The sequence below is a fragment of the Aegilops tauschii genome, chromosome 2, assembly GCF_002575655.3.
Source record: "Aegilops tauschii subsp. strangulata cultivar AL8/78 chromosome 2, Aet v6.0, whole genome shotgun sequence".
Taxonomy (NCBI): Eukaryota; Viridiplantae; Streptophyta; class Magnoliopsida; order Poales; family Poaceae; genus Aegilops; species Aegilops tauschii.
In genome coordinates, this window is record NC_053036.3 from 34,028,047 (window position 1) to 34,098,480 (window position 70,434).

Genomic DNA, 70,434 nt, shown 5'->3' on the forward strand with positions numbered 1-70,434 from the left:
GCTGTGGCATTGCGCCGATCAAGAGGTGTAGCTATGGTTCGGATACGACCAAGCCCCCAAGTGATGCTGTGGCATTACGCCAATCAAGAGGTGTAGCTATGGTTCGGATACGACCAAGCCCCCAAGTGATGCTGTGGCATTGCACCGATCAAGAGGTGTAACTATGGTTCGGATACGACCAAGCCCCCAAGTGATGCTGTGGCATTGCGCCGATCAAGAGGTGTAGCTATGGTTCGGATACGACCAAGCCCCCAAGTGATGTTGTGGCATTACGCCGATCAAGAGGTGTAGCTATGGTTCGGATACGACCAAGCCCCCAAGTGATGCTGTGGCATTGCGCCGATCAAGAGGTGTAGCTATGGTTCGGATACAACCAAGCCCCCAAGTGACCAATAATATGATAAGCCAATAAGGCAGGATACCCATGTTTGAACCGCGCATCATGGCAGCAGGTCCTCTTCGGCAACTTTTAACTTTTTGCAAGGGATAAATTCTTCTTGAACCGGGATTTTAAACCGGATATTGAGAGCTTCAAAGCTTTTTGGGAGACATCTTTCCCTTGAACCAGATTTTAAACCGGAATCTTCATTTTCAGCCGGAAATCTTCTAACGGCCTTTAAGCTCGAACTTGCAAGAAGTTAATTCCTTTTTGAACCGGACATTGTTAAACCGGATTTGAGTGCTTCAGAGCTTTGTGGGAGAATAGTTTTCCCTTGAACCGGATTGTAAACCGGATATTGAGAGCTTCAGTGAGACTGACTTCCCTTGAGCCGGATTTTAAACCGAAGTCATTTCTGATGACCCGGAACTTCTTCATTGAGCCGGGATTTTGTAACTGTCATATATTTTCTAAACCGGAAATTTTCTGACGGCCTTTAAATTTTCATCAATATAACAGTAGCCTCTGGGACCGGGTTATCTTTTCCTCCATCGTCCTGGGGTTCTTAAATTTGCTGAAACTTGCAAGATTTGCTGAGTCATGTCATCGTAGCCCCCGAGTCTCAAAGGTGACTCGAGGAGTTGGCTTGAGACTCTCCATATTTGACCGTGATGTAAACCGGTATAACTTGTATATCATTGGTGTTGATAGCACAATGTGAATCCACAGAAGGCTGAGGTGACTGCGGCGGGTTATAAACGATCCCGTATGAGCCGTGTCAGCAACTCGGCCAATGGTTCCTTCCAACTGGTGATTTGAAGTTAACGAAAACTGTACTGGCGGCGACTTGTGCGCCTGCCCGTTGAACCACCCGTGCAGACGGCGGTTGATAGTATATGATAATTTGCCTCCATTTTGTTGAAAGAAAACCGGGCTACCCAAGCTGTGACTTGTTCATACTCAATAAATAGCTCATGCAGACAGGTGCGGCCCGGTATGTTGCTGTAGACCAGGCCGCGAGAGACGGATGACAAGGACGACCGCAGCATCAGAGGCAGCTCGGACAGATGAGTCGGCCGCGGCATTGTAAGCCGGTGCAGACGGGGGAAATCGGCCGTATGCTGATGTAGACCGGACTGCGGGGGACGGCGGGCTGTGCACGCGTTATTGGGTAATTCGCACGGTCCTGACGAATTGACGCGGACTGGATCGCGATATAAACCGGCATGGGTTATCCAATAGCTCAGCGATATAATAATCCCTTTTTGTGATAAACAATTTGTCCTGCATTGGAAAATTTTGCAAGCCAGAGTATTTGCTCTTTTTAAAGAAAGTAATATATAATATGAAAATATAGTGGATGGATTTCACGTGATATGTTAGCCAGAAAGTCTCCACTGCGGAATTGATGATTACCGCGGTGAAGCTGAAATTGATCATGAACAAGTCGGCCATACGAGCAGACGGATGAACCGGCCGCGGCGTTGTAAACCGGTGTGGACAAGCAAGTTGTCCTCCGCGTTGTAAACCGTCGCGGATGCGTGAACCGGCCGCGAGGGACGGACGGGCGAGTTGTCCGTGGCGTTTGTAATGCAGTGCAGACGCGTGAGTTGGTCGTGGACGCGGACAGTTGAGTCGGCGCGGGTACGGTCGAATGAACCAAATTGATCACGACAGTATGGACAAATACCAGTGCAAAATGATGACACAGTATGCTCCATATCCGCGGTATAAATCCGTTTTTATAATAGATGATTACCCTGCATATAAAAAAACACTATAGAGCAGAGTAGTTGCGCTTGGACTAATTTTAAAGTGTACTAAGGAAATATATAGAAGAAATAGCACCTGATTTTGAGCGGTCTCAGTGTACGTTTTTACTGCGTACTCTCATTTGATTTTTGATGTAACGGCTTGTCCCTTGTGACCACGTGAGAGCTTTCTTGGAGGTTTCGCTAGCAGTACACTCTCAACTGGGATCTGGAAGTTTGTGCAAACAAAAACACTTTAACTTGAATAGACGGCTTGCGGTTTTGATGGATGTGAGTGCACTTCTGCCTTCGTCTGTACTACTGTGCGTAGCACTTTGTTTTTTGGATTTAACTGATCTCCACATCAGGAAAAAGTAGCAGCAGTAGTAGCTTGTTGCCTCGGGACACGAAGTCTAAGAACCGCGGACGTGTTGCCATGGGAAACTTGGAAACAACAACTGCACCCTCATAATATATCTGCGACTGAGCGAGTTATGATCGGATGGTCTGCGAGGCACATAGCCTGTCGTACTCCTGTCGGTCTTCGTGATTTGTTCGATTGTCTTCGGATCGCCCGATGGGAGCGGTGGTTTGACTTTTCGTTGACTGCCCTTCACATATGGAAGCAATTGCCATCATCATCGTCGAGATTTCTTTTTCCATCAGCTTACAAATTGATGGATCGCCAAAAGCTGCCACAACCAAAAAATTTGTCACGGACTCGGCGGATCTCCATGGCGCTCGTAGCGGCCGCTTAGCCCGCAACCCTAAAATCTTCCGAATCTTAATTTCATATGCGCTGTTTCGACTGCTGGTGGACAATGTATATCCTTCTGAAACTGACTTTCTTCATCCGGAAACTCATGAACTTCTCGATCCTTGAGAAAAGATCCCTTCAAGAACTCATCACCACCGTGCGCAGGCCCCACGGTGGGCGCCAACTGTCGTGGTTTTGTCACGGCAGATGTCCTTAGTGTCAGGACTTAGTCGCGAGGCCAGCGCATCTATGTGGTAGCTTGAGAGGGGTTGAGCGGAATCGAGAGACGCAACACACAAGACAAGGATTTAGACAGCTTCGGGCCCCGGGAAAGATCATCTGGTAATAGCCCTACATGCTGTTTGTGGCTAGGTCTCATTATCATCATGAGGGAGTCGCCGGTAAACCGGCTCTTTGTGTCTAGCCCTAGAGATTGTTTCTTCTTGCTTGTCCCTCTTTGGGGTGCCCTGCCCCTCCTTATATATGTTGAAGGGGCGGGTTACATGTGTAGTCCTATTAGGATTAGGACTAGTCTATCTCTAATACAAACCGGATACAAGTCCTGGTCTTAACTCATTGTAAGGTAAATATTCGTCATGCCTTTCCTCTTAAATCGGCCCACCATAGTACGAACCGGCCTTCATGAACCGCCCGTTGGTCCACCGGGTCTTGTTGCTCCTCTGACCCACCTGCCGGATTACCAATGAATCATAAACTGCCAGGTCCAACCGGGTCGCCGGTGAATCGTCAAGTCTCAGCCGAGTCTCAAGTAAACCGCCAAGTTCGGCCGGGTTATACTTTCCGGCCGGTTTACGCCGCGGGGTATATCCCCGACAGGAAGTAAGGCCGTGTGAGTGGCCATGTGATAATTTCTTGAGAGCAGCCGGGATTTATGAAGACTTTTATTTATTGGCTGAAATTGCGGGACTCACCAACTTCCTCCACGACCGGATCGAACAGTATCTCTTACTTACCAATACTTTCGTGCAAAACTTTTACTATCATCCTAAGAATTCACCTCCTTCAGTATCTTTCCATTTATATGATGAGGCTAAGGAAATGTCATTACATGATTTTTGCGCGGTTTGTAGAATACCGTTTGAGGGCAGCTTAGATGAACCACAGCGTAAAGATGTGGAAGGTTTTATCAACACCATTACTGTAGAGGAACCGAGGAAGGGTTCCGATGCGAGAATCACTAGCATACATTTTCCTGTTTTACGCTACTTTGCCATATTTGCTAGTCGATGCTTAATTGGTCATGGAAATAGTGGAAACTTCAGTGTCCTTGATATCATTATTCTGTTCCATGCCTTGTTTGGTGATAACAGTTTTAGTATGGGTGTCGTTATTGCTAAACGGCTGAGCCTGAACCGTACAAAGGGCCCCATTTTTGGAGGTATCTATGTTGCACGCCTTGCTAGACATTTTGAGATACCTGTTAGGCATTATGAGGAAGATGAAACACTGATGCCCTCTACCTTTTTAGATTACAGAAGCATGGTAGCACATGAGTTTATTGTTAACAACGAGGATATGATGCTTCTGTATAACCTGAGATTTAGTAAGAAACACAATGAGATTATTACCCTGCCCGTGCCTTCTTTGTTTGATTTAACTGCAGGTCATTACCTCGTCTTACCGTCGGCCGTGTACGCACACCGAGGCCAGACATCTGCTCTAGAGCCTGAGCCGGAACCTCCACTGGACCCTTATCGTCCATCCTGTTATCAGTGGGATCCGGAGGAGATCGCTAGTCAGTGGCAATACGATGACACTCCTCATTACACCGGGGAGATTAGCCGCGATCCATTGGCATTAGACCAACTTAGGCCAAAAGCCTAAGCTTGGGGGAGTGCATATTTCTCACCGACTTTACATTCATGTTCGCACATTTATGCTAGTTGCCGGTGCTCATACTTTTCATTGTATTATCCATGCTAGTTTAATATATTTTTCCAGCTTTCTTCTTGTGTGTTTGATAAACCTTAAGAAAAAACAAAAAAATTAGTTAGTTTAATTTCAATGCTTGTAGAATTAAAAAGAAAACCCAGAAAGATTTCTCATTTTTCTTTTACTTGTTGGGAGCTTTCCCGTGTAAATAGTTTTATTTCTTTTTCGCTTCTTTTGGGGGTCGAGAGTAGAAGACCATAATGAAAATGTTTAGTGGCTCTAATATGCATAATTGTTGATTTAACTTAGAGCCCATATTACTTTTTGTCTCCTCTCTTGAATTGAATGCTTGCAGATTCCAGCTTAGTCCAATGCACGCGCACTATTATTATTATACACACCGTTCGGTCGTGCGAGTGAAAGGCAATAATGATGATATATGATGGACTGATTGGGATGAGAGAAGCTGGTATGAACTCAACCTCTCTTGTTTTTGTAAATATGATGAGTTCATCATTTCTGATTCAGCTCATTATGAATAAACATGTTTGCAATGACATTTAGAGATTATAGTTGCTTATGACATGCTTAATTAGTTATGAGTTACAATGGTTTACCTTGCGTGCCAACATGCTATTAAAATAGTTGTGATGTGGTACGATGGGATGGTATCCTCCTTTGAATGAATTGAGTGACTCGACTTGGCACATGTTCACGCATGTAGTTGAAAACAAATCAACATAGCCTTCATGATATTTATGTTCATGGTAGATTATATCCTACTCATGCTTGCACTCGGTGTAAATTAATTTTAATGCATGTTCATGACTGTTGTCGCTCTCTCAGTTGGTCGCTTCCCAGTCTTTTTGCTAGCCTTCACCTGTACTAAGCGGGAATACTGCTTGTGCATCCAAATTCCTTAAACCCCAACGTTATTCCATATGAGTCCATCGTACCTTCCAATATGCGGTATTTACCTGCCGTTCCAAGTAAATTTGTATGTGCCCAACTCCAAACCTTCAAATGAAATTATGTTTTGTATGCTCGAGCAGCTCATGTATCAACTAGGGTTGTCTGTATCTTCCATGCTAGGTGGGTTATTCTCAAGAGGAGTGGACTCCGCTCCTCATTCACGACAAAATGACTGGTAACCGGGATGCCCAGTCCCATGCTTTAAGCAAATCAAATTAAAATAATTACAAACAAAACTCCCCCAGGACTCTTGTTAGTTGGAGGCACTCGTTGTTTCGAGCAAGCCATGGATTGATGCTTGTTGGTGGAGGGGGAGTATAAAATTTACCATTCTGTTTGGGAACCGCCTATAATGTATGTAGCATGGAAGATATTGCCATATCTTGGTTGTTGCGTTGACAGTGAAAGTATACCACTCAAATATTATTCATCTCTATTTTAAAACTGAGCTCTGACACCTCTACAATTCCCTGCTTCCCTCTGCGAAGGGCCTATCTATTTACTTTTATGTTGAGTCATCACCTTCTTATTAAAAAGCACCCGCTGGAGAGCACTGTTGTCATTAGCATGCATTACTATTAGTTTATATTGGGTATGACTTGACAGGATCTCTTTTACCATGAATTACAATGTTTAGTCAGTCCTTGATCTTTAAAGGTGCTCTGCATTTATGTTTTGCGGTCTCAGAAAGGGCTAGCGAGATACCATCTTGTTATATCATATTATGATTGTTTTGAGAAAGTGTTGTCATCCGAGTTTTATTATTATAGCTCGCTAGTTGATTATGCCATTGATATGAGTAAACAAGGGACCTAAGTGTTACTGTTAATATGGTTAGTTCATAATCTTTGCTGAAAACTTGAATGCTGGCTTGATATATTTACAACAACAAGAGCAAATAGAGTTTGTAAAAGTTTTTTCTTTATCACTTTCAGTTTCTCAACTGAATTGCTTGAGGACAAGCAAAGGTTTAAGCTTGGGGGAGTTGATACGTCTCCAACGTATCTACTTTTCCAAACACTTTTGCCCTTGTTTTGGACTCTAACTTGCATGATTTGAATGGAACTAACCCGGACTGACGCTGTTTTTAGCTGAATTGCCACGATGTTATCTTTGTGCAGAAAACAAAAGTTCTCGGAATGACCTGGAAATCCACGGAGATTATTTTTGGAAAATAAGAAAAATACTGGCGAAAGAATCAAGGCCAGGGGGCCCACACCCTGTCCAGGAGGGTGGGGGCGCGCCCTCTCCCCCTGGGCGCGCCCCCCTGTCTCCTGGGCCCCCTGGAGCTCCACCGACCTCAACTCCAACGCTATATATTCCGTTTCGCGGAGAAAAAAATCAGAGAGAAAGTTTCATCACGTTTTACGATACGGAGCCGCCGCCAAGCACTAATCTCTCTCGGGAGGGCTGATCTGGAGTCCGTTCGGGGCTCCGGAGAGGGGAATTCGTCGCCGTCATCATCATCAACCATCCTCCATCACCAATTTCATGATGCTCACCGCCGTGTGTGAGTAATTCCATCGTAGGCTTTCTGGACGGTGATGGGTTGGATGAGATTTATCATGTAATTGAGTTAGTTTTGTTAGGGTTTGATCCCTAGTATCCACTATGTTCTGAGATTGATGTTGCTATGACTTTGCTATGCTTAATGCTTGTCACTAGGGCCCGAGTGCCATGATTTCAGATCTGAACCTATTATGTTTTCATGAATATATGTGAGTTCTTGATCCTATCTTGCAAGTCTATAGTCACCTATTATGTGTTATGATCCGACAACCCCGAAGTGACAATAATCGGGATACTTCTCGGTGATGACCGTAGTTTGAGGAGTTCATGTATTCACTAAGCGCTAATGCTTTGTTCCGGTTCTCTATTAAAAGGAGGCATTAATATCCCTTAGTTTCCACTAGGACCCCGTTGCCAAGGGAGGGTAGGACAAAAGATGTCATGCAAGTTCTTTTCCATAAGCACATATGACTATATTCGGAATACATGCCTACATTACATTGATGAACTGGAGCTAGTTCTATGTCACCCTAGGTTATAACTATTGCATGAGGAATCGCATCTGCCATAATTATCCATCACTGATCCAATGCCTACGAGCTTTTCACATATTGTTCTTTGCTTATTTACTTTTCCGTTGCTACTGTTACAACCACTACAAAACCCAAAAATATTACTTTTGCTACTGTTATCATTACTATCATTTTACTTTGCTACTAAATACTTTGCTGCAGATACTAAGTTATCCAGGTGTGGTTGCATTGACAACTCAACTGCTAATACTTGAGAATATTCTTTGGCTCCCCTTGTGTCGGATCAATAAATTTGGGTTGAATACTCTACCCTCGAAAGTTGTTGCGATCCCCTACACTTGTGGGTTATCAGTACCTCAGCCACCGTACGTTGGGCAGAGATTTGATTCATTCGCAGAAGAAAAGGAATTCTACCAGACATATGCAAAGTTCCATGGTTTTGCGGTCAACACCGAATACCATAGGAAAATTAAGAAAACTAACGAGTACAGCAGAGGTGAGATGAGGTGCTACAAGGCACGAAGGAACAAGAAGGGGAAAGGTGTTGCGCCTGTCGTTCCGGAACAAAAGAGAGGTATCATTCTCAAGACGGAATGCCCTGTCCGGTGTAAGCTAAACGTAGATGGAGCACAGTGGGTGGTCACTGAATATTTTGACGAGCACAATCACGAACTCATAAAGAAGTTTGACCTGGTAAAATTTCTGACCGCCCACAAAGGATTCACCCCCCTCGAGAAGAAATTCATGAAGCTGCTACATGATTGTAACGTCGGTCCATCAAGAATGGTCCAGATACTATCACTCATCCACAGCAAAAAGGGACTCTGAGTAGCATGCCCTACATACCAGCTGACATCACAAACCTAAAGGCAAAGTACCGTAGAGAGAGCAAGTTGGCTGACATAGAGGCCACAATGGCCTACTTCGATGAGAAAGCGAAGGAAGATCCAGATTTCTTCTACAGGATAAGATTGGACGATGAGGACCGTGTCAGGAACATGTATTGGGTGGATGGTGCTGCAAGAAGAGCCTACAAACATTTCCGAGATTGCATTTCATTCGACGCGACATATCTCACTAATATGTACAAGATGCCATGCGCTCCATTCATAGGAATAAATAACCACAATCAGTCGTTGCAGTTCGGATGCGGGCTCGTTCGGAACGAAGACACGGATGGGTACACTTGGTTGTTCAAGACCTTCTTGGAGTGCATGGATGGACTTGCTCCGATGAACATAATAACAGACCAGGATTTTAGCATGCGTGCAGACATAGAGGAGGTCTTTCCGTTGGCAGTGCACAGGCACTGCAGGTGGCACATTATAAAGAAGGCTGAGGAGACGCTAGGACCATTCTTTGCTGACCGTCCAGAGCTACACAAGGCATTCGAGCTGTGCGTGGACCACAGCTTGACGGTGGAGGAGTTTGAAAGGAGCTGGATGGCCATGACTGAAACATATCAAGTCCAAGACAACGAGACTCTTGCTAGCCTGTGGGAGAAGCGAATGTACTGGGTGCCGGCCTACTTCATGCAGTGCTTCTTCCCGTTTCTGCAGACTACGCAGCGCAGCGAGGGGTTCAATGCTGTTTTGAAGCGGTACGTGAGCCCTGGCAACTCATTGCTACAGTTTGCCAAGCAATACACAGCTTTGCAACAAAAAATACTGGGATCTGAGCTACAGCAAGAAGCGAACACCGTGCTAAAGCAGCCAAAATTGCTAACGTATTTACCGATGGAGAGGCAAATGAGCAAGATATACACCAACAAGATCTTTAACAAGTAAGTCAGTTGTGTTGCAATCTTATTTGCACAAGCATGAAGGTAGTAGGTGCCATATAGAATGCAATGCAGTTGAAAAGCTTATTTGAAAATGATGATTTCTTGAAAAGTAGTCATTGAGTACGGAGTAACCATGATATGTAGTTGCCATGTTTAAAGAACTACTGTTTGCCATGTTTACTCAACTGCAGTTGCCATGTTTAATGCACTGTACTTCCATTGGGCATGTTGGTATGGAAATGCCAATGCCAATTGAAATTGTTACGCAGTTGCCATGTTTAATGAACTGTAGTTGCCATGTTTAATGAACTGCAGTTGCCATGTTTACTGAACTGTAGTTGCCATGTTTAATGAAATGCAATTGCCATGTTTAATGTATTGTAGTTGCCATGTTTAATGTACTACAGTTGCCATGTTCAAACGAAATGTACTTCTATTTGCCACGACAACATAAGGTGCTACAAAAAACAGCACACAATAGTTTAACAAAAAACACACAAAACTTGCAGATTCCAGCAAGAAATAAAGCGTGCCAGCATGTTCACGGCTTTCCAGGTGGACGAAGATACGTTCAAGGTGTGTTCTATTTTGGGCATGTCAGATTCAGAACCTGAAGACCCGGACAAAGGAATGAGCTACTTCGTGAAAGCCTCGATAGGCCAAGGCGAATACTACTGCCAATGCTGCAAATTCGAACGGGACGGCATTGTGTGCTGTCACATACTAAAAGTAATGGACATGAACGCGGTGACACGTATGCCCCGCCATTTCATAAGGCGGCGATGGACTTGGGACGCTGACGACGCATTGGCGCTGCAGACAACAAACGTAGTTTTGGCTATGCATGACGAGAGACCGGAGTCAACCATGGAAGCCGTGAGGCACGTTGTGTTGACAAAGAACTATGCTGAACTAATTGATGAAGCATGCAAGAGTGATGAGACTGCGAGGGTCGCAGAAAAACACAGGAAGGCCCTGAAAAGAGAGCTTGATGAGATCAAGAAGAGGAAAGCTGAGGAAGCCTTACACAGGTTCCCCCGCACATCAAATGTGACTTCGTCCACGGGGCCATCATCTGAAAACTCGGAGATAGGATCTGGAACAGCAAGCACACAAACCCAGGTCAGGAACCCGCCCCGTTCCATCACAAAGGGGCGTCCAAAAGACATAAGATACAAATCGGGATTGGAGATTCAAGCAAAACACAAGAAAACAAAGAAAGGGACGGGCAATCCATAAGCAACATTGGAGCATTGTGACATGGTCCTTGGTGACATTTTATTTTGTAATCTAGATGTTCTAAAAAATTTAAAATGGGAGAATGACTCTTGAGGGGCATCAGAAGTTGAAGGAAAATGCCATGAATGGATAACTGCAGTTGCCACGTGTATGGTACTTAATTTGTCGTGTTATGTATACTTAATCTGCCATGTTATGTATAGTTAATCTGCCATGCTATTTTATACTGAATCTGCCATGCTATTTTATACTAAATCTGCCATGATATTTTATACTGAACCTGCCATGTTCTATGTACTGGATCTGCCATGTTATGTATACTGGATCTGCCATGTTAAGTATACTGGATCTGCCATGTTATTTATACTGAATCTGCCGTGTTGTTTATACTAAATCTGCCATGTTAGTTCTACTGAAATATGCCATGTTATTTGTAATGACTATGCATCGCGTATATTTCCGTGTTCATTCAACGCATTTTAGTCACACATAGTGTGTTGTGTGCAATCTATGGGAAACAAGTTGAAAAGCGTCACGTGCAGCAACCGCAAAAAGGTTACGGCTACATGATCAAACTACCATGCTAGCCGGTACAGTTAGCGATGAAAAAAAAGAACCAAACAGACAACTGAAAAACGACGATAATTTTCACTGACCATGTCTGATGAACTACATTTGCCATGTTTTAAAACATCATAGACGCATTCGAAACACCAAACTGGTGCTACCAACGATGAAAGCATAATAATAATGATAAACATAAATGTATCTGCTGTCACGCCTAAATAGGTTCACATCCACACATATATTACAGAAAATATTCAAGTGTCGCCCACACACCACCACTACATACTAGGCTACGCGGGGTTGCAGTCATAACATAGCACACGGACATAGTTTTGAAAAGAACAAAGGTAGTACCTTACATTCCTCGGCAACAGAATGTAAGGTAGGCGTTCGGTATAGAGCACCACGTGATCACTTGTACTTCTTGGTGACTTTCTTGACAGCTTCCTCTACGAACTCACGTGCTCCGGACCGCTTGTTGAAATTTTCCGAAGCTCAACGACCATTGCAGCTATGACAATCGGAACCAGTCTACCTTCCCACTTTGCAAGTTATTCCAATGTGTGAAAGCCACAGTCCGTCCTGTACAAGAAAAGAATCAGGTGAACTCGCAAAGGACAGAGATAACAATGATAAACTTCAATTCAAATGTAACAAAGAGGGTTAGCATTGGTGTAGAGGACAGATGAAGAAAGAGATGGGAAATTACTTGTTCCCTTGCTTCGTAGTCGCCACGTACTCAATTGGAAAATGTCTGATCTGGACCTTTGAGTGTTCGTAGTGACGGTTCCATGTCTCTTTGAGGTTGTTGATGAAGTATTCAGCATGCGTAGTAAGGTCTGCATCAGCTGCCAAACGCATTGAATCAAGCACCTCAAAACGTTGGTTCTTCAGGTCAAGGCAGATCACGTAGTGGTGACCACACTTGTCGTGCGGGTCATGTGGTGCAAGCTCCTGGAACATGGGGAACAGGACCTGCAAGTAAAATGAAGGAAAGAAGAAGCAGAGTTCACATGAAGAACAGAAAATGGTGTAATTGGGAAAATGACGTGTAAGGATATCACCGGTTGCAGTAAGAGGCACATGAGTGACATAAAGCAGCAAGGGGCCAAAAAGTAGAATCACATAGAAATGTTTAGTTATAGTGGGTACTTATAAGAAGTTGCCATCCATGTATGAACAAAGTTGCCCTGTATTTTACTTTGAAGTTGCCACATAGTTTGTACGGGGATGCAAATCAAAAGTCAGTTTACATGGCAGCTATTGCCACATGAAACAGCTGCCACATAAACAGGGTGTAGCTACTGGCAAAAAACATACCATGGGAGGAAAAAATGTGCAAAAAGGGAAGGAGTACTCACACATTTCTTCATTGTGAGCTTGAATTCACCGTGCGCAGCAAAATGCTTCCTCAGGATTTTGTGGTGGAAGTCACCATCCCATATTTTGCAGGTCACACTGTAATGCATGATTGTTTTGTCGGGAGACATATCCATATGCTTGTTGATGAAGTCAATCCCACATGCAACTACATTCGTCGACATTTTACCGAGTGGCCTCACGGACTCGGCAAGATCACCCAGGTCGACGTACGTCGCTTCGCATTGTATGACCTTGGTTCTGTCCAAACATGAGCTGTATGAAAATGATATAACATGAAAGAATCATGTCTACTAAGTAAAAAAAGAAGAGATAAAACGTAAACGGATCATATCTAGAAAGTAGAAAAAAGATGAATGGTAAAAAGAGCAAAGCAAAATGAGAGGTTATGTGGTGTGGTCATTACGCTTTCAGCTCCTTCATGTGCTTGCTGCTGGCCCTCGCATTTCCAAATCGCTTGACAATATCGTGCAGCTGGTTCTGCTCCTTTGTGGCCTTGACTTCGGGCTCGTAGTCATCCGCGGGAGGTGGGTGAACTACCCTCTGCTGCCTCACAGAACCAGGGGTGGCACTTCTAATGGTATCCTCAGATACCGTCTCAGCAGGCACGTTGGAACTTGACTGCCCCTGACCTCGTGAGGACCTCCTCTGCAATGCTGCCTCCTCAATCCCGTGGTAAACTTCATCAAGTGACGGCGAAATCTCCTCAGGGGTGCCTGCAAGGATCAAAAAGTGGGTTAGGATACCTGGAAAACAAAACAAATGTAGTATGAAAAGAAAAAGGTGCATGATATGAAATGTAGGTACAAAAAGTAGGGAGTTGCCATGTGGAGGCAAATCCAGTTGCCATGTGTATTGCACTGTAATTGCCATGTGAAAGCAACAGCAGTTGCCATGTTGTGTCAACTCCAGTTGCCATGTGGTTGACGAATCAAAAATGCAGCATGGAAACAAAAATGCAGGTGACATGTTGCAGCAAATCCAGTTGCCATGTGTAGTGCATTGTAGTTGCCATGTTGTATCAACTTCAGTTGCCATGTGGTTGCCAAATGGAAAATACAGCATGGCAACAAAAATGTAGGTGACATGGTGCAGCAAATCTAGTTGCCATGTCATCACATAACAGTTGCCATCACAGGTGAGAACACCAAAAAAATTGCTTGGGACAAAAGTCAGACTACACAGATGTATACAAGAAAATGATAAGCACAGAAGAAATGTACCTTGGACGATCGGCTCTGCGAACCTGACAGCCTTCCTGCCCTCGACCATTGGCTGCGCCATCATTGCGGCCATGCCTCCCGGGAAAGCAAAGGCAACTGGCGTAGGATCTTGCACCACTGGTTGATCTTGACTGATGCCAAGGCTAAAGCTCGGTGGGGTGAAGGCCATTGGGTGCCTCTCATGCCTACTGGCCGGACCACGAACAACTTGCGGGGCAGAATCCAAGGGTGAGAGATCAACAAACATATCTGAATTGGCCGCTGCAGAATCATCGGGCTTATTCGTAGGGCGGGGGGTGTTGTCAGCGGTATCAGCCGCAGCTTTCTAGACAATCTTCTTGTTTGGGCTGTAGGGGACACCAACATTGACTGGGAGCTTGGAAGTGCGCAGATTTAGGTTGGGGTTCTCCACTGCGGGTAAAGACGCAGTCTGCTCCGGACGTTCACCTCCATCACTCGTGCCCGGCTTGACACCTGCATCAGTTGTACTCCGGTCTTCCGGTTTCTCCATAACATTGCTTTTGGCAGGTGGTGGGAACAGTGTGGACGCAGGAACATAACCAGACTCATCTCTGCTGCTCCTAGCTACAGCCGGTGCGTTGGGTATGTCTGTTGATTGCTTGCGGGGGCTATGATGCCTAGGTGGAAGACCAGCTCGCGAAACAATCGCCTTAGCAACCTCTGCACCACCAGGAGCTGGAGCTGTTGTGCCAAGACTCTCACCTGTAGATGGCATATCATTATGAACTGCCGCCTCAGCCACTTCTGTCGTGGACACAGGAGTGCCACCACGCACGCGCTTGGAATCCGTGTCAGATGAGCAGGAATCTTCCTTGCTTAGGTTGGTCTCGGGGGCGTCCACTTCAACGCTTGCTGATGGGGTGGCATGGCTCACAGCAGCATCCTTCATTGCCAGCAGAGTGGGCAATATTTCAGCAGTCCTGGCAGATACCGACTTGTCACTCCCCGATGTACGGATGCCTGTTGTTGTAGCCTGCACATCTGCAACCGGCGGAGATGGTCGGCCACTTGCGTCAGAGTTAGTGGGAACAGTTGACGGTGCAGCAGCAGTTTTGTCGACTGGCGCCTCATGAACATATGAGTTGCCACCTGTTGACAACTTTGAATGAAGGCGTTCGAGTGGGTCCCTAATGATATGCTTGGCCACGCGTGTAGTAGTCTTCTTCACCCTGCAAAAAGAAAAGCACCTGAAAAGGTATTAAGAAATGAACAAAAAATATTTGCCATGGTAGAAATCTTAAAAAATGAAAAGTAGGTGGAAAGCTGGTAGTTGCCATGTAGTTGGAATAAGAGTTGCCATGTGGCATAGTTAGCAGTTGCCATGCAAAACCAGCAAGAGTTGCCATGCTAGCCAACTTGAAGAATGAAAAAAATGTCTGACTGCCAGGAATGCAATTTCAAAACTAGGTATGGGATGAGCACACAAGCCAATGGAAAGATGGTAGTTGCCATGTAGGTACAATAAGAGTTGCCATTTGGCCTAGATAGCAGTTGCCATGCAAAAACAAGCAGGAGTTGCCATGCAGTTAAAAAAGAAAGAGATCATTGGAAAAACAGCAGTTGCCATGTGGGACTGATGACAGTAGCCCATGTGGCAAGCTAAACAGATGCATCGAAAAATCAAAAATATAGCACTATGGCAATGAAAGAACAGGGAAAACCTACTTCTTGACTGGCTTTCTCATGTCTGGCAACACGACAGGATCCCCGGTGTTGGACGTCGTCGTACGAGGAGATGACCTGGTGGAAGGGGTGTCACCAGCAATGGGGGCACCTTTGTTCAATCGAGCAAAAACACGGGTTGGCGTTGGTGCCTGTTTCTTCGTAACTACTCATCCACCAGCTGTCGCCTCACTGCACGTATAAGATAGTGGCAAAAAAAAGGTGGCAAGTGTCAGACAGGAAACTCATTGCCGCTCTTAGCAAAACAAATGCAAAAAAGGGTCAGTCTGTTCAAAAAAGATAGACAAAACAAAACACTAAAATAGAAGTCGAACCTCCTCCTAGCAGCTACGGGATCGGTCCTAGACCTCTTGCCAGGAGAACCCTGCCCAACATCCTCTGGAGCCCCCCCCCCCCTCTTTGAGGGCAACACCCCCTCGCCTCTCGTAGCTGTATGTTCTTTGACTTTCTCCGGTGAGGGGACATCTGGTGCAGCCTTGCCCTTCTTACCACCTGCATGAACTTCAACATGTTCATCATCATCAGTGCCGTGATGCACGTTCTCCATGTCATCGTCATTGTCCTTGTTGAGGGCAGCATCTCCATCTAGTTCATCTTGTGTGTCAGCAAGCTCTTGGGAGCTGTTGTAGTCATACCGGCCACGGCAACCAGTTGGCCGATGTGTTCGTTCTGCAACAAATGTAGTGAACTGCCTCGCAACTGCGTCTCTGTCAGAGCCATTTAGGGACGTCCAACCCTCAACCAACTTCCCGAGCAAGCTGGTCATTCCGGATGCAAACTGCCCAATTAGATGCTCAACAGGTGCCCTCGCCTGTGCACGAAACAAGAAGCAGCAATAACCAACCATATTAGAGTCACTTGCACAAGATCAAAAATAATCCAAAGCAATCATAGATGTATATCCTTGATTACCTCAGTAGGGCAAGACGGAGCTGAGTGCACGTCCATCCACTTTCCAAAGTTTTGAGGCCCCCCAAACACGCTGTAGTCTATAGCATGCTTGGCCATCAGCTGGAAATAACCAAAAAATAGCTAGGATGTAAGAGAGAAAATGATGAACACTAACTAACAGTTCATGTATTGCAAATAAAACAAAAAAAAGAGGAAGAGACTAGAAGTTTCAGCACGGATGACAGAGTTGCCATGTGGAGTGAGACATGGATACCATGCGCAGACAGCCATGGCTAACAAGGTAGTCATCTCTTGTTAGCCACAGACGGTTGCCACATGAGGATTTTTTTCATATGTTATGCAGCAAAAAATTGTAAGAATGCCGTGTAGAGAAAGAAACCAGAACTAACCTGCAGTTTCCCATATTTGGTATCAGTTACCCTGTCTGCAGCAAGCACAGCCTTGACAGCATTGTAAGTCCACGCAGAAACAACAAACTTGTGTGTAGGCGGCGGGGCTCCTGTCCCAGTGAAGTCCAAGGTAGACAAATCAAGACAGTCGACGTACATGAGCTGATGTACAACAATTTTAAAAGGAAAAAATAGCAGTTGCCATCATGGTACAAAAACAAGCTAATGTATGTTCCTACAATCATCAAGTTGAAGTGCATGAGAAGAAAAGAAGAAGTTGCCGTCTGTCTGTGCTAGTTGCCATCATGGTATGATGGCAGTTGCCATCTTGTCATGATGGCAGTTGCCATCTTGTTATGATCATGGTTGCCATGCATAAATAAAGGTGTTAAAGAGTGTTCACAAAAAGGACTGGTAAAAAATACCATTAAATGCAGTCGACAACCCTTCTGGTACATCTTGTTTGAGAATGCATCATGCAGGAAGTCGGCGACGAACTTACACCAATTCATGTTCTTCACATCTTTCAGTTTCGCCTGCACGGCACAATTTTCAGGACAACAAGTTGCCGCATCAGAAATCAAATGGAAAAACATCAAAAAAACTGGCAGTGACTAGCTTACACATGACATCGGAGCCAAAAGATTGAAGGAAATAATGGAGTATAGATAGATCATTCACCAGGATGGGGAAGCATTTGTTGCTTGGGCGAAGAGAAGTGGTCGGCGCGAAAACAGCTGAGATGAGGTACATGAGTAGCTTCATCTTAAAAACCTCGCCATGGGTTGTCATGGCCTGCAGCGAATCTGCCAGGAAAGTCGTGTTCGGCATGGATTCCAACCCAGGAAACAAACGGGGGAACAACGTTTCCTCAATCTTATTATTGACCTCGTACGGGACTTTGATTTCTCCACGGGGCACACCCAAAGTGCAGAACACGGATTCCTCGTCCAACAGCAGTCTTCCACGTCCCGGAATCACAAATTCCCTAGAGGCGGGGTCGTAAATCTCACCAAGCCAGTCGCATACATGGTTCACTAGATTCTTGCACCGGACATCCATCAGAGCCTGCATACCCATCTCAGCAGCAGCTCCCTTCTGATCGTCGGTAAATATGTCGGTCAATGAAGTCAGGCGTTCCTGCGAGGCCCTATTGCAAGTACGTTTCTTCTTCTGCAAAACAGACAAATGATCATTTGTTGCCATGTTTTCACTGTCATTAAAATTTAGTTCATAACAGACGATTGCAAGCTCGATGTGGCATCCAAAAACATATGCAGGGGGGAGGAGGGGTGTGGACAGTTACCTCATCGCCGTCTTTTCTCCGTCCAGTTGCCTGATTCTGCTGTGGTGCATCCATGAAATCATCATCATCGTTTTGATGATCGCCGCGAGCCATTCTGCTGAGGTAAGAACAAACCAAATTGTCATGGTGGAAATGAAATGTAGGAAGTAAGCAGTTGCCACCCAACAGAATGTGCTTGCCACATGGGCTCAACTGAAATGGCAAAAATAGTGAAGGCAAATATCACATGAACACACACGCACCCCTATGATTGTCGAAAACATAAATGTGGTAATTAAACACATTAGCTTCATTGAAAAATGTACAGATCGTAATGCAGTTAAAACAAAATGTTGAAGTTGCCATGTTAGCACAAGATATTATGAAAGAAAGGCACAAATCTTCCACTGCACAAACATAAAATGTGGCAGCTCACACCATGTCCTCATACAAAAATGAGTTGCCATGTGTTCAAAGGCAAAATGTGCTAGGTTGAAATTGCCATGTTAAAATGCAACACAAAATTCAAAAAAGCGTTGAAAAACATCTACTGAACAACCTGAAATTGCAATGCACACACTGGCCTCATATTAAAAATGAGTTGCCATTTAGTACGGCCAAATATGTTCAGATATCACAAGTCAGCGTGGCAAAACACGAAACTGGTTCTGCAGTACAATGAATTTGCCACATTATCCTGCCTACAACATGGCAACAGCCATGTTGTGTTCACAGAAATACTTGCCACATGGAAAGCATATATATGGCAACTGACACAGTTGATGTGGAAATTAGTTGCCATCCAGTGCACATAGTTGCTGAAACTGACATGACAACCTAGTTACTATACTTTGCCATGCCACATTATCCTGTCAGTTGCCACAAGTCAGCGTGGCAAAACACAAATTTGGGTCTGTGGTACAGTGAATTTGCCATATTATCCTGCCTACAACATGGCAACAACCATGCTGTGTTCACAGAAATACTTGCCACATGGAAAGCATATATATGGCAACTGACACAGTTGATGTGGAAATTAGTTGCCATCCAGTGCACATAGTTGCTGAAACTGACATGACAACCTAGTTACTATACTTTGCCATGCCACATTATCCTGTCAGTTGCCACAAGTCGGCGTGGCAAAACACAAATTTGGGTTGTAGTACAGTGAATTTGCCACATTATCCTGCCTACAACATGGCAACAGCCATAGTGTGTTCACAGAAATACTTGCTACATGGAAAGCATATATGTGGCAACTGACACAGTTGATGTGGAAATTAGTTGCCATCCAGTGCACATAGTTGCTGAAACTGCAATGACTACCTATTTACTACACTTTACCATGCCTACACCGTGGCAACAGCCGTAGCATGTGCACGAAATTAGTTGCCACATGGAAAACATATTTGTGGCAACTATCACAATCAATCAGAAAATTAGTTGACATACGGTGCAGATAGTTACTCAAACTACCATCTTTGCATTCATACTGCACTTTGAAAAACAACTACCTAGATCTAGGGTTCAATGGCAACTATCATAACTTGAAATTCATCACCAAAATTCTCCCTGCACTGATCGCAAATAGCATTTCGAAGCAATGCGAACCTATCGGACAGAAAAACGACGGCCCAATCCCAAGGCACAACCAGGATGTGGCTCCGGACAGACCGAACCACACCGGCGTGACCGCCACCGCGGCGGCGACGAACCTGCTCAATGCCACCGAAAACAGCAAGCACAAGACTCCGCCGCCGGCGGGAACGCCGGCGCATCGCGAACCCGCCTGAATCTTGATGAATCTCGAGCGAAGCATCGACCACGGAGGGGAGGGGAGAAATGCAGGCAAGGATTTTGAGCGTGGGAGGGAGCATTACCTTCAATCTGTAGGCGCTCCGGCGAAGACGCTCCGCTCCGGCGAGTCCCACCGACGGCCGCGAATGTCGTCGATTCTTCCGCCTCAGCCGTCGCCTTCTCCTCTCGCCTTCTCCTCCAATCGACTGAACTGCGGGGTGGGTTGTGCGAGTAACTGAGGGGAGGAGTAAATGGAACCGTGAGGGGAGGGGGGCGAAGTGCGCGACGTGTTTGACGCAACCACGGTCGGGCGTGGCATGCGGGCGCAGAGCAGTTTCACCGCACGCCCCCGAGTGGCAACCGCTGACCGCGGGGAGGCAACCGGCGTGTGGGCGAACTATGTCACACACCACACACACGCCTTGTCCTACGTGGCACACAAAATCAGTCAAAACGTGCCAAGATTCGTGCAGGTACTGCTGGACGGCGATGAATGCGTGTGGTTGAGATGGCTAACGCCCACACGTGTGGGCGTTAACATTTCCAAAATTTAATGGAGTAAATATACTTCATTAAGGTTCACTCCTCTATTTTTTAAAGGGACCGGTTAGAGATGCCCTCACCAATGATACTTCATATAGATAGCGGTGTTTCTAGATTGACAATCGTGCGAGGATCGGAACATGGAAGTGTCATGTGTAAACAATAGTATTCGGGATTTCTTTCTTTTTTAAAAGGAGGAAGACCTCCTTTTCAAAAAAAAAAGTTGTTGGGACTTGGGTGGTGTGTCACAGATTGGATTTTCAGCACCACATATGGTTGTTTCAAAATCTCAAGATTTGCTGCGTACGTGAGATGGAATATATAGTAATTTACTCATTAAAAATTCACCACGTGGTAGGCGTGCATTGAGCTACTACTACTAGTTTATTCTTTCAATTAATCGCCACTGAGCAAGTCCAACATCTACTCCTACTTATACCATTCACACGCAGGTAACCTTCCGCTAGCAGTAGTAATTCGCAAAGAAAATGGCTTCTACGGAAACCACTGGCAGCAGCAAGAAGCTGCGCGTGCTCCTCATCCCCTTCTTCGCCTCCAGCCACATCGGACCCTTCACCGAGCTCGCCGTTAGCCTTGCGACGGCCAGACCACAGGCCGTAGAGGCCACCATCGCGGTGACGCCGGCGACCGTGCCGTTCGTCCGGTCGTTGCTCCAGCCGCACGAGAACGGCAGTGGCATACCGGTGAAGGTGGCGACGTACCCGTTCCCGGCCGTGGACGGCCTCCCCAAGGGCGTCGAGAACCTCGGTGCGGCAGCGCAGGCCGACGCATGGCGCATCGACGTGGCTGCGCTGAGCGATACACTGATGCGGCCCGTCCAGGAAACGCTCATCAGGGCGCAGTCACCGGACGCGCTCGTCACCGACGTGCACTTCATGTGGAACGCCGGCGTCTGCGACGAGCTCGGCGTGCCATGCGTCACGTTCAACGTCATCGGTGCCTTCTCGACGATCGCGATGCGGCATCTATTGGGCCGCGTTTCCAACGGCGAGCCGGAGGTGGTGACCACCATCCCTCGGTTTCCGGCCCCCGAGATACGAGTGCCCACGGTGGAGCTGCCGGAATACTTGAGGAGCCAACGGAAGGGTGGCCAATCCACCTTCCACCGGCTCTATGCGGTGCAAGGTGACTGCTTCGGGCTGGCCGTCAACACGTCACCAGCTCTGGAGGAGCACTACTGCGGGATGTACGTGGGCAATGGCTACGCGAAGCGTGCGTACATGCTAGGCCCGCTGTCACCGCGACTGCCGTCGTCACCGGAAGCCGGCGACTCACGGTACACCGACTGGCTTGACTCGAAGCCGAGCCGGTCGGTGGTGTACCTGTGCTTCGGCAGCCTCGCCCACGTCTCCGACGCTCAGCTGGACGAGCTCGCTCTCGGGCTCGAGGCCTCAGGGATGGCGTTCCTGTGGGTGGTGAGGACGGACAAGTGGTCTCCCCCGGAGCGGTGGCACGAGCGTGTTGGAGGCAGGGGAATGGTGGCCACCGCCTGGGCTCCGCAAAGGGCTATCCTGGGGCACCGGGCGGTGGGGGCCTTCGTGACGCACTGCGGATGGAACTCCGTCCTGGAGACGGTGGCGGCGGGCGTGCCGGTGCTCACATGGCCCATAGTGTTCGAGCAGTTCATCACCGAGAGGCTGCTCACGCAGGTCCTAGGGATCGGGGAGCGGCTGTGGCCGGACGGCGCCGGCGTTCGGAGCACGAGGTATGAAGAAAACGAGGTAATCCCCGCCCAAGATGTGGCACGGGCATTGACGACCTTCATGCAGCCTGGAGGGCCGGGGGATGCGGCGAGGAGAAGAGTCATGGAACTGGCCGCCAAGGTTCACGCCGCGGTGGCGGAAGGAGGATCCTCCGACCGTGATCTGCACCGCTTGATAGATGACCTCATGGAAGCTGCCGGTGCCGGTGCCGGAAGGACGACGATATGAAGTCAGACTTGCTCAAAAGCCTTACTGTTGAATGGTCGGTCAGTCTCATCAGCTATCTTATCTCACCTGTATGCCTGAGTTCGTATATTTTTGTAAGTTGTTTGCTTTTCATCTTTTCTTTTCTGGACTGTAGCCCGGTGGCAAGGACACAGTTGTGCATCCTTACGGATCGAGGTTCTACAACCGTCCGAAGCGAATTTTCACGAAATCACCCCGATGAGCTTCTTCTATAAAAATATGTCGTGGGTGCTAATGTCTATGGATCTTTTTTTCTTCTTTTCTTTACAATCACCTTTTTCCTTGTAGGAAATCCAAACGAAGCCTTAATAAATGTTTTGTCTGCCAGAATGAATTGGCCGTGAACCAACCTGTGGTTGGATGTTTAGAAGGATAGTGGTATCCTTAGCCCACCAGGGTTCAAGTCCTACACTTGACATTGGTCTCATATTTTTCTAGATTTATAGGTAAGCTGTCGTCCAAAGCATTCCTTACAAGGACAACGTTGCCAGCTGGGTACAATATGGTAAAGACGCAAGTTTAACCAGGATCCGAGAGATGGAATGGAGCCATGCGAGTTGTTTGAAAGATCAAGTGCTTGAAGATTTGACATATTGGCTAGTGAAGCAGGGATCAGACCATCCAGCCTGTTGCTTCCCATTATCAGGGACTGGAGGTTTGGTAGAGAGTAACCAATGTGAGATGCTATATGTCAAAAAACGCCATTGCTACCAATACTAAAGTTTTTGAGTAATGACATGTTGTAAAGAGGAAATGGAACGTTACCTGATAAACTGTTGAAACTTAGGTCAAGGTCAAGCAGTTTTGTAATGCGACTCAAACTTTCTGGAATTAATCCCGATAACCTATTTTGGCCGAGCAATATAGAAGTGAGGGAAGAAACATTTCCTATTGAATTAGATATGCTTCCAGAGAGGAAGTTCTCTGTCAGGTAAAGAAATTTGAGAATCTCTTTTCTCGTTGAGATAGCGCTTCCACGAGAAGTCAGAGAAAACATCAGGTTGAAGCAAATAACAAGTTGTGCAGTGACCCTCCTGATTTTGTTAAATCAATGACGATGACAACATTCTACACATGTTTGCATGTTGTTTTACTAGACCTAACTGCACCATGTACCATCATAATAACAAATTCAAATACTGTTGCATCTATGTTCACGTAGAATCACATGTTCAAACAAATGAAGAATGTCGACACAACACTAGCAAAGATCAATACTAAGGATCACCTACCACATCTAATTGGCGGAAAGATGGTCACCAAACAAATCTGTAAAGCTATTCAAGAGTGGTAATTGTTTCATCATGTTATTCTTAAGATTCTTAAGAACATATATATAGTTAAATATTTAGATGGATAGGTTGGTGTTCCTACACTCACATTTGCACTGACATTGCTATTCGTACTTACAAAGAAAAGCAAACTATGCCCAACAAAACCACTATTGACTGCTTCCACATACTTACAAGATAACAAAAGAGAAAATTTCATCTATGCGAGTCAGTGTCTCACTTTGGTCACTGTACTTCAAAATACCCTAAATACAATTACTAAAGTAGCTTAAGCGCCTCAATACGGTCGCTAGTATGACTTGACATACATATTTCACTTAGTTGGCATACAGTTGACCCGTCTAATTGCCACGTGGGCAACAACTATGTGGACAGCATGGCCGGGCGGCGTGACATCTTGAAAAATAAGCCTGACCGGCCCCACCTATTAGATGGGGTGAGAAACAAAATGCATAACTTAGCCCGTGGGGATTTTTTTCCCACCCCACACCTTTTCATGTCCACATAGTGCAACGTTATGTTATCATAGGAATATAGGATAGCTCGATACCCGTCAAAAAAGAAATAACCCGCCAAAAAAATATAGGATAGATCGATACATGCATGTGGTGCATGAGATATATGTGATCATAACATACTCCCTCCATTCCGAATTATAAGATGCTTTTATTTTTTCTGAGTTAAATGTATATAGACGCGTTTTAGTGTGTCTGTTCACTCATTTCAGTCCATATGTAGTCTATATTGAAATATTCAAAATGTCTTATAATTTGGAATATGTGATGTACTAGTCACTTGGGTGATGCGTGATCAGCTAGCTACAATCCGGGGTTGAAGAAGACCTGACTGTCAGACGGCCATTGGTTTCCGGTGATGAAGCGCTCGACAGTGTACTAGGCGGCATCGCGGGAATGGATGTCGCGGCGATAGCCGCTCCACTTAATTGACGCATTGCTTCACCTTGGAGGCAGCCCGGGGGCATAGCTCTTGTATTCCATGTAGCGTAGGTGCGCGTCACGACCGCCAACTTCACCTGATCGTCCAGCCTTTCCAGGCTACCTAGCCCCTAGCGTCCACGAGCTCATGCGCTGAGGTAACTCTACATTATAAACTTGGTGTGGGAGTGGTTCACCCACGGGCGACCAAGGTACGTCTCAACATTGTTGAGGTCCTCGCTCTCGCCATGCCTGACGCTGCACTTTTGGATGAGAAGCCAGTGTCACAGTCAGGTAAGTTGCAGCCCTAGGCCGTCACCACATTGTGGTTCCCAAGCATCATCTTGAGAACTAAAATGTGACAGCCCTGAAATAGTGATCCAAACGTCTTATATTTGTTTACAGAGGGAGTATAAAATTAATGAGAGATTATTTGGCTACCAGGGGACCTATGCCCCCCCCCCCCCCCCCCCTCCTAAATTCTACATGTTTCTTGGTTGTTACTTTATGGATTTGGTTGTTACCAATCCTTTTGGTGAAGTACCATTTCTAGTGTAAAGAAATATCCACAATTTAATAACAATGATGTTCCTACCTACAATCTTGCCTTCTCAAGCAAGGTTGATAGGGACTAGTACAATGCCACCAAAGCATAGATTCTAACCAATTCATGTGTATGTTGAGGATAATGTATAAATCCTTAGACATCACCGTATCCACCGTTTTTTTTTTTTTTGCCATGCAAATCTGAAATGGTTGGGATTCGAGCTTCTATTCACTATATGGATCTTTTTGGCCAACTCATGCTTATTGGCACTGCCCACGATAAGTAATCAATCAATACACATTTTTTCCAACAATAATTACATCATATCATTATAATTGTTCTATGCTAATCATGTTTGTAATTGTGTAGCTTTGCAAATAGACATAACTACATGTTTATATATTAACTGCATGACTCTTTAACTCATAGATGGATTACAGGAAATTTATGGAAGTGCATATTGAGAGGGCGCTTCCACGAGAAGCCGGAGAAAACAACAGGCGTGTTATGCTAACTGTACAGAATGACCCCCCCCCCCCCCCCCCCCCCGCCGCCAGGTGGTTTGCGTTAAACCAATGGTAAAACTCTGTTCTCTCGACAACCATCATTGTTGCTAGGAAAATAGTCACTTGATTTTAAAATTTAAATGCTTAGCAGAATGCTTTTGGAAAAACAACGAGTATAAGTGCACACACTCACACTGCGCCTACCGAAGAACAATGCCGTGGAGATTCAAGATTGACTTAAACGAATGCCTTGGCAGTGCAATGATGGATCATATTAGTTTGCATTACTGTCTCTTTTTTTTGTCAACAGTCTTTGTTGTCATCTCCACCGAAAAAAAGTTTGATCTGTCTTGCCCATACTAGTCAGCCTAGTCAGGAATTTCATCCCTTTCAAGTAACACAATCATGGGTCTCTTTAGTGTTCCTCTCCAGACATAAAAAACTTATTCAGGAATTTCATTACTTTCAATAACACTTAACAATAATGGCTAGAGGCCATGGATAACTCAAAGCAATACACAACCTCATCCATGGCAAGTAGTAAGTCAATTAACAGTCTAAGAGCAAAAGAGGATTGCAGCTTGTGTTATTGTCCGACCCCAGATTTACATTTCATATGATTCTCTTACTTTGCTTTGAAATTGACTACTAATGCAGGATGCAGCCTTGAAGACACATCTTTCCAATATTAGCCATCAGGCTGCTAAGAATTGTTTACAGAACAATAGACATGTCCTTCGAATATTACCAATCAGGCTGTAAAGTAAACATATTATTTCATCGGAAAACACCTTTACATACAGCACCCTTTACAAATAAATTAGTGCAATAATTTGACAATACATACACGTCAATATAAAAAAAATCAACTCTAGAACAAAGAGTTGTTGTTATTTCTAATATCCAACTATGACTAACTGCAAATCACATCTCTGTCCCCACTGTTTGTTTCAGTTTGTCAAATAGATTGGGTACAATATGCACTGTACTAGTTAAAAAGACACATTCTTAATATAATGAATCAGTATGCTCTAACAGAATTGATATATTCGTTAATCATCATGACAGTTCCAGAAAAGAGGCTCTAATATCAGAAAGTTTTGCACAAACGTCTTTCATTCCGGGCCTATCCTTCGTTGATTCCATGGTACATGACAGCCCAAGGGCAACCAAGGGGACAATATATCTCTGCATCCATGCTTCTGTGCACCCTTGATGCTCCTCATGCGCCATATGAGGATCAAGAATCTCTGCAACTCTGTCTGGGAACATGGATTCACAGAACTTACAAAGGCTAAGTCCATCCACAAACATATCATCAGTAGGTCGTTTTCCAGTAAGCAATTCCAGTAGAAGCACTCCGAAACTATATACATCGCCGGCTACAGAGATCTCGCAACCCATTCCGTACTCTGTGAAGACGTAATGTGTTAAGATAATACACACACATACAAGACAAACTATAATTAAGTGGAAACAGAAAAGGTAAAACTCACCTGGTGCCACGTATCCAATTGTCCCTCCAACATCATCCAGGCTTTTAGGAATTACCAGACCTGGTGATAGAAACTTTGCTGAGCCAAAGTCACTGAGCCGTGCAGTCATGTCATCATCCAAAAGGACATTGTTTGGCTTCAAATCACAATGGATCAAAGGAGGCGTCAGTTCATTGTGGGCATAATCAAGAGCAGAAGCCACATCTGCTGCTATGCATATCCTCTGGCCAAAGCCTAGCACTTTGTCTGGAATTCCATTGTGCTGCTCAGAATGCAACCATGCCTCCAGGCTTCCATTAACCATTAACTCGAAGATTAGTGCTTTGAACTCATGGTTTTGTGAATCCAATGTTGAGCATAGGGTCACAGGTCGCATTATATTTCTATGGCGGGTGCTTCGGAGCACTTCACACTCAATAAGGTAACTATCGTATCCACCAGGTTCATTCAACTTGAATACTTTGATGGCAACTAGGCTCTTGTCGGACTTGAACCTACCAACATAAACTGAACCAGTACAAGTTGAGCTGATAGTATGGACCAAAGAAAACCAGTTGGTAGCTTTAACAATGTCCTCGTATGACACTCTCTTCAGCTTCTTCTCGTCATGGCACGGGGCTGTATGCACTTCTCTTCTATTAGGAAACATCTTGGACACAAGATCCCATCGTGAAAATGGAAACGACCCTTTCTTCCAAATAGTGAGCATAAACCATATCAAGACTAGGGAACCAATAGTAAGTGGTGGTAGTACAATTAGCAGCGAGGTCACCAGCAACGACAGATGATGCTTCACTTTAGTTGCTGAACCTGAGATGCCAGGACAAATTGGTAACGCTAGCCTGGGGGAATTTGAGCAGAGTCCCTTGTTGCCATCCAAAACTACTGCAGCAGAATGCGTGAAGATACCACTTGCAGGAACAGCCCCTTCCAAGTTGTTGTAAGAGAGATCAAGTTGCTCCAGCTTATCAAGTTGCTCAAAGAATTTGGGCACGACACCGGATAAGTCATTGTGAGAAAGATTAATCTGCCGGGTTGATACTAATAGATGCCATCTTTCTGGAATTTGTCCATGAAACCTGTTTCCTTCCATGTGAAGGGAAACTAGACCACTACCAATGCCATATGTACCAAGTACCGGTGGTAGTTCCCCTGTGAGATTGTTGTGTGAGAAGTCCAGACTCCAGGCGAATAGAAGGTCAGCAAAAAGTCTGACTGGTATCGAGCCATCAAGATTGTTTTGAGACAAGTTTAGTTCAAAAAGCCCCATGCACTGAGCTAAACTACCAGGTATATTTCCACCCAAGTTGTTACCATCAAGGTAAAGTAGAGCAAGTTGAGTAACATCACCAATTGAGGGAGGAATCTGACCTGATAATTTGTTCTTTGACAGATTTAGGATATAGAGGTTCCGTAGCTTGCCGATGGAAGAAGGTATGCTTCCATAAAGAAAATTGCTTTCCATCCCAAGCGAAAAGAGATTAACAAGATTGCCAATCTCTACAGGTATGGAGCCTGAAATTTGGTTTGGCCCAAGCGATAAATATTCTAACCTCCTGGAAAGATTAACAATTGATATAGGTAGGCTGCCATTTAGAACATTCCCTCTCAAGGACAACTTTGTGAGCTGGGTGCAATTTGCTAGAGATGTAAGAAATGACCAGTCATGTGCTTCTAGCAAGTTCATTCCTAAATCCAACTCACGCAAGTTTGCCAACGAACCAAGAGATGGAACAGAGCCATGTAACGAGTTGTTTGAAAGATCCAGTATTTGAAGATTTAACATGTTGGCTAGTGAAGCAGGGATCAGGCCGTTCAGTCTGTTGCTTCCCAGGATAAGCAACTGGAGGTTTGATAGTGAGTAACCAATGTGAGATGGTATCTGTCCAACAAGTGTATTGCTGCCTACGCTAAAGTACCTTAGTGATGTCATGTTGTAAATAGACGACGGGACACTCCCTGATAAACTGTTGAAACTTAGATCAAGCTCAAGCAGTTTTGTGATGTGACTCAAAGTCTCTGGAATTAATCCAGATAACCTATTTTGGCCGAGGAATATAGAACTGAGGGAAGAAACATTTCCTAATGATGGAGGTATGCTTCCGGAGAGGAAGTTCTCTGTCAGGCAAAGAAATTTGAGAGTTGCGACCTTATGGAAATTTGGTATGGGACCAGTGAAAGAATTTTTCTGGAGATCAACCACGGTAAGCTTAGATGAATTAACAAACAAAATAGAAGGGATCTCGCCAGAGAGGTTATTACGTGACAGTATAAGTGTACTGAGTGAGACGCTGTTGGCCAGTGAGACAGGGATGCCACCGGTAAGACTGTTGTTTGCAAGATTGACATAGCTAAGTGAATTGCTAGTGCCTAGTGAATCAGGGATGTTACCTTCCAGATTGCTGCCGGCAAGATTCAGTGTATGGAGGTTTGGAAGCTTACCCAATTCTCCAGGGATGGTTCCCGGCAGATAATTATCGGCAAGGTTCATCAAGGATAGAGAAGTCAAGTTACCGACACATCCAGATAAGCGCCCACCGAGACGAGCAGATGTGAGGTCCAAAGAGACCACCCGGGGTGGGATTTTTTTGCCGCAGGTGACCCCTTTCCAGCTACAAAAGTTGAGCGAACCATTGCTCCATGAGTGTAGGATGCCAAAGGGATCAAAGCTGATGCCAGACTTGAAGCAAAGGAGGGCATGGCGATCAATCTCGGAGATATTTGCTTGTGATGCAGATGCCGATGTGTTGAAGGAGGAAAGGCTGAGCAAAATACAGAGTAGAGACAAGAGAGAGGGCATGATGCCGATGTGAAAGAACAAAGGTTTGAGCTTGTATGATCTTGGGTGAAGGATGACTTTTGAAGGATTTGGCTACCAGACATGGACCAGAAGGCATGGTTGAGTGGACACGGCAGGTCAATGCGAACGTGTGTGCAAGGGAAAGGAGAAGCAGGGGAGTGAAACAAAGACCTCTGAATGAGAACGCGTGTGGACTGCAGACTGCGACTGGCAACTGGAAGAGGACCAACAGCAAAGGCGGCAGGCAGCATCGAACTAGGATGGAGCAAACGGAGCTGGGGTGTTGAAACGGACCTTCAAACGGCATGTTTTGTCCACCCAAATCGCATAAAAAAATCCAAACGGCTCGCTCGTGCATCCCTTCCTCCTCTTGAGCAAAAATGACGCTGCATTGCAATTCAGTCAGTGTTGCGCTTGATCATGCATGCTTGATGATTGAAATGCTTGGTTAACTGAATGGGAAAACATGGCAACACAGGCAGGGATTTCGGACAGACAGCCGAATCTCGTCAGTTTCTAGAGAAAAGGCATTGCGCCCAACTTTATAAATAAAGCTACCAAATCTCGTCAGTTTCAGCGTGGCGGATTGGGAATCTGCAGGAGGACTGGACTTACCGGATGCTGCGAGATGCTGCTCACTCGTCTTCCACGAGCCCGGGGTGGCGGCGAAGCTCCCCGTAGGGAGCCGCCGCAGCGAGGGCTGGCCCCGCTAACTAAACTGCGGAGCAATCCGACGAGATGCTGCTGCGGGCCCGAAAAGAAGGAACCCCGGGGGAGGCGCGGCGACGGTGGGTAGGTGGCGGCCGGTGGTGGCGTCGTCGGCGAGGCGCAGCGACCCGCACGGACTTGGGAGGCGGCGAGCGCTCGTTGATTCAGCGAGGGGGGGATGGGAGGGGACTGGTGGAGGCGTTGACGCGGGAAGGAAGGCAGCGGCCGACGGCGGTGAGTCCGCTGTCGGATGAGGAGGGGAGCACGAGCGTGAAGATCTGACGGCTGAGGTCGCACCGTAAACTCCAAGGCGCGTCCGATTTGGGTTCCAAGTGGACTGAAAAACCGAACCAAATGCAGACGTGAATGAGGCCGGTCGTCTCCCCTTCCTACGGGTTCCCCAATGACACATCAACTACGCCCCTTCCTTTTCTCCGATCATAAATAACCGGATCTCTTTCTTTCTAATTCATCCCCTTCTTTCTAATTCAAAAAAGAAGGGGGAGTAAGGCAGGCTCGCAACTTACAAAGGGCACTCACTACTCGGCAAAAAGAAAAGAAAGAAGAGAACGGAAGGAGAACAGAACTTTGTATTTGGTAACTCTCCTGTAGTTATGTTTAACCTTAAATGCAATTTATAGATTCGACAGCAATAGTCCCTCAGACTCGAAAAGTAATAACGAAAATGGCTAATCCAATAGCAGATTCCGCAGCTGCCAGACCCCGACCTATAAATATTCACAGCCCGGCTCATACGGGCGGACAATATTCACCCAGAGCCCCGTTGCGACCGCAATGCTGTTCTTGAAGGACCTTACCTTAGAGCAAAAAAAGGAATAGAAGTTAGGAAGACTACTGACGTAGGGCGGCGGGTGAGCTCAACCTCGTCGCGGTGTTGAAATTAACCTCAATTTCTCTCACCACAAAAAAATCTACGAAAACACTAACGCCCACACTTGTCGGCGTCTGGCAACTCGCCCACACGCATGGATCCTCGTCCAACCAATTTTGCACGAATCTTGGCGCGTTCTAGCAGTTTTTATGTGCCACGTAGGACTAAATTGGTGTGTGGGCATTCATCCAGTCGCCCACACGTTCTTTTTCACCACACGGGGGGCTGGTGTGTGGGCGTTTAGTAATTCGCCCACACACCAGTTTTCACGCACGCAGCGGGGGCTGGTGTGTGGGCGTTTATCACTTCGCCCACACGCCCGTCTCCTCGCCCACACCCGAAGCTGGCAGTTGCCATGTGTTTCTGCAGGGTACATGGCAACTGCCCTAGCTTTGCTTGTAAGCAGATGGCAACTCTCTTTTACCCGAGTTGCCATGTGTTTTTGCATGGTACATGGCAACTGCCCTAGCGTGCACGTAAGCAGATGGCAACTCTTTCTTTTACATGGCAACTGCCCTAGCGTGCTTTGTGAGCACATGGTAACTCTCTCTTTTACCCGAACATGTTTTTTTTTTGCCATTCCTTTTTGTAGTGCTACATGGCAACTGTCTAGTGTTAGTGGATGGCAACTCCTAAAGTTTTGAAATCATGGCAATTGCAGTAGACCAGACCATACATGGCAACTGCAGTTGAGCAACCATGGCAACTGTAGTTGTCCGACATGGCAACCGAAGTTCAGCGACATGGCAACTGCAGTTAAACGAACATGGACGAGGGTCTGGGCCATGGCAACTGCGGGACGCGCGGTGACTGTCACGCGGGGCGTGCGGGACCATGAGGTACGAGGCCTGACGTACGGGGCGTGTGGGCGTTATCTATTTCGCCCACACGCACGCGTGTGAGAGGGATCGGGAGGAAAAAAAAGGTGTGTGGGCATTACTTGTTTTGCCCACACGTAGGTGTGTGGGCTATTTTCCTCTTATACACCACACAAAATGTGTGGGCAAACCCCCTAACACCCATACATACGGCACTTATCGGCGTCCAAAATCTAAGAGTATCTCCAGCTGGACATGTGTGATTAATAGTAAAATCAAATAAAATAGCAAAAAGAAAACTGATTTTTTTTGGCATTCAAAGATGCTCTAGCGTGTGATGTGGTTGGCAACATTCATGGTGTTTGGACATTCCACGATGGCGTGACAAAAAAATTGCCCGTGAAAAAAACTTTGAAAATGAGCACTATTTGGACCTGATTTGTTTTTTTTTCATGTCCTTAAATGTCCAAACATCACAAAATTTTACGCAGCCGAGCATCTTTGATGTCAAAAAAATACAATTTTTTATCTTTTAAATATTTTTTAATTTAGTGTTCAACGGGCATAGATGAGCACGAGCTCAGACATGAATTACCGTTACTCCTATTTCCTCCCCATATGTTCGGATGGATGAAATTTTCTTGGATAAGAGAGAAAGAAAAAGAAAAACACCATCCAACTAGAGCTATCAAATCGTACCTCCGGACACACCGCCACATCGGATGCAGCTCACCCCGGACCATTTTCTCTCTCCCTCCCCATCAATGATATGCATGTGTCCGCATAATTTAGGAGATACGACAGCATGCACATGAACAAATAGGGGTTCAAAGTGGGCGCTGTAGAAAGTGTCCGCGGACAAGTAAGTTCAGTTGAAGATACTCTAACACACTGCAACCATATGAAAGTTAACAGGTGTATCAGTTCAAAAGACAGGTTAACACGTGTACTGTTTTAAGTTAACTAGCACAAGGCCCGTGCGGTGCAACGGGGCATATAAATTTTAGTGGTTTGACATTATGTTATAGCATAAAAGACCATGCGTTAGAGCGAATACAAAATAAATAAGCGTGTGGTTACAAACCTGAAAATTATTTTACCAATCAAACAACTTCTATTATTTGGTGGTTCAAATGAATGGTGTCAAATACACATCAACATTGTCAACTAATAGAATTTGCAAATAATGCCAGCTCAGTAGTCATGTGGCATGTTCCCAATTGCAACAGAGAAGATTCTATTTTAGCTTGTTACACGAAATTTACATTTTTTTCTAGAAGAAATATTGCCTATAAATAAATTAAATAATAATGATAAACTTTAGCACAATGCAATGGTTCATATTTTTTAATTTAAGATGAAGGACATGAAAGAGAAAACGATGACCATACTAAGGCTACAGGAAAGGCATACAAAGCATATCATACAGTTATTATATAACACCACGTCTTTAGACATTTCCAAATATACAAAACATAAGGTACTGAATTCTTTTACATAGACTGATATGACTCAAAAATACAATGGTCAATGAGAGGACAAAAAAGGCACAGGATTTTCTTTTGTACATCAATGCCAACTAAAAATAATAAGAATTGTAATTAAAGAAAAGCGACCAAAAAAACTGTTAAGAGCATTTGTCTTGCACTCTGACTCAATGTTTTGCTGGCACATTTCCTCATGAACAAATTTGCTTTACTAACCCTCCTATAAAACTTTCAGTTGGATGTCGGTGCCACCGAACTACCCGCTCAATTGTAGGCTCAACTCCAACCAGCTCCATTCTAGGAATAGATGGATTTGTAGTTTTCGACTCCTACTTCAAAAAAGTTTGTTGGGCCTCTACTTTGAGTGAGAACCATACAGTCATACTGCAAACACATAAAAAGTAACGGTTGAAGTAATGCAGAATAATATTCTCAAGTTTAATATACACAGGAAAATGAAAATATCATTATAACAAACAAGGAAAAAGGTTTATAAGTTCTATATTGATGCTCACAATGTCTCTATCCAGCTCAGAAAGTCATTTTACTTTTGAGAGCATCATCGATTTAATCTTTATTTTCTCAAGTGGATAACAATTCATCATTGTCACCAACTACACAATAGGAAATGTGAATAAAAAGACTGCAGTAAGAATTAAGGGAGAAGTCCAGGGAAGTTTAACCCCCACTCTCAAATGAGGGATCCATGTGCTTACTTTGCTTTCCATGTAGCTTCAAAATAATGTATTACCTGTTGTAGATTTTTACTCGTTCTCACTGCCATTCTACTGGAAATTCCACAAGGAAAATATATGCCTTCTTCTTTCATAGTAGTGAACGCTGAACCTGGACGATCAAAGAGAAGATAATTTCTCATCAAATTGCCCAGCACTGTAATGAGAAGAGAAGCATCCATAAAGTAATAAACAAACCGAATCTGAATGTACCTCATCAAATGAAGGTGGCAGAAGTGTGGCGACCTAGCATAGATGTTTCACAGCCTCAAGGCTTGCAGAATCAGAGAAGTCAGAAGCCTGCTATGTATAATATGTAGGCATGTATTCTTACTTCATGAGTCTCTTATCTACTTTCCAGTAGGCAAATTTTTGTAAGCAGACTTATCTTACTTGAGAATCCTCGCTTCTTTCCAGATTTCTTGAGAAAAGTTTATGGTCATTGGTCATCATAACATCTACATTTTAGCGCTGGGTAATGAAAACAGAACATGGTAAATTTACCTGAATATGTCCCACAAATATTTGTACGATGGATGTTAGTTTAACTCGAACCAATTGCACTAATAAAATAGAACACTTAGAAAGAAGGTAAAATCAGCCTCAGCAACAACGACTTTCACTAAGTAGAAGGACATTCCCTTCCCCAGCAGCCCCACACCAAGACCTCGAAGCGAGCTTCTGCTAAAAATCATAAAATGAAATGTGGCTTTACAGAAGATAATGATTTTCCATCAATGTTAGAATATCAGAACTTATCCAGTTCAAAGAACGGAAAGGTAAAGAAGGTGGACCTGTGGGAAAGATCAAGCCTTCCTCGGCAGTGCAGAAATAGTCGCAGTACACGCTCCCGCAGTGCACTGCCTAACACAAAGTTCTTTATTGCTTTCTCGGATATAGAGAATAACTAAATATTTCATATTTTTATATTAGGTTTTTTAAACATTTTTTCCACTCTCTAAGTCTCCACTAATTAGACTGAAATAGAGTCTAGTAAATTAATAGCCGATTGATATTTTTTGAGGTTTGGCGGCCATCTCTTTTTCTGTTCAGCTAGTACTATAACAAAATTCTGTAGATACCTTGGCAACAGTAGCGGAATCCTTAACACAAACCAGTAACCCAAGTACATGGTAGCTAAGAATATATAGGCGCTAACTTGGAGCAAGAGAACTCCTTTAGGTATTACCATTATTATTGTCAAGCACATCTACCAGAATCTTTTTTTAAGGGAGAAACATGACAGTAGCCAATTTATTTAGTTCTCATCAGTAAATAAAAACAGGTACTAAAATAGTTATCCAGGAAGGGTAGCTTCCTAGTTGTAATCATACCTAATTGTAGAACTTCGGGTACGATTTAGTGTGAAGGACGCACCTTCTGACCTCCTGACCTCCAGCCAGAACAATCAAATTGATCAACATATTGGATTGGCCTGCTTGGGACGTAGCTAGTAAGTCTAGCTATCTTGATTGGGACGTAGCTAGTAAGCCTCATGAAATCAATCCAGTGGCCTGCTTGGACGTAGCTAGTAAATCAATCTAGCCGAAAACGTCCCAAGCACCAGGAGGAATCTGCTACTTAGTAATAAAATCGATCAGCAAAGATGGTATATGTTCAGATCTTGGAGAAGTATGGACAAATAGTTTACAGATAATCAATTTGTAGATTTCCTAGCTTATGCAGAAATACAATACATCATCTATCCAGGACCGGGAAGCAACACTAAATTATGGCATGATATCATTCACTTCTTTTTGTTGCCAATGAATACTAAATTGACCACTTGCTACTAACAAAACTGAGATTACCAGAAGCAGGTCCACCTGATCTCACGGCGCTCGTTCTGCCGCCACCACGAAGGCAAGATTGATCCACCGCCTACAGGAATCCAAGGGAGAGGAGAGAAAGAGAGAATCGGTCGATGGATTCCGATCCGCCGTCCCGAACTCTACTTCCGCGCTCGCCCAACCTCGAGTGAGGTGGGTGCGCCGAGCGGGGCGGCTGCGAGCGCGACCGGCGGCACGCCGCGGCGGCGGGGGCGGGCAACGCGCGACGGCGGCGGGCGGCGCGCGGTGAGGCGGCGCGGGGCGGGGCAGGAGGTGGCGGCTGCGGGGGTGGGCGGCGAGCGGCAGCGGAGGACAAGGCGGGGTGGGGCTGGAGGTCGAGATGGGATCGAGGAAGCAGGCCGTGCGGTGGTTGGGCTATTTTTTTCCTTTCTCTCTCCAAACCGATTCGGGCTGACTTATGTTGAGGATTGCGGGTTGATTACTTAAAACTTCAGGGGCTTTTCTGCAAAATTGCTGACGACGTACGACCAGAGGCGGTTGGACGAAACGTAAGAGGGGAGAGGGAACCTTACGTTTCTTTTAGGTAGTAGAGATTTTTATCAAGAACCAAAAAATCATTTCTCAGAAATCTAGAGCAATGAATTATTAATAATACAATCTCACCAAAACTTGCAAATGCGCATATGTACTGCAATATACTTCTCTGAATACGCAGATTAATAATTGGGATCACATGAACTCAGTTTCTAAAATATCATGTCTAATAGAATACATATACTAGTTTTTCCAACATAGGGAGCTCCAATACTGAACATGTACTCTTTCGAGCAATTCAATATTTTGATAACTAGAGATCTGGTGATTTTCCAACACATAAATGTGATCTGCAGAACCAATTTTTACAGCAAAGATATTCGCACCTTATACTCTTATTCAAGAACGTGTTGATCTGCAGGTTAATCAGCAGAACTCAAAGAATGCCTCTTTGAGAGACAAAATTCTGGCACAAACTTCTCCCATTCCCGGTCGATCTTTAGGCGATTCCATGGAACACAGGAGGCCAACTTCAACCAGAGGTACCATATATCTCCGCATAAGCACTCTATCACACGCACGCTGCTGCTCGTGGGACAAATGGGGATCTAAAACCTCTCTGAGTCTGCCTGGAAATGCTGAGCTCACAAGCTTGTGCAGGCTCAGGCCACCGGTGAACATTGCATCCGTTGGTCGCCTTCCGGTAAGCATTTCTAGAAGGAGGATTCCAAAACCATAAACATCACATCCTGGTGAAACTTTGTATCCCATACAGTACTCTGTAAAATCATTTAGGGCATTTTTAATACAAGAGAAAAAACCAATAACAAAATACTCAAAACAAAGTTGAACTCACCGGGTGCGATATATCCAATTGTTCCTTCCACACCAACCAAGTCTTCTGGACTACCAGGGGTAGAAGAGAGAAACCTCGCTGACCCAAAATCACCAACCCTTGCGGTCATATCATAGTCCAAAAGAACATTTCCGGGCTTCAAATCACAGTGGATTAGAGGAGGTGTTAACTGGTTGTGCATATAATCCAGAGCCAACGCGACGTCCATCGCTATTCTTAACCTCTGACCCAAGCTCAGTACTCTCTTGGGGCTATTGTTGTGTAGCTTCGGGTGCACCCACATGTCCAAGCTTCCGTTGGCCATGAAGTCGAAAACTATAGCCTTGAATTCATTGTTCTCTAGGTCCACTGTCGAGCATACGGTGACAGCTTTGACAAGATTGCGATGGCGGGTGTTTCGCAACACCTCGCACTCGGTAGCGAAGCTGTCATGCGCACCATTCTCTTCGAGATGGAATAACTTGATGGCGACCAAGTCCGTGTCAAACTCAAACCTTCCAATGTAGATCGAGCCGGTGCGACTTGAGCTGATCTTGTTAACCGGAGAGAGCCAGTTGGTAGCTTTGACAATGTCACCATAAGAAATCTTCTTCATTGTCTCCTTGTAGCATGGAGCTGTTTCTGCTTGCCTTCTCTTCAGAACAGTGACCACATAGCATATGAAGGAGAGCAAGGCAATAGCAATTGGGGGAATTAGTTTTACCAATAGGAGTGCATGCTTGCTCTCAACAGCTGACGTTGTGGGGCAAAGTGGGAAATCGAATAAGTTGGTGGTTGCATTTGCACACAGCCCTGCATTACCATCCAAGATTACTGCACTATATTTCTGAAAGATGCCACCGGTTGGAATTGGCCCTTCAAAGTAGTTGGCTGACAGATCAAGTTGGTGCAAATAAACCATGTTTGCAAAGAACTCTGGAATTTGTCCAACAAGGTAGTTTTGGGAAAGATCAATCTGATCAATGGACTTGAGCTCACTGAAAGACTGAGGTATGCTTCCATTAAGCATGTTACTTCTCAATCTTAGAGACACTAGTTGGACACATTGGCCAAGTGATAATGGTACTTGACCAGACAATTTGTTGACGGAAATATCAAGACGGGCAAGTTGAAGCAGTGCACCAACTTGTAGTGGTATTGATCCTGTAAGGTTGTTGTTTGACAAATCAAAACTGAGGAGGGTAGTGCTATTGGTGAGTTCACTTGGTATTGGTCCTTCAAGGCTGTTAAAAGATAAGCTTAGCATATCCAGTTGCTTGCAATTTCCTAAACTTGCTGGGATGTTCCCACTCAAGTTGTTGTTGTCTAGAGAAAGCTGATTCAGCCGGGAAAGATTACCTATTGCAGATGGGATCTGACCAGAAAATTTGTTCCCTGATAGGTCTAGGACAACTAGCCAGTCTAGGTTCCCGATAATAGAAGGAATAACCCCTGAAAGCAAGTTTTTGTCCATAGAAAGCATTTGGAGACTTGCAAGGTTAAAAATCTCAACTGGTATTGTGCCTACGATTTGATTCCTTCCAAGGTTTAAACGTACTAAACTTCTAGAAAGATTCCCAACAGACCTAGGGAGACTACCATTCAGGACATTCCCACTCATTTCCAAAATTTCTAGCTGCGAACAATTTGCGAGAGAGACAAGGAATTCCCAGCCTTCAGCTTCTAGGAAGTTATTTTCAAGAATTAGTAGCTGTAAGTTAAGTAAAGATCCCAGAGATGGGATTCGTCCATTTAGTAAGTTGTATCCAAGATCAATCACTTGGAGGTTCGATGCATTTGCTAGTGATGATGGAATTAATCCCGACAGGTTGTTGTTACCTAAACTCAGCATACTAAGGTTCTGGATATGGCTAAAAGTTTCTGGAACCAATCCTGACAACCTGTTTGTGTCAAGCCTTATCTCTACGAGAGAAGAAACATTTCCCAGTGATGAAGGTATGCTTCCAGAAAGGTTGTTTTTTGAAAGATCAAGAAATTCAAGGGTTGACATCTTATGGAACTCTGGAATATTGCCAGTGAGGATGTTAAATGAGAGATCGACAATTTTAAGAGATCTACTAGTGCCTAAAGATCTAGGAATGCTACCTATAAGCATGTTTTCTGACAGTATCAAAGTTTGGAGGGCTGGCAACCTATGGAAATCTGGTATAGTACCGACAAGATGGTTTTCTGTGAGATTGACATGTATGAGAGATCTACTAGTGCCTAGGGATCTAGGAATGATACCTTCAAGGATGTTCACTGAAAGGATCATAAACTGTAGCTGTCGAAGTGTGCCTAACTCCTCTGGAATGCTTCCAGAGAAGCGATTTTCTGAAAGGTCTAGCCGTTCTAGTGACGTAAGGTTAGCTATCCAAGGAGATAACTGACCACTGAGCTGAGCAGAGTTTAAGTTCAGGGAGATCACACGAGTTGGAAGAGTAATACCGCAGGTGACACCCCTCCAGCTGCAGAAGCTGATCGAGTGGTTCCAAGACGACAGGACCTGGCGCGGATCACTGGTGATGCTCTCCTTGAAGGAGAGGAGGGCCTGCCGGTCGACCTCGGACCCGTTGCTGATGGATTTTGCGACGGTGTTGGAGGACATGAAGATGAGAAAGTGGGTGAAGAGAATGAGGATGCCATGTGTGGAAAGAGGGCGGAGAGTTCCTGCAGGTGCCATGTATAATGCAGCGTATCTTGTCTTGTGCGCATTCCTTCTCTATTATGCATCCCTCAGAGTAGACTTGGTGTTGACTTGCTTGTAACCTCCATCACAGAGCAACACCGCAGCGGTAGAACAACATGTGGATGGGAATCGACAGGAAAAGGTGACCAAGACCCAGAAAGAGATGGTCTGCAAAGGCTGGTCCGTCCATGAAGTTGATCCAACACTTGCGATACTTTGCTAGGTGTGCTACTGACAGCTTGGGACCGGGAGACCGAGAGAGTTAGTCAGTGGAAATTGTTGAGAATGAAGGTCGGGTCTTGATTTTGTCAAGAAGATGGGCAGGGCATTCCAACAAGCATTTGGTGTACAACAGCGGCTCATTCTTGACAGAGGGACCGGTGGTATGGCAACATGCTCTGCTTGATTGAGATGTGGTGGACTGGAGACTGGACTCTGTGTGGTTGGACCGACAGGAGAAGAGGAAGGGGGCACACATGCTTACACGCGGCGACCTCGATTTTCGGCGTTTCGGCGGGCGGGCGTCGGCTCCACCGCCGCATGCACTCCTCCGGCCTCGGCCATCAAGAGAAACAGAGGTATGGCGAGGTGAACGCAGGCGCAAGCGAAGGTCCCTGCCGGCAGTCTGCGGCGTTCCCTTCACAGACTTCTGCTGCGTTGGAAGCTGGAACGGAGTGAGAGAGAAAAAGCAATTCTGCCGTGCGCGAATTCACCGTGGTTGCTTTGAGATTCGTAATACTTTTTTTTACTGTTTTATTAAAATTTTGTCTTGTTTCAAAGTGTTACATTGGATTTGTTTTCTCTTGCTCCATAGTGTATGTTGATGTTTCATTATGTATCGTCCTGTTTGTATCAGCTAACCTGATCCAAAAGAATTGTACTCCCTATGTTCACAAATATAAAATGTTTTGGCTTTTTTTGTGAACTGGATGTATATAGACATGCTTTAGTGTGTTTGTTCATTCATTTCAGCTCATATGTAGCTCATATTAAAATATCAAAAACATCTTATATTTATGAACGAAGGGAGTAGTATACTTTTTTGTTGGTACATAGTGAAACATGATACACATTGAAACAAGAAAAAGAAAGCTACCAAAATATTTGAAACAAGATAAATGTTGACAGCAACCATTAAAAGTTGCATGAATTTCAAAGCAACAATGGATGATGGATGCATACACGGAATATCATGTGCATGGCAGATAAACCACTCTCAGAACGGAGTGCATTTGCCGTCATTGAACTTGTATCGTGAGCACACTTTGGTCACTGTAAAAATGCTGATTTACAACCAAAGACTCAATGAGCAGCGTTCAGCCAGATGTGGATATGGGACGGATAATAATGTCAAAATGAAAATTCTGTTTTCATGGTTTTCAGCCAGAAAAGGTCTGTTTTCGCAGGAAATTTTTCCAGTGACTAACGATGATCCTGACTCCCTGCTTGTTAATTTCGCTGCCCTGTCTACCATCGACACTGGTTGCCAATCACACGGCTATTTTAACAGTTATTGCGACTCTGCCAATAAGGCAAAAATAAAATCCAAGCTAGTAATCGCTTTGGTGAGGAGGGAACCAACAAATAAAAAGCATACCATATATAGACCTAACTGTAACAATTTTCTGCTCCGATTGAGGACGCTTCACTAATCGAAAAATGAACAGATCACAAGAACTGAGAAGAAGTCACAATCCTTGGAGCAAGAAGACACAAAGAGGAACTAGAAACAAGAAGCCAAGAGGCGCCCCCCAGCAAATGAAACGCCGGCTCAGTTGATCAACGCGACCAGAGCTTGTGATGACTCTGATGCCCTACAACCAAAGGTACGGAGTGCAGATATCAGTTTAACTGGCTCCTAGATATATGCATTTCAAGATCTCAAGTATTCACAACAGGCAAATATGGGCCCTTTATCAACTAAGATTGCTTAAGTTGCAAGATGAATTAAAGCGGCTATATCATAACCGTCTCTAAACAAAGAGAAATTTTCATTTCCTTGATGTTACAGATACATAGATGATGAAAGCATCTGATCAAGCAAAAAGCTCACAAAAGTACACATGGCAGAAAAGCTAAGAGTAACTCTAGTAGCAAGTTAAGTCAGCCATGCACTGTGAGGCTGCATCGACGTTCTTCTACCTTTCAACCAATTGAATTCCAGTTAACATCTCATGGGGATTCAGAGCTGATGACAATAGAGCAGGTGATGAAATAACTCTGTGTTGTATGTGCATTTCCTGCTTCATTATATGAGCTACACCAGTGATGGACTGATGAATATACCTAATAGATCTAATTCTGCTACTTTAGTGTAGAAACATAGCATGTATACTCGAAAGTTTATTTACTTGGCAGTTAGGACATCACGTATAGAATCTAGCGTCATTCACTTCAGTGTATAAACACCATTCAGTAAAATGGTAAAAATGTAATATCCTGGAAGTATATTTCCCAACAAATACTCCACAGTACTTAAGATGTAACCACTATATAATTGAAAGTATATAGAAGCTTCCATTTCCTTGATGTTACAGATACATAGATCATGAAACCATCTGAACTGATCAAGCTACAAGCTCACAAAAGTACACATGGCAGAAAAGCTAACAACTAAAAAGGTGGAGCTGATATCAAGTTAAGTTAGCCTTAGCCATGCATTACAAGGTCGTCTTCTACTACCTTTCAACCAATTGAATTCCAGTCAACATGTAATGGGGATTCAGAGTTTGATGACTATCAACAGGTGATAAAATAGCTTTGTTTGTTGTGTGTGAATTTCCTGCTACAGCCGGGCTAGATAAGCTACACCAGTCATGGGGCTGATGAATATACCTAATTGATGTAATTCAGCTACTTCTGTGTTGAACCATAGGCGCTCTACGTTCTACAACAAGCTTCCTAAGTTAGATTTAGAATCAGAAGCCGCACCTCCACCAAGTGTTCCAAGGAATTTTCTAGGCATTACATCAAACATCTCACACAAAAATTTACAAGGGAATTTTCAAATATAGTGCAAAACACATTCTAGATGAACTTCTTGGAATTTGTTAAGCATGGCTGCATTTCCCAAATCAAAATATAGCATAAAGCCATGAAGTATAGGCAAAAGACCTAACAGCCAGTCTGCATAAACTTTTATCAAACTGGACATTAAAAACAAGACAGCTGCAACAGTTAGAACAGACTTAGGCCTTACATTTCAGTAAAATGTCAAAACAATCAGTAGTAGTAAAATTGAACGACTTCACTTATTCCTACTAAGTCAAGAAATCAAAGATTACTACATCATTTGTACTGGAATGAGGGTGCCAAAAACCACTCTAAAATTTATAAGAGATTTTTCACATATAGTGCAAAATGCATTCTAGACAAACTTCTTGAAAATAGCAAAGCATATCCTGATGCCTGCATGCCCCAAAACTAAATATATAGCATAAAGTATAGTCAAAAGCCCTACCTGCCCATCATACCAACAGTAGCTAAATGAAATCTGCTTAAGCTTGTACCAAACTGAACCTTAAAATCAAGATAGCTGCAACAGTTACAACAGCTTGCCATATCATCAGTCACGGGAACCACATTTAGAGAGTCCTTCCATCGTGTATTGCAGGCATATATATGTTCAGCATTCAGAACATTATGCAACGCCAACTGATTTGACTTAGGCCTTACATTTCAATAAAAGTAGTAAAATTGAACAATCACAGGAAATTCTTCACTTATTCCCATCAAGTCAAGATGCTACAGATCACTACAGCATTTCTATTAAAAAGGAGGGCGCCAACCCTGCCGAGGCATTGCGTCGAACACCTGACGCGCGGGCAGGCGGGCAGGCGAAAGCAAATCAAACCGAAGCATCACCGGGGGGTGGGAACTAACCGGAGGCCACTACTGGCCCGCGCCCTCCGGCGCGGCGGCGGCCGGCTTGGGCGGCGGGGTGTGGGAGACGACGAGCGGGGGCCTGAGCGCGCGGCGCTGCTCGTCGGCCTGCTTCCGCGCGTTGTACATCTCCTCGGTCTCGACGACGACGAGGCGCTTGACCTGGGTGAGCATGCCGAGGAGGGAGGGCGTGGTGCGGTGCTCGACGGTGCGGTGGCAGCGGCGGAGGCGCATGGCCTCCAGGGTGCGGCGGTGGAGCTTGCGCGTCCCCGGCAGCCCGCGCACCAGCGTGATGTACAGCTTCGGGCTCCACGCCACCGGCACCCGCGACTTGAAGGCGTTGAACGCGCTCCCGCTCATATCCCCTCTGGCGGCTCTGCTCCTCCCTGTGCGTGCGGTGTGATCTGCTCCGGCGGCCGGAACCCTAAACCTCTGCTCTGTTCCCTTTTGCCGGAATGGGGGGGCAGTTGGGCTGTTCAGCTCGGAGATCTAGCGAAAGAAATGGCTGATAAAGGTTCGGCTAAGTGGGCCGTCCGCAGATTGACCTTCTTACAGCCCATCTGCTAAATGGAAATGTTCGGCAAATGAGCGGCACCTACAACCCCAATATTGCCTAAAAAAACCTACAACCCCAATACATTTTCTCCAAAACAAAACCCCCAATATAATGTTCCTGTTGAACACTCTGGCAAAATACTGCTGGCGAAAATATCGACCTCCACCGGTGCCCAAGGAGCAAGAAAGTGGACCAAGCTGACATTTAGGGTTTGTAAAATTCAAAGTTAATGCTTCATTCCATGTCGACAAAGGGTTAGGTTCCACCATGTTCGGATACTAATGGCCATTTCATGGTGGCAAGCGTGCCTTAACGAATTTCAACCCTGCCAATCATGTCAAAAGCAGCATTAGACACGATAGTTCCGGTCTTCAGTGAGATATTTATGGTGCTTAGAAAGAGATATTTTATCTTTATACATGAATATCTACAATATATCTAGGGCCTACTAAAAAGAAAGTTATAGCGAGGGCACACTTGTATGCTATAAGTTCATAGAATTTAAGTATGTCCTTGGTAATTTTGCATACCACTTTTCTCATTGGGTTTTCTTGGAGCAATTTTAAATGGCGTGTTGGCCTTACAATGTGTGACGGGGTTGCTACAGAACAATCGAACTAGCAAGGTTAATAAGATCCAATATAAAAGGTTACTATTAGTAATAGTTACAAATCCCATATAAAGATATGTTTGAATTCTAGGATACAAAACATTAGGTCACAAAACTATAGAGGGTTTTTCTTAAGTGGATACGGGACCCTCACTCTCAATGGGGAAAATCTCTTTTTTTATTATTATCAATGTGCGGTTTTCGCAACAATCCCTCTAACACACACGAATTTCAAAAAATTACATTAAATATTACCCATCAAAATAATAAATTCAAGAACATCATAAATAATTCATAGTAAATTAGAAACTTACAATTCTTTAAGGAAAAAAAATAAGAATATGACATATGCTTAGTAGATTTTAGAAAAAATAAGAGTAATAGGAAATCTACAGAAAATTAATAAATACACAATGACATGCTAAGACATACACCATATAAATGAAAAAGCTTACAAAGATTGGACATCATCACATAATAAAGAGAACACAAGAAACTTGATATGACATGATTAATCGCATCGTTTTGAATTACCATCAGTATGACTCCCGGTCATCTCCCTTCTGGATCTGGCTCTCCTCCGTGTGGTGGGATTTTCTCCGGTGGCCGGAACCTAAGCCTCTGTTCTGCCATAATGGGAGGGGTTGGTTGGTTAGCTCGGATTTAGCGATAAAATGACTGTTACTATTAAGATGGGTTATACGAAGGTCGAGCAAAATAAAGTAGAAATGTTTGGGTCGACTTCGCAGATTGACCATTGCACGAGCGACAAATACAACAAGCCCAAAATATTTTTCCTATTCAATACCGTCGCAGAAATTCTGCTAGTGAAAATATCGTCGACTACTACCCAACACGGCTTAACAAATGTCCGAGCTTTGCAAATCATGTCAAATACACATTCAATTCCGCAAAAAAAACCAAATGCATAAGACACGATATTTCTAGTCTTCAAGAAGATATTTGATGATGCTTAAAAAAGGAAATATTTAGTCTTCGTATGTGAACATATACATGATATCAGAGGCAAGTTATAGTGAGGCCGTCCTTGTTTACTGAGTGCATATAATTGAAGTACTCCATGGTAATTTCGTATCAAATTTCTCACTGGGTTTTCTTGGAGAAATTTTAAAAGGTGTGTTGGCCTTAGAAGATACGATCTTGAGCGCCCCGTGGAGTTGAGACTGGAATGCTGGAAGATTTGCTACGCACTCGCACACCTTGCCAATAGAGTGATGCTCCATTCTCGTCCAAATCAATAGAATAAGTCTTCGGTATGGATTTTTTATCTATAACTTTTGCTTATATAATAGTGCCATTTTATCAAAATAACAAATCACTCGTCAACATTCTCGAAGCATATGTGAAAGGTCATAGGTCAATGCAGGCATCATTTGTAAATATTATTTGGCTCTTCTTGCATAAATGTCGTCATTATTGCTGCAACAACTAGGGGGGTCTTCTTGTTAGAGATACGACTAGCAATAGAAAACAAGGAAGATCAAATGAACACGGAGACCACGAGATTTTAACATGAAACCCCCTCCGATGAGAAGGATAAAAAACCGCAGGCACCAGCCAACGAAATTCACTATATCGGGAGAGTTTACAAATGGCAGGGATTTATAATGATGATCTTATCCCGCGCGACGGCTTACAAGGGGTGTATATAGTAGTGGTGACCTAGGTCAAAACTGGTGGGGTACGGCCCAAGCCTCCTGGTGAAGGGCCTTCGCTTCGCCCCGTCGGAAGTTAGCCTTTATATGTATTTGGGCCACAACTCAACACTTCTATTCTTTCTGAAATAGGAACAAATTATACAACTGACACCTACACCAATAATGTCAAAAGAAAGAAGAAGAATTCTATAGATTATAGAACATTTATAATAGAAGATCACCTTGTCAATGCCTCATGATCTTTGTCGTTGTCTTGAGAATGTCGCGGCATGCCCGCATTAGTTAGAGACAATAGGGGACAACAGGGATAACGAGCTCCCGAAGGTCGTGTCAGGTGACGATGCAAAAGCCTATCACTGGAATGTGGATGATGAAAGGGCAATCTTTGTATAGATGGGTTGGAGTTTCAAGGATGTTAGAACAAAGTTGGCACCTTCATGATGCGGCAATCCCAACCCTTAATTGCAAGCATGTGCACCGGGAGAATCCTCATAAAGCACGAATTAGGAGAAAAGTCTATGGTTTATGTGTTTAGGCTCTCCATGCAACTGTTTTTCTTTTCGTTGTCGTTTGTTCACTCTTTGCCTCTCATTGCTACGAATGCCAAACCAGGGGCTACAAAATATTATTATGATGCCACCAGCTAATCATCCATGGATCGAATCAATAGAGTAATCCTTTGGACAGGACTTGCTGTTGCATAATATACAGTAGTGCTGATCGATCATAGACTAAATCAAATGCTGACGGCCGGCAACAGTCTCGAAGCATGTGTGGAAAGGTCAGAGGTCAATGCAAACAGCATTTGCGAAATATTATTTGGTTCCTCTCGCAAAAACACTGTCGCTGTCGCTGCAACAACCACAAGGTTCTTCTCTCCTTGTTCCTTAATTTGGAACTGAGTATATTGGTGACACCCACAACAATAATGCCGAAGCAAACATGCATCGTTTCGCACAAAATTTCACAAATAGATCTGCTCATTTTCCTATGCCATGAGGTGTGTTTGGTGAGCTGCATTCGTTGCTGTGTATAAAGCCCTGGCCAGATGCATTTACTCTTGCTCCAAGTCAGGATCAACCATGCAGAGATGAAAATGGAAAGGCAAAATGCACATTCAAATATACAAAAATGTAACTAAAGCACGTACCTGACTATATAAGTGTGTTGTGTAACTAGCTAGTCATCATGTTGTTGGCAAATTGGCATCAACGGGTTCATGCATATGCTTTGTTGAGCCGGGTCTCTTTCGAAGATTAGAGTTGGCCAACAACTACAGTATGTGTATAGGTAGAGTAGCCGTGTCATCATAATCATTTTATTTTCATTGTTCGAAGCTTGTTGGCGTTACTTAGCTTCTTAATGCGATCTCAGTCTAATCTAACAACTTAATTAAGCACATTACCTATTGTTTGCCGTTGGCTGTCGTCCTAAACAAGCATATAAACCAGTTCACTTTGAAAATCACCGATGTCTAAGTTGGATGCTTCCAATATGCCAACGCATGTTGACCTGTTCGTAGGTACGCCCTTGCTTGCAGAAGTTTGTGCATGTTCGGGCTGAATATGTATGGTTGGGATCTGACAGCAATACACCACCAAACTAAATTTAGGTTAGGTGGAACCTGTAACAAACTCTTCGAGAGTGTACATCAGAGCATCAGCCACCATATATTGCAATCCTATTATTTTCATGCATGTACAGGAACATACTGCCGGTGGAGCGAGTCGGAGCTGCGAAGGAATGAGTCCAGGCAGTGACGATGGCATGCTCCGGTAGTCGTTCGCGGAAGGCTCGGCCGGCGCAGGTCCTGCTTATTTCTCTTGCAAAGATCGGTGTCAAAGTCTGAAGATGTCTCTTGTTGGCGTGTGTGGCCGACTGCTGGCATGGGCAGTCATGGGCTTCATGTAGTTGTTTGCCGGAGCATTTCGTTGAAGTTGAAGCCGTTTGTTCGGGCCTTGGGTAACGCAACAATGATGACGATGATGCTTGCAAACATGTTTGGCGGGGCTTTTTTCATTCTCAACACTTTGTGGTGTCCTTCTCGGCAGTCAGGTTGGCCGATGGTGCCCTGTTTTGTAATCCATGGTGGCAATGTGGATGGGTTTGCAACAGTTTCATACGGTTTTTTCCTAATTAATTAGGCAACTTAGCTTTCACTTTCTTCTAAAATGGCAAGTCTTTTGACTCGTTTTCAAGAAAAAGTAAAGGAACATACGAATTTCCCAGGACAGGAAAACATATGTTGGAGTGCATCGGTGCCATTGTTCATGAAATTTTGGGCACTCAATACTACAGTGTTTCCAGATAATTAGTAAGCTTTTACTCCTTCTGTTCCAAAAAGCTTTTCGCTCAAATGGATGTATTAATATTCAATATCAATGATAAGCTTTTCGGGACGGAGGGAGTATTTGTGTAATCTTGTTGCATCAGGATGATACAACTGCAATAGAGCTTAACTTGCGGCATCTGCGTGTAAGCATATTAGGCTATTAGCTAACATGCAACACAGTAAAGAGCCAATTTATGAAACGGTGTAGTTTTCCACTTTTCTTGATTATTCTTTGGACACAACAATAATAATCATCTGCACACTATCTGTAGAGGTACATACATTTTTCCAGACAGCAAAAACTCCCAATAGTACCTTATTTATATACGGTACCATGATATGATACTAATATGAGGTTTTTTAACATGATCCCTCTTACCTCGCCTTCTCACATAAGAGGTAAGAGTAGAAAATATATCTGAACCATTGATTGCATTAAGTAGTGGGTCTAATTAACTCTTACATTCTTACCTCCCATGTGAAAAGAGGAGGTAAGAGGGCCATGTTAAAATTGCTCTACTAATATATTCTCTTTTCTCAATTATTAATAATATGATGTGTCAGCAATATGCGTATTTTTTTTGCGGGGTGATATGCCTAGTTGGTATTACACGAGGCTGCATGAGAGGTAAAAACTGTGACCCAATTAGGTAAAAGCATATGACTTTCGGTATACTACTGTCCCTCTCACCACCACCCGACCGTCAAAAATGTGAGCCAGAGCAACATTAGTTGCACTCTAGCGACTTTGAATTGTCACGTACCACGGCGGGCGAAAAGACTCCCTTCCATATTAGTATCAGCAATCCCTCGTTCCCTCTCCATTTCCCATGTGACCTAGCTGTAGTTACCTTACATGCATGCGTTGTACCACGTTTGGTATTAAAGCCAGGGAACATCCAGACGACCAGAACCAGTGATAGTCATCGTTCTGTACCTCTTGTACGTGACCTTTGTTTCTGCCTAGCAGTCAGAGGGCGTACTTATGCATGCATGATAAATTGATAAGGAGGAAACACGCGACAGCGATGAACCGGTATAGCACGCGCCCATTGCAGCTGTGATTTAGTAATTGCCATGATGAAGGAAATTTAATTAGCAACCCATATGGCACATTGTTTACTACGGTCAGGTAAATGAATGTCCAACTTAGTCTACAAAAAATAGGGCACACATATTTGTACTATCATTCACTTTTTGAGCATTTACCTTTTTGAAATAGCCAAGGTCCTGGATTGACAATAATCCACTCTTAAGTCCTACTCCTACAAGACATTTGTAAAAAGTTGTTGATTAGTTTGTGAAGTTATTCTAGTCTCGTTAAGAAGGAAAAGACGTAGGTATTTATTAGAGATGCAACGGTAGGGACTCAAAATGTGAGATCCGATTTACAGTTGTACTATAGTTTGGATTAATTTATTTTATTGTTGCAATTGGATAAAATTATGTACGCCTTGCATTGTTCAATATTATCTTGTTCAAATAAGATATAAATAAAGTAGATGAGACATTAGGTCGCTACTCCCTCCATTCTAAGTTTGACTAAGTCTACTGGAAAATATACCATTATCTACAACGTCAAATTAGTTTCATTAGATTTATGGTAACATATATTTTCATACAATATATATTTGAAGTTGTGGATATGAGTGATTCTTTCTATAACATGGCCAAATTTCAGAAGGTTTGACTTAAACTAGTAGAAAAAGGGCCATTTGTCCTGGTTCGTAAGGATCTTCTGTCCCGGTTTTGGAACCGGGACTAAAAGGTCGTTACTAATGCCCTTGGCCTTTAGTCCCGGTTCTTACACGAACCGGGACAGATGGGCCTCCACATGGCCGCTGAGGCATCCACGCGTCAGCAGCTGGCTGGAGCTGAGATTTTTTTTGAAAGGGGCTGGTTTAGGGGGTTTGGGGGTTAATTTAGGTTGTTATTAGCTAGCTAATAGAGAGAAGTGTCCTCTCTTATATCTCCGTGCTTGGTTTACCAACGCTACTGCTATGCCTAAACATGGCTTAGATTGAAGTGAAGGCAACATGTGGTGCATGTCGAAAGTAATACTAATCCTAACTTTGATCAAGTTTGGATTGTACTACTTTCGACATGCAGCACATGCATGTTGCCTTCACTTCAATCCAATCCATGTTCATTTCACCCGCTGATATATAATAACGCTTCATGCTCACATCATGCATCATCATATATAATAACAAGTCCTACTAATCATCATGATACAACTTCTACTCGTTAGTAATAACAAGTCATACGATCATCATCCTCATAGTCATCGAACCAACCCTACTTAATTGTTCTTAGCACATGATCATCAGTATTAGGTAGGACCTAAATACCCTCTTTAAGGTAAAATAGCATAAAACAATATAGACCCTGACTCTCCATTATGGAGAATGGAGATCATCCTGTCTCCAATTCTTGCGCTTCGCTTCGTTTTGCTTCCAAGAACCTCCTTACGACTGTCCGTATATTTTTTCCATTTTTTGATTAGCATGTCTCCACTTCTTTGAGAAATCCGGTATGGATAGTTGAGATTCGTAGGATGACCTGGATATATGTTCAAAACACGAAGGCTGCCATTCTGATACATCAAATGAGGCACACAATCCTCTGGGATTCTCTGTTGAAAAACGTAGTAATAACTTCATAGTTAGCAATGATGTACTAGTTTTAGAAGTATGCAAAAGATGCACGGATGTCGTAATAGTAAAAAATCTTACCAGGGTATCTCCATGGTAGTTACCGTAGTTTAACACGTGCACTAGTGACACGTATTGACCATAATGTTGAGGAGTTTGATTGTAGATATTGTAATTCTCAATATCAGTACAAAATCAGACCAGATGATTTTTCTCCTGATAAGTTAATTCGGAACCATCGGTGTAGTGGGTTTTGTCTACCATGTTCCGCACATTGTCTGAACAATCAAAATAAGCTGTCAATGGAAATAAGCTGTCAACTATTTTGAAATAAACAATATAAATTAGCTGATAACTATGTTTGAGAAACTCACATAGCGGTAGAATTGGAGGCGTATCAACAAGGACCCAAATGTCCGTATTGTCTTGCTCGATTTCAGGATCACCAAGATCCATGGTGACAAGCATACCCTCATCAAAACCATACATCTTGCAAAGTGCTTCCCATTTTTTGCAACCAAAATGGGTTACGCTCTCAGAATTGTACAACTTTACTTCAAAATCCACACCATGATGGGTCCTTAGGTGAATTTTCTTTGTTTCGAAACTTTCATGGTCTTCAAAACCCATCCTCCCCAAGACATAGCGTCTTGCATGGCATGGGATAAGGTAGTCGAATTGTGAAAGATGAAAAGTACAAGTTGAAATATTTGAAGTCGTGCTTAATTACGAAAAAATAACACTTGTCGTCGTTGCGTACCGTTTCAACATCGAAGGTCTCCTCCAGCTTAATGCTGAAGCGCCGATCTTCGTCCAGGTGAGGCCTGTCGCACTGACCTCGGTCGTCGTGGCACCAGTCGCACTCCCCCGGGAGACTTTTGTCGTCCGAGTACGACATTTCCTATGTTCATAATTCAAATATTAAACATCTACAATTAAATATATGTACTAAAAACCTAAGTTAGATCATTATTATTCATCACGGGAATGAAGGAGAAGCTACCCCACGACAACCCGAGGACTCATATTATAGGACTCATATTGACATGGAGATTTGGCTGGTCTCACCTCGAGGTCGGAGGGGGTCGGTGACGGGGACGACGGCGGGGATGATGGAGGGGTGCTCCTAGATTTCTGCGAAAACAAAAACCCTATAAGCTATTAACTAATCATATGCATACGCCTTGCATAGTGCTCTCTAATTTTAGCATTCAAAGTAGGAGTAGTTTTCCAATTTGAGCATTCAATAAGCAAAATCAAATCGCAAAATAAAGTAGTATTCAAATTAGGATGCATTCAATTATAAGCAAAACTACATCATTTCTTGCGTCCGTACATTGTCGAATATTATCACTAATACACCTCGAATACTATCATACATATAGCATCGCTAGTACAGCTAGAACCGTAGCGCCCGATGGGTATGGGCGCGGGCGGTGGACACCCAAAGAGAAGGAACCATCACAGGATCATAGCCCCAATGAGATCCCTGAAGAAGCTGCCAGGTATTGTCGAACCTGCCCTCCAACGCAACCATGTAGCGACGGACGTGCTCGTCCTCCTCGCTGACACGGTGACGTACCACCTCCGCGGTGTCCGGAAGCCTCGGCACCGTCTCTGGCCCACGCGACCGCCACATAACAAGGATCGGGTCAACGACGGGCTGGCTCCTCACCAACCTACGCCCCCCCGGAAGGTAGCACCTCCCAATACCAGCCCGGCGGAGCCTAGTCCAGGACATGGCCCCTCTGATCAAGCCGGCCTCCTCCGCCGAGTCGACGACGAGGATGCGGGATAGGCATCGTCGACGTCGATGCGGGAATAATTGCTTGAACTAAAAAAATAAACTAGTTCTATTAATTTTCTTACTAAAATAAACTACTTCTATAGTAAAATAAAGTAGTTTTATTAAATCAACTAGTTCAACTACTAATTAATTAAGCACTTACTATAAATAAAATAAAGCAGTACTTACTAAAAATAAACTACTTCTATATATAGTAAAATAAAGTAGTTTTATTAAATCAACTAGTTCAACTAAAAATAAACTAACCTTAAATGCACTAACAGTAGAACTAATAACCTAAAATGCACTAAATCAACTAACCTTAAATGTAACTTCTGCAACACAATTTTTTCCTCTCCTCTTCTAACCATAAACATTGAACAAAAATAAAACTATACAGCCTAAAAATGCTATGAACAAAAAACTATGAACAAAAAAAAACTATGAACACATACACATACATCCATCCATATACATGCATATCCATCCATACATACATACATCCATCCATATACATACATACAAAAAACAGGGGCGGCGGCGGCGGCGCACAGGGGCGGCGGCAGCCGCGGCAGCGCACGAATCGGAATGGGAAGGGGCTCACTGGGGGCTCGAGGCAGGACGGCGACGAGGCCGGTGACGAGGACGGCGACGAGGACGACGGGCTCGTGGGGGAGGGGTTATGCGCACGACGAGGGCTCGGGGAGGAGCGGCTCGGGGGCGGTGACGGTGACGGCGAGGACGACGTCGACGGCGGGTCAGGGGCGCGGCGACGGCGTCGGGGCAGGGGCTCGGGGCGGCGACGGCGACGACGACGAGGAACGGCCTAGCGGCGTCGGGGGGAATAGGAGCAGTTGGCGAAATTTTCACAAGTGCTACCTTATATAGCAAAACCAATGGTACCGGTTCGTGGCACCAACCGGTACCATTGCCCACCTATGGTCCCGGTTCGTGCCACCAACCGGGTCCAAAGGTCTCTTTTCGGCAGCCCAAAGGGTGGGAAACAGAGGCCTATGGTCCCGATTGGTGGCACGAACCGGGACCATAGGTTGGCATTGGTACCGGTTGGTGCCACGAACCGGTACGAATGCCCGCCAATGGTCCCGGTTGGTGCCACGAACCGGGACCGTAGGCCTTGTGCTGGCACAGTGCGGTGGGAAGTTTAGTCCCACCTCGCTAGTTGAGAGGGGCTCGGGGTGGTTTATAAGCTTTGCTGTCGCCACCCTCTCGAGCTCCTCTCTATTGCAGGCTTACGGGCCTAATCTCTACTTTGCCATGCCTGTTGGGCCTATTGGGCCTTCTGCGGGCCTGAATCCTGGCCCATTGTAGGGTTTCTAGTCGTATTCAGGCCGTGGAGGTCCAGTCGGTGGCATTTTTTTCCTTTTTTATTTTTATTTTTTTATTTCTACTTAAAACTAAATATTTATAGTTTTTAGTGATTTCTTTTTGCTTTTAGGTCACAAAAATTATAAACTTTCTGTTAGTGCCATTAGTTTTTAAAATTTGATTTTTTTAAATGTATGTGAATCACTAGTTTTATGAATAAATTTACTATAAAAATAGATTTTTGAGTGATTCTTTTTCCTGCTATTTAATATTACTCTGTTTTATCATTATACTCAATTTGGTAATTTTAGGTTATTTTAAATATCTGTTTTAATCAAAACCAGATTTTGTTAAATTTTTTTGCTATTAAATTCTTTTTGCTATTAATGTGTTGAACAAAAAATACTTTATATAAGTTGCATAAATTTTATATAATTTTAGTTTCAAAAATATTAGAGGTTTATAAAAGCTTTTTAGTTGATTCCTTTTGCTATTATAGTTTTATAAAAGCTTTTTAGTTGATTCTTTTTGCTATTGAAGAATATTATAGTTTTATTTTAGTTCATCATAACAGAATATTTTAATTGATTTTAGTTTTATACATTTTTATTATTTTTCATGCATTTACTAATTTTTTGAGCTATAAGACCCGGAAATTGAAAAGCATTTCAAATGAACTCCGAAAAGGTTGAAAATTGGCATGCTATCATCATTTCACCCACATAGCATGTGCAAGAAAGTTGAGAGGGTTACGACAAAAACTAGATGCACTTCGTGTACAAAACGGACAATCTCTTTCGAAGTATCAGGGTTTCCGACGAAAGCTCATCTGTTACAAAGGGATTTCATTTTTTTGAACTTATTTGAACTCCAGACTTCTTGTGTGTTCAAAATGCACCATTCAAAGAAACATCATCAATTTTCAACCCTTTCTGACTTCATTTGTTATTTTTCATGCATTTACTGCTTTTTTGAGCTATAAGACCCGGAAATTGAAAAGCATTTCAAATGAACTCCGAAAAGGTTAAAAATTGGCTTGGTATCATCATTTCACCCACATAGCATGTGCAAGAAAGTTGAGAGGGTTACGGTAAAAACTAGATGCACTTCGTGTACAAAACGGACAATCTCTTTCGAAGTATCAGGGTTTCGGACGAAAGCTCATCTGTTACAAAGGGATTTCATTTTTTTGAACTTATTTGAACTCCAGACTTCTTGTGTGTTCAAAATGCACCATTCAAAGCAACATTATCAATTTTCAACCCTTTCTGACTACATTTGTTATTTTTCATGCATTTACTGCTTTTTTGAGCTATAAGACCCGAAAATTGAAAAGCATTTCAAATGAACTCCGAAAAGGTTGAAAATAGGCTTGGTATCATCATTTCACCCACATAGCATGTGCAAGAAAGTTGAGAGGGTTACAGCAAAAACTAGATGCACTTCGTGTACAAAACGGACAATCTCTTTCGAAGTATCAGGGTTTCGGATGAAAGCTCATCTGTTACAAAGGGATTTCATTTTTTTGAACTTATTTGAACTCCAGACTTCTTGTGTGTTCAAAATGCACCATTCAAAGCAACATCATCAATTTTCAACCCTTTCTGACTACATTTGTTATTTTTCATGCATTTACTGCTTTTTTGAGCTATAAGACCCGAAAATTGAAAAGCATTTCAAATGAACTCCGAAATGGTTGAAAATAGGCTTGGTATCATCATTTCACCCACATAGCATGTGCAAGAAAGTTGAGAGGGTTACGGCAAAAACCAGATGCACTTCGTGTACAAAACGGACAATCTCTTTCGAAGTATCAGGGTTTCGGACGAAAGCTCATCTGTTACAAAGGGATTTTGTTTTTTTGAACTTATTTGAACTCCAGACTTCTTGTGTGTTCAAAATGTACCATTCAAAGCAACATCATCAATTTTCAACCCTTTCTGACTTCATTTGTTATTTTTCATGCATTTACTGCTTTTTTGAGCTATAAGACCCGAAAATTGAAAAGCATTTCAAATGAACTCCGAAAAGGTTGAAAATTGGCATGGTATCATCATTTCACACGGAAACTCATCTGTTACAACATGCATTTCATTTCTTCACATGTAACTGTAGTGATATTCTAGATCAAAGGCATCATCATAATAGTTGTAGAGAGAAAGTCTTCACTTTTTCTTCGCTTGTGTCGTTTCCTTATTGCGCCGTAACCATGGATAATCTTCATCGTTTATTAGGATGCTTGGGTCAGCCTTGACTTTGAAGGGAGGAATTTCAGGAAACTTTTCATAATCTTCAGACATGTCTGTCTTGCCCTCCACTCCCACGATGTCCCTTTTTCCTGAAAGAACTATGTGGCGCTTTGGCTCATCGTATGATGTATTCGCTTCCTTATCTTTTCTTTTTCTCGGTTTGGTAGACATGTCCTTCACATAGATAACATGTGCCACATCATTGTCTAGGACGAACGGTTCATCAGTGTACCCAAGATTGTTCAGATCCACTGTTGTCATTCCGTACTGTGCGCCTACCTATACCCCGCCTCCTGACAGATTGACCCATTTGCACTTAAACAAAGGGACCTTAAAATCATGTCTGTAGTCAAGTTCCCATATGTCCATTATGTAACCATAATATGTGTCATTCCCCCTCTCGGTTGCTGCATCAAAGCGGACACCGCTGTTTTGGTTGGTGCTCTTTTGATCTTGGGCGATCGTGTAAAATGTATTCCCATTTATCTCGTATCCTTTGTAAGTCAATACAGTCGAAGATGGTCCCCTGGACAATGAGTACAGCTCATCACAAACAGTGTTGTCACCTCTGAGACGTGTTTCCAACCAACTGCTGAAAGTCCTGATGTGTTCACATGTAATCCAGTCGTCGCACTGCTCCGGGTGTTTGGAGCGCAGACCGTACTTGTGTTCATCGACATACGGGGTCACCAAGGTAGAGTTCTGTAGAACTATGTAGTGTGCTTGGGACCAAGAATATCCGTCCCTGCATATTATTGAGTCCCCTCCAAGCGTGCCTTTTCCAGTCAGTCTCCCCTCATACCGCGATTTAGGGAGACCTATCTTCTTAAGGCCAGGAATGAAGTCAACACAAAACCCAATGACATCCTCTGTTTGATGGCCCATGGAGATGCTTCCTTCTGGCCTAGCGCGGTTACGGACATATTTCTTTAGGACTCCCATGAACCTCTCAAAGGGGTACATATTGTGTAGAAATACGGGGCCCAGAATGACAATCTCGTCAACTAGATGAACTAGGACGTGCATCATGATATTGAAGAAGGATGGTGGGAATACCAGCTCGAAACTGACAAGACATTGCGCCACATCACTCCTTAGCCTTGGTATGATTTTTGAATCGATCACCTTCTGAGAGATTGCATTGAGGAATGCACATAGCTTCACAATGGCTAATCGGACGTTTTCCGGTAGAGCCCCCCTCAATGCAACCGGAAGCAGTTGCGTCATAATCACGTGGCAGTCATGAGACTTTAGGTTCTGAAACTTTTTCTCTGGCATATTTATTATTCCCTTTATATTCGACGAGAAGCCAGTCAGGACCTTCATACTAAGCAGGCATTCAAAAAAGATTTCCTTCTCTTCTTTGATAAGAGCATAGCTGGCAGGACCTTCATACTGCTTTGGAGGCATGCCGTCTTTTTCGTGCAAACATTGCAGGTCCTCCCGTGCCTCAGCTGTATCTTTTGTCTTCCCATACATGCCCAAGAAGCCTAGAAGGTTCACGCAAAGGTTCTTCGTCACGTGCATCACGTCGATCGAAGAGCGGACCTCTACGTCTTTCCAGTAGGGTAGGTCCCAAAATATAGATTTCTTCTTCCACATGGGTGCGCGTCCCTCAGCGTCATTCGGAACAGCTAGTCCGCCGGGACCCTTTCCAAAGATTACGTGTAAATCATTGACCATACCAAGTACGTGATCACCGGTACGCATGGCGGGCTTCTTCCGGTGATCTGCCTCGCCTTTGAAATGCTTGCCTTTCTTTCGACATTGATGGTTGGTCGGAAGAAATCAACGATGGTCCAGGTACACATTCTTTCTACATTTGTCCAGGTATATACTTTCGGTGTCAGCTAAACAGTGCGTGCATGCGTGGTATCCCTTGTTTGTCTGTCCTGAAAGGTTACTGAGAGCTGGCCAATCGTTGATGGTTACAAACAGCAACGCATGCAGGTTAAATTCCTCCTGTCTGTGCTCATCCCACGCACGTACACCGTTTCCATTCCACAGCTGTAAAAGTTCTTCAACTAATGGCCTTAGGTACACATCAATGTCGTTCCCGGGTTGCTTAGGGCCTTGGATGAGAATTGACATCATAATGAACTTCCGCTTCATGCATATCCAAGGAGGAAGGTTATACATACATAGAGTCACGGGCCACGTGTTGTGATTGCTGCTCTGCTCCCCGAAAGGATTAATGCCATCCACGCTTAAAGCAAACCATACGTTCCTTGGGTCAGCTGCAAACTCAGCCCAGTACTTTCTCTCGATATTTCTCCACTGCGACCCGTCAGCGGGTGCTCTCAACTTCCCGTCTTTCTTACGGTCCTCACTGTGCCATCGCATCAACTTGGCATGCTCTTTGTTTCTGAACAGTCGTTTCAACCGTGGTATTATAGGAGCATACCACATCACCTTTGCAGGAACCCTCTTCCTGCGGGGCTCGCCGTCAACATCACTAGGGTCATCTCGTCTGATCTTATACCGCAACGCACCGCATACCGGGCATGCGTTCAAATCCTTGTACGCACCGCGGTAGAGGATGCAGTCATTAGGGCATGCATGTATCTTCTGCACCTCCAATCCTAGAGGGCATACGACCTTCTTTGCTGCGTACGTACTATCGGGCAATTCGTTATCCTTTGGAAGCTTCGTCTTCAATATTTTCAGTAGCTTCTCAAATCCTTTGTCAGGCACAACATTCTCTGCCTTCCACTGCAGCAATTCTAGTACGGTACCGAGCTTTGTGTTGCCATCTTCGCAATTGGGGTACAACCCTTTTTTGTGATCCTCTAACATGCGATCGAACTTCAGCTTCTCCTTTTGAATTTCGCATTGCGTCCTTGCATCGACAATGACCCGGTGGAGATCATCATCATCGGGCACATCGTCTGGTTCCTCTTGATCTTCAGCAGCTTCCCCCGTTGCAGCATCACCGTATTTAGGGGGCACATAGTTGTCATCGTCCTCTTCTTCTTCGCCGTCTTCCATCATAACCCCTATTTCTCCGTGCCTCGTCCAAACATTATAGTGTGGCATGAAACCCTTGTAAAGCAGGTGGATGTGCAGGATTTTCCGGTCAGAGTAAGACTTCGTATTCCCATATTTAGGGCATGGACAACACATAAAACCATTCTGCTTGTTTGCCTCAGCCACTTCGAGAAATTCATGCACGCCCTTAATGTACTCGGAGGTGTGTCTGTCACCGTACATCCATTGCCGGTTCATCTGCGTGCATTATATATAATTATGTGTGTCAAAAGTAAGAAAATCAGACAAGTATCTATTTAAAGTAAGAAAATCAGAAAGAAGATAAGAACAAGAGGCTCACCACGATGGTGCCGGTGACGAGATCGGCGCGGGCGATCGGCGGCGGTGAAAACGGGGACGGGGCGTGACGGACCGCTAAATCTAGACAAATCTCGGGAAAAATGGAGCTCCGAGGTCAAGCTTCGAGAGGAGAAAGCTTAACTAGTGTCGCTCGGGCATTTCATCGAACACCTCATGTGCATAGAAGGTGAGTTAGAGCACCCAAATGCCCTCCCCTCGCCGGCCAGAAAAAACAGAGCACTGTGGAGTGCTCTGCCGCGGCGACGGGTATATATAGGCAACTTATTTGTCCTGGTTCGTGGCATGAACCGGTACTAAAGCCCCCCCTTCTGTCCCGGTTCTAGGCACGAACCGGTACCAATGTCTGTGGGTCAGGAGCGCGGCCCATTGGTTCCGGTTCATGCCTAGAACCGGTACAAATGGATCCAGACGAACCGGGACCAATGCCCACGAGGCCCCGGCCGCCCCCCTGGACTCATGAACCGGGACTAATGCCCCCCATGGGTCCCGGTTCGTGAAGAACCTGGACTAATGGGCTGGCCAGGCCCGAACCAAAGCCCTGTTTTCTACTAGTGTTAGGACAAACGTAGAACTTCATTGAACGGCACGCCATAGTGGGTTTAACAAAAGGACGAGTGAGAAATAAGAATTGTTTCACCGCAATAACAAATTAAAGACAAATGCTTGACAATAACAACTTTTGCGTTGAAGCTGAACACATTCGTGTCTACGTTCACGTAAACATGTGTGCACCAGGGCTTAAGATAGTGCTCAGTTACTACCATGTAAAATAGTGCTCAGTTACCCAGACGACCGTTCTTCCTTTCACCAAACTTTGCTACTACCACTATATCACACTGGGGACCTTTTTCCAATGGATAAGATACTCTAGAATGACTGATGTGCAAGTTGACCAACTTGAGACTGCTAGGACGATGCACGACGACACCAGCTATATCCAATTCATGAACTGTCAGTGCCAACCTTTTTATAAAAAGTTATTACGAGTTCTTCCGCGTGTCTCACAGCTCGATGGTACCCGACAAATGACAGGGATCTCTTTTACATCCGTAGCACTAGCAAAGTTGATGCTTTCTTCTTGGAATGATTGATTGGCTCGCTTGCAAGCATGTGCCTACGGATCCTTCTTGGTTTCTGCAATTTTCAGTGGTACTCATGGGAAATTTCATGTAGTAGCTGTTCGGAAGGCTTACTTAGAGATGTCATGTGCAATTATTGTTTAAATATTGGGGGGGGGGGGGGGGGGGGGGGATAGAGAGATTTTTTAATCGAGGTGTGCCTGGGTACACCCCGTTTATGAAGTTTGGTAGACTACTAGGATGAACCAATATAATTTGGTAGGTTCAAGTTTTGCTGGATAGGACCCCAGCCAGACAATGGTACATAGGATCATGACGTCGTGAGGTAGCTTCTTATGGTGACTTATGGTACATAGCTACCTCATGACTAGAAGGCTTTTGAGCTCTACCAATTTTCACACATATAATCTCTCTTTATCACCATGGATATCTCTGTGGATCTCATGGGTGATACCCGCATACCTCAACATCTCGCTTCACGGCCACATGTGTGTCGGCTTGCATTGTGGAGGGTATATATATGGCACTTGATGTGTGCCAAGGGCACCCTTGAAAGGGGAAGCGGGTTAAGTGTAAGGATTTTTTTTTTAGGAGCGGCTACACCAGAAGTCCAGAACCCACTTAGCAAGAAAAAATGTTTCCCATGTTTTGAAAAAATCCAGGAAAAAAAATCATGCATATATAGCAATGTACCTATGTAAATTCCATAAAGTCCATCGCAGATTTTTTTTCCTCCATGAAATCATATGACCAGTTGTAACCCGTATCAAAATGAAAATGTGAGAATAATGAACTATGGCACTATTTTTTCTTACACAGGTCACAGGTTGGCATATTGTTTTGCCAAACTTTACATTGGTAAGTTTTGAAATCTTACAAAACCTAGTAATGCGGGTATTTTTTTGGTACTGTATGTTTTAGTAAGAGAGTACACCAGAACCCAGAACCATTCGAGTATTTCGCTGCCCTGATCAACATGGAAAACTCAATTCCAGACAGAGATAACCAGCATACACATCACAAGTGGACATGATATTAAAGGGGACCTATTACAGTGACAGAGAGAGACAGAGAGAAGAGAGATTTACACAATTTTATACACAGGTTTCAACCATAAGAAACGTTTTATTCACATGAACCGACGACGACAGTGAGGCGGATATCCCTCGCGTCGTTCCGCGATGTCTGTCACCCTGTCCGCGCGCGCATACTAATCAAACATCCATGCACGGGGAATCTTTTCCGCCTCCGATCTCGCGCGGAATCTTTCATCGATCGCTCTGCCTCTGCCCTAGCTAGCAAGCAAGCAAGGCTCGCATCGCCATGCGCCCATGCATGCCAGCTTCTGCGTCTGCAAGTGCCACAAAACAATGGGGCGTCTGACACTGACACTACTTACACGACACACCCAGCCGCGTTTCTCGCGGCGAGTAGTCCACGCTTCAGATAGACAGTATACGAGTACTGCTACAGTCTATAGGAGACGCCTTTCGCTGCCCTGTCCACGTACGGCCCGGTCCACGCGCGCGCTATTCCGCTATAGGTAGGTACTCCCTAGTGAACAGTGACGACAGCATAAAAGAACGTGGCAAAAGAGTTTGTCCTTGCAGTATGTGAGGAGCAGTAAAAACTGGATTTTCAGGGATATTCAAATTCAATCATAGCGGTACAACGAACACCAGAAATAATAAAAATACATCTAGATCCGTAGACCACCTAGCGACGACCACAAGCACTGAAACGAGCCAAAGGCGCACCGCTGTCATCGCCCCTTCCTTGCCGGAGCCGCGCAAAACTTGTTGTAGTAGACCGTCGGAAAGTCACCGTGCTAAGGCCCCATAGGACCAGTACACCAGAACAGCAACTGCCGTTGTTAAAGAGTAGTGTAGATCGGAAGGATCCAACCTGAGGACACACTAACGTAGACGAACTATGACCAAATCCGAGCAAATCCACCATGGAACCACCGGATACACCACTCCACACGCCCACCGACGATGATAGAAGCGCCACTGGGACGGGGGCTAGGTGGGGAGAATCTTATTCCATCTTCAGGGAGGCGCCACCGTCTCGTCCTCCTAAGCAGGACACAAACCTAACAAAACTCAAAAGGACATCTAAAACCGGAGCCCTCCCGTCCTCCTAGAGCTTTGGGAGTGTTTTCTTTTTTTTTCTCTTCTACCCTTGTCTTCTTTTTTAGTTTCACATGGTAAATTCGATGGGATGACTTCGGGATGAAAATGAGAGCAGAAACAAACGTAATTGTGTGTTGCCACATTTGTTTCCACATTTTGAGCGGAGCTGAAAAAGAACACTAAAATCCCAGATAAAATAGGGAAGCAGGTAGTGGCGGAAACGAAATGATGTGCAAATAAATATGAAACAAATTAAATTCGTCGGAACTCAAAAACCTCTTGAACCAAAAATAAAATACAACCAACAAACAGATTCCAATGCTAATACTTACGACTACAGATACTATGATATATCGTGGATATATAATGAGTTAGTATTGTGCATATATTCCAGTTTTTCCAACATAATAAAGAACATTGTTAGGGAAGAACTGGATCACGAGAAGTAGGAGCTGGGGAAAGATTATGTTTTTGGGTGATAGGACTGAGTAGGTCCAAAGGTGTATATGGGTGGATTTGGCGTGTGCTACTTAAACAAAAACTTTCTGAATCCGCTCCCGTTTTGTAAATTTTCATTTTCGTTTTCTTATTTTTCGTGGCATCTCCATAATTTTTGGGAACAGGCGAAAACTTTGCGCTGCATTTTCGTCACTATCTAGTTCGATTGGCTGCTCCCGCTGTCTCCGGTTTGGCAATACATACCTTCTTGTGGCCATTTCGTCTTTAATCAAAAATGAGAAAAGAAAAACCCAAGACTGTGAGTAGGATCACTTAGCCAAGCTTCATAATTGGAAAAACGGGTGCCATGAAAGTACATGAACATGCCACTCAACCAAAGAAAGATAATGGAAAGTTGCCCGAAATGAGCGCTAAAGACTTTCCGAGAAATCTGCTCCAAATCACCAGTATGACTATCGAAATCGTGAGCATCAGCATGTAGGTTCCAGATCCAAGTGGCATCCACATAGGATGTCTCTCGCGGCACATCCCAAAATCTTGTGTATAAACTCTATATATGCGGTGGACCATAATCCACCGATCGAGTAACATGTGATTTCATGTAGCCTTTTTATAATAACTAGGAAAACATGTCTAGGTCAGAGAAGCTGCTAGAAAAATATGGATGTTCCATATTCATGGCCCAACAAACACTGTGAAACAAAACAAGTAATCACTGCCACATTCATGGCAAAGTTTGATGGAATCTTCGCTACAAGACGAACGGTATGAGAAGAAAAATCCACGAGACCACAAACCGACGTTCTCGACAGACTTTAATCGGTGTATGCTTTGCAGCTTGTGAGCCTTCACATGCGCTCTCGCTGTCCTACTCCTACGTACTCCTATGCATTGCATTTCAGCATCAACGACAACGAGTGAGTGAGTGAGTGAATGAGAGAGACCGGGGGAGATCGTGTCATATAGTACATTCAGGGTGTCAGACACATCACATCGAAGCTATCACACACACATGGATGCATGCATGGAGAAGAAATGGACACACACATGATGGAGTAGCTAGGTTGGTACCACACCAAGCTATGAGATGAGAGTCAAGGTCTGGCCAAACAAACACTGTCAGTTTTTCACAGTACTTATATGAACTTCATAACACTATACCTTTTGCTGACAAAGATGTGAGAGAGAGAGAGAGAGAGAGAGAGAGAGAGGTACAACAACAGTAACAGCAAGTAAGAGAGAGAGAGAGAGGAGAGGGAGAGAGAGAGAGAATCTTGATCCCATGTCACGCTCACATACACACACAGCGGCACAGCACAGCTAGGCTGTCAGCCACGTGCATCTGCATGCATGCAGCCGTGACACGGGAGCGTTTAATCCACTTCACTACACGGATCAAAGCAAAACATAAAAGAAACGAGGAAAAAAGATCGCGCGAGCAGTAGAAATTAACACACACCTTCTTCAATTCCACCTTGATGATCTTCTTTACGTGCGTACGTACGTCCTGATCCTTAAATATTACTCTGGTTTTTACATCATCGTCAGCTTCCCGGTGGCCGCGTGCGCGCCGATCAGCTCCGGGTCGTGGATCAGGCCGCCGCCGCCGTCGGCGCCGCTCGCGGCGGCCGTCATGAGCAGCTGCTTGATCTCCTCGTAGCTGTAGTCCAGCTGCGCCTGCTGCTGCTCCTGCTGGTGCTGCAGCTGAAACGACAGCTTGTGCTCCTGCTCCACGGCGCCAGCGCCGCTGCCGTACACCCCGTAGGCGCTGTACCCGTTGTTGTTGTCGAAGCTCATCTCCTTCCCGTGGTGGCGGCCGCCGTGCACGTACTGGCCGCCGGCGTATTGGGTCCCGTCCGACGAGCTGCAGCTCTGCTGGTCGCCGCAGCCGAACGCGATCATGGCGCCCCCGCTGCCGCACTCCTCCTTCACCTGCAGCTGCCGGTGAGCCGCCGTTGCGTGCAGCAGCTGTAGCTGAACCGCGGAGGCTCCATTGTTGTTGTTGTTCATGTGGTTCAAGGAGCCTGAGCTGCCGAGCATATAGTGGTCTTGGGCTTGTAGGGTTAGGGGTTCCGCGGACTGCTGGAGGAGGGCGCCGGCGCCGGGGAAGAAGTTGCTGTAGTTGGAGTGGGGCGACGATGAGTAGGGCAGCAGGACCGGCCGGTGTTGGTGGTGGTTCTGCCGTGGCGCGCGCGGCGGAGGGCCGACGCCCGCCATGGTGGTGGAGCCCAGGAGCTTCTTCTTCAGCTTGGTGTTCCAGTAGTTCTTGATGTCGTTGTCCGTCCGGCCAGGGAGCTGCGACGCGATGATCGACCACCTGAGAATTGTATCACACTGAATGAGTAATGCTAATTTGCAGTAGATAGTTGTGCTGCTGCATGCTTGAGCTGTCGCTAGGTTTTCTTTCCTTTTTGGGGGAAATGTAACTATGTATGTAAGAGCTTACTTCTTTATACAGAAATCACATTAGTGGTGTTGATTGATGAGTATGCTTCTACCTAGATCTATGATAATTTTGGATCTTCAGCTCTGAGCACAAGATAGGGAAAACATATCCTTTTTGTGGGAGATTCTTCTAGGGAGCAGAAATTGTCATGCATGTGTTAGGGATATTTTGGTAAAAAAAATCCTGTAACATGCAAATATGCAAATTTCATTCAGAAAACACTTTGTTGTGTCCTGCACAAAATAAAACATTTACAGGAACAATTCTTTTAGGCAGGCCATGGATATTCATATTTTCGGCTGAAAATTTGAGGACTAGCATAGCTTTATATTCATGAATTTGTCATAATTGTTTTTCAACTTGGGTGTGCCTCATAACAATGTGAGAGAATATGCATGCTCTTAAGGGAGAAAAGAAGAACAGTCTCGGGTACCTGCTTCCAATGCTTGCATACATGCTGCAGATGACCCTATCTTCATGCTCAGTGAACTCCCCATGCTTAATGTTAGGCCTCAGGTAGTTTAGCCATCTAAGCCTACAGCTTTTGCCACATCTTCTCAACCCTAATTATAGAAAAAAAAAGTTCATCAGAAATGTCTAAATCAAACTAGAAGTTCATTGTTCAATACTAAAAAAATAGGGAAAGAAACAATAGATAGCATATGATTAACCAGAGATAACAGCAAGAACATAAAATTAGACGTGTGACAAAGGGGATTAAGCGAGTCATAGCATTAGTTATTGTAGGTGCATCAAATTGGCAAATTGTATGCTAGTTAGTCCAAGGAGAACTTGGTGCGCGCATTTGTGAGAGAGACAAACTAAAGAGGTAGGGAGTGATTAAACACAAGCACCTTTAAATTTTGGTTCCTAAAACATGGAACAAGCATTTGGTTATCTTGTGGAATGAAGGTACTCTTGATTATTCAAGGGGGAAATGATAAGTTGGATAGACTGGGAAAGAAGAAGTTGCCAGAAAAGACGATGGCATTTCGACTTAGAGATGTCTCTATCCAGACTACTAGAGCAGAGAGACTCATGGGTCATGACAATGATGACATGCTTAATTAGGGACCATTTGTTCTAGACGCGTGAGAAAAAAATTCATCCCAATTTCAACTCATCATCCCCAAGTCAAGAAAAACAGACGGAAGCAAATCAAGGACAAATTCAAGAGAGGAAGAATAAATCACATCTGCAAATAAATCAAGAGAAGTTAAGACTGGCCAGCAGGTGACCCATATCCTTACACAAACCAAAGTACCAAAACCAGCACACACATGCATCATAAATCCACAAGGCAGGGAGCTCATACACACACACCTGCTTTCTGCGGGAGAGCAATCCAGTTGCCGCCGGTGCCGTGCTTGTCCATGAACTCCTTGAGCTTGGCGTCCTCCTCCGGCGACCACGGCCCCTTCTTCACGTTGTTCTTGTCGCAGCACGGCGCCCTCCCCATCAGGTGAGATCGATTGATATATCGAAGAAGAAGATGAGGAGGAAGAAACAAAGCTAGATACAAGGCAGCGGCGACACCTAGCAGCCGCGCGCTACCGAATCCCACTGCTGCTAGCTAGCTGCTCCTCCTAACCCTCCTTTGTTAAACACTATGAGTCTGAGCTAGCTAGCAGACGAAGCGTCGAGGCAGGCAGCTCTGAGCTTGGCTAGCTACAAGACAGAGGAACCACTGCCTTCCGGGAGAGAAGATATATTGTTGGAGGGCACAGAAAGCAAGGAGGAGAGGAGGGCTATGGCTGTGGCTATGGCTAAGCTTGAGGGGAGGGGAGGGGAAGAGAGGCCAGAGCTAAGCCAGCACAAGGCAACAAAGGAGGGCAGAAAAATATATAACACTGACAGCAGACAGTTGATCGATCAGAGAGATGAGAGAGACGACGATGTGGATGCTCTAAGAAGTCAAAGTGTAGGCTTGCGCTTGTTTGGTTTCAATCACCTCCGCTTTGCTGGTTGGCCGCTTCAAATCGAAATTTCGTAGCCTAGCGGGGTACTGCCCCCACACCGCCTCTCCCTTTCTGTAAACAAAGTACACTTGCACATGGGAATCCTTCGTGCCTGCTTGTTAATTACTTTGATGTGCTAGTCCAGCTCCTGCACGCGTAAAGTAAATAGTAACTGATTGTGGAAAATTGTATAAGAGGAGAGTTGTTGTAGCTAGGTAGCTTCTTCGTGGCAACATTTGTATGTTTTGGTCTAGCGCTATGGAAATTTCCACACTTGTACATAGTAAATTCCGGACAAGCAGCTAGGTCGTTCAATATCACAACATTTTACAAATATCATAAATATTTGATCTTGGATAAAGTCAATCTGCTGAACTAATTCAGTCCCAGCCAGGCACGGCTAAGCCGCCACTCTCTCAAGAAACCTAGCCGCCACTGCTCCCCGCCGGTGAGGCCACGGGTCCCCTCCTCCTCTGCATGCAGCGACACTGTGTTGGCGATGGTTGTACCGTGGGGATCAAGAATGAGACTTCGCCGACTACTCATCCACCTCGTCGGCAGCATAGAGGGGGGGTCGGGGATCATCTGGTCACTGCTCTTCTTGAGTGGTGGATCAGGTTGTGTCTTCGTGTTATGCGGGTCATCTTCGAAGTTGTCTTCGGCCAAGTGGACAGCACCACTTCGTGTCTTGGTCCTCTGGCTCCTACTACTGATATTGGAGTTCGGTTAGCTTTTGCGTTGTTAGGGAGCTTCTGAGATTATCTCTCCCAGCATCTATCTCGCCAGGCCTGGGGTGGTCGTCCAGCCATCTTCATTGTCTTCTACTCTGGGGCGGCGATCTATTTCCCAAACCATTGTTATTGGTATCTTTTGGCCACCGCATCAACAATGTTCCTCTGGCGCCAATGGTGCTTCAAAGGTCCACATACGACATCAATCTTCACTCATGACGCGCCGCCAGCGAGTGCAGGAGGAATACGACCTCAATTTCCCCAAGGATTGGTATGCGGACTTCAGTTTTTGAAAGGATGCCCTTGTAAGGATTGGTATGCGGACTTCAGTTTTTGAAAGGATGCCCTTGTAAGGATTGGTCGACTATAATCACTTTTGAACTTTTCACAAAAAAAGAACTTAATTACATTTGTTTCGTAGGGTCATCCTGTAGGCCAGGCAATCAGGGAGATTGCCCTGGCCCCTAAGGGGTGTGGGTAGACACTAAATTATATTCATAACCACTATACTACTCCCTCCTTTCCAAAATAGATGACTCAACTTTATACTATCTT

General features: G+C 44.5%; 6 protein-coding genes and 1 long non-coding RNA gene across 25 annotated transcripts; 2 read left to right on the plus strand and 5 right to left on the minus strand.

Annotated features, from left to right (window-relative positions):
• Positions 1–8,708: 8,708 nt before the first annotated feature.
• On the plus strand, positions 8,709–10,816 carry LOC109754276 (protein FAR1-RELATED SEQUENCE 5-like). Its single transcript, XM_073506806.1, has 3 exons — positions 8,709–9,260; positions 9,354–9,577; positions 10,087–10,816. The coding sequence occupies exons 1-3, from the start codon at positions 8,709–8,711 to the stop codon at positions 10,814–10,816; spliced, it is 1,506 nt and encodes a 501-aa protein (XP_073362907.1).
• A 10,249-nt stretch (positions 10,817–21,065) lies between these two features.
• LOC109754304 (UDP-glycosyltransferase 73B1) lies at positions 21,066–23,379 on the plus strand. 3 transcript variants are annotated; one of them, XR_002230653.4, is made up of 3 exons: positions 21,066–22,342; positions 22,407–22,602; positions 22,702–23,379. XR_002230653.4 is itself a non-coding variant. In XM_020313207.4 (2 exons), exon 1 carries the CDS (start codon positions 21,105–21,107, stop codon positions 22,566–22,568), a length of 1,464 nt encoding a protein of 487 aa, XP_020168796.1. In that variant the 5' UTR covers positions 21,066–21,104; the 3' UTR covers positions 22,569–22,602; positions 22,702–23,379. The 3 variants fall into 3 exon arrangements, 2 of the variants coding, with proteins under 2 accessions (XP_020168796.1, XP_073363892.1); XM_020313207.4 differs by having other exon boundaries at positions 21,066–22,602; XM_073507791.1 differs by having other exon boundaries at positions 22,407–23,379.
• Positions 23,380–26,620: 3,241 nt separating this feature from the next.
• LOC109754294 (probable LRR receptor-like serine/threonine-protein kinase At3g47570) lies at positions 26,621–31,170 on the minus strand. 5 transcript variants are annotated; one of them, XM_073507794.1, is made up of 4 exons: positions 30,778–31,122; positions 29,566–30,548; positions 27,363–28,980; positions 26,621–27,278 (listed from the first exon to the last, which is right to left on the minus strand). In XM_073507794.1, the coding sequence occupies exons 2-4, from the start codon at positions 30,160–30,162 to the stop codon at positions 26,926–26,928; spliced, it is 2,568 nt and encodes an 855-aa protein (XP_073363895.1). In that variant the 5' UTR covers positions 30,163–30,548; positions 30,778–31,122; the 3' UTR covers positions 26,621–26,925. The 5 variants fall into 5 exon arrangements, with proteins under 5 accessions (XP_073363895.1, XP_020168784.1, XP_073363893.1 ...); XM_073507792.1 differs by having other exon boundaries at positions 26,896–27,278; positions 27,363–28,989; positions 30,778–31,106; XM_020313197.4 differs by having other exon boundaries at positions 26,896–27,278; positions 27,363–28,514; positions 28,734–30,548; positions 30,778–31,106.
• A 2,875-nt stretch (positions 31,171–34,045) lies between these two features.
• Positions 34,046–36,789, minus strand: LOC109754309 (uncharacterized). 13 transcript variants are annotated; one of them, XR_006669224.2, is made up of 6 exons: positions 36,613–36,789; positions 36,179–36,375; positions 35,596–35,661; positions 35,015–35,482; positions 34,819–34,913; positions 34,046–34,451 (listed from the first exon to the last, which is right to left on the minus strand). It is a non-coding gene; the product is annotated as an uncharacterized lncRNA (long non-coding RNA). The 13 variants fall into 13 exon arrangements; XR_006669225.2 differs by having other exon boundaries at positions 35,596–35,665; XR_012201680.1 differs by lacking the exon at positions 35,596–35,661 and having other exon boundaries at positions 35,015–35,101; positions 35,195–35,482; positions 36,136–36,375.
• A 486-nt stretch (positions 36,790–37,275) lies between these two features.
• LOC109754311 (uncharacterized) lies at positions 37,276–41,257 on the minus strand. Its single transcript, XM_020313217.4, has 2 exons — positions 37,982–41,257; positions 37,276–37,904 (listed from the first exon to the last, which is right to left on the minus strand). Exons 1-2 carry the CDS (start codon positions 40,641–40,643, stop codon positions 37,552–37,554), a joined length of 3,015 nt encoding a protein of 1,004 aa, XP_020168806.2. The 5' UTR covers positions 40,644–41,257; the 3' UTR covers positions 37,276–37,551.
• Positions 41,258–42,148: 891 nt separating this feature from the next.
• Positions 42,149–45,013, minus strand: LOC109754306 (uncharacterized). Its single transcript, XM_020313212.4, has 2 exons — positions 44,532–45,013; positions 42,149–42,463 (listed from the first exon to the last, which is right to left on the minus strand). Exon 1 carries the CDS (start codon positions 44,889–44,891, stop codon positions 44,541–44,543), a length of 351 nt encoding a protein of 116 aa, XP_020168801.3. The 5' UTR covers positions 44,892–45,013; the 3' UTR covers positions 42,149–42,463; positions 44,532–44,540.
• A 20,854-nt stretch (positions 45,014–65,867) lies between these two features.
• On the minus strand, positions 65,868–68,948 carry LOC109754315 (transcription factor MYB93). Its single transcript, XM_020313220.4, has 3 exons — positions 68,514–68,948; positions 67,624–67,753; positions 65,868–67,061 (listed from the first exon to the last, which is right to left on the minus strand). Exons 1-3 carry the CDS (start codon positions 68,647–68,649, stop codon positions 66,278–66,280), a joined length of 1,050 nt encoding a protein of 349 aa, XP_020168809.1. The 5' UTR covers positions 68,650–68,948; the 3' UTR covers positions 65,868–66,277.
• Between the last annotated feature and the right edge of the window lie 1,486 nt (positions 68,949–70,434).

Coding starts and splice junctions, on each gene's coding strand:
- LOC109754276 (XM_073506806.1), top strand. CDS start 8,709: ATGGCCTACTTCGATGAGAAAGCGAAGGAAGATCCAGATTTCTTCTAC. Junction 9,261..9,353: donor CCATGACTGAAACATATCAA/GTCCAAGACAAC, acceptor CCGTTTCTGCAG/ACTACGCAGCGCAGCGAGGG. Junction 9,578..10,086: donor ACCAACAAGATCTTTAACAA/GTAAGTCAGTTG, acceptor CAAAACTTGCAG/ATTCCAGCAAGAAATAAAGC.
- LOC109754304 (XM_020313207.4), top strand. CDS start 21,105: ATGGCTTCTACGGAAACCACTGGCAGCAGCAAGAAGCTGCGCGTGCTC.
- LOC109754294 (XM_020313195.4), bottom strand. CDS start 30,162: ATGCCCTCTCTCTTGTCTCTACTCTGTATTTTGCTCAGCCTTTCCTCC. Junction 27,279..27,362: donor AATTGGATACGTGGCACCAG/GTGAGTTTTACC, acceptor ACGTCTTCACAG/AGTACGGAATGGGTTGCGAG.
- LOC109754311 (XM_020313217.4), bottom strand. CDS start 40,643: ATGGCACCTGCAGGAACTCTCCGCCCTCTTTCCACACATGGCATCCTC. Junction 37,905..37,981: donor AATTGGATATATCGCACCCG/GTGAGTTCAACT, acceptor ATGATTTTACAG/AGTACTGTATGGGATACAAA.
- LOC109754306 (XM_020313212.4), bottom strand. CDS start 44,891: ATGAGCGGGAGCGCGTTCAACGCCTTCAAGTCGCGGGTGCCGGTGGCG.
- LOC109754315 (XM_020313220.4), bottom strand. CDS start 68,649: ATGGGGAGGGCGCCGTGCTGCGACAAGAACAACGTGAAGAAGGGGCCG. Junction 67,754..68,513: donor TGCTCTCCCGCAGAAAGCAG/GTGTGTGTGTAT, acceptor TTCTATAATTAG/GGTTGAGAAGATGTGGCAAA. Junction 67,062..67,623: donor TATGCAAGCATTGGAAGCAG/GTACCCGAGACT, acceptor TACAATTCTCAG/GTGGTCGATCATCGCGTCGC.